This window comes from Oncorhynchus gorbuscha, linkage group LG05 (genome assembly GCF_021184085.1).
Source record: "Oncorhynchus gorbuscha isolate QuinsamMale2020 ecotype Even-year linkage group LG05, OgorEven_v1.0, whole genome shotgun sequence".
In the NCBI taxonomy this organism is placed as follows: domain Eukaryota; kingdom Metazoa; phylum Chordata; class Actinopteri; order Salmoniformes; family Salmonidae; genus Oncorhynchus; species Oncorhynchus gorbuscha.
In genome coordinates, this window is record NC_060177.1 from 57,294,199 (window position 1) to 57,354,036 (window position 59,838).

The 59,838-nt window shown below is 46.5% G+C and overlaps 1 protein-coding gene across 5 annotated transcripts; it reads right to left on the bottom strand.

Annotated features, from left to right (window-relative positions):
• Positions 1 to 838: 838 nt before the first annotated feature.
• Positions 839 to 50,235, bottom strand: LOC124036131 (mucin-4-like). 5 transcript variants are annotated; one of them, XM_046350294.1, is made up of 21 exons: positions 50,164 to 50,235; positions 46,777 to 46,817; positions 45,428 to 45,603; positions 43,875 to 44,159; positions 43,564 to 43,715; positions 43,289 to 43,442; positions 22,764 to 22,953; positions 22,576 to 22,670; positions 22,295 to 22,481; positions 21,936 to 22,033; positions 21,399 to 21,552; positions 21,088 to 21,206; positions 19,518 to 19,679; positions 18,806 to 18,919; positions 18,517 to 18,569; positions 18,213 to 18,312; positions 12,566 to 14,312; positions 11,061 to 11,209; positions 2,951 to 3,035; positions 2,618 to 2,825; positions 839 to 2,371 (listed from the first exon to the last, which is right to left on the bottom strand). In XM_046350294.1, exons 3-21 carry the CDS (start codon positions 45,531 to 45,533, stop codon positions 1,862 to 1,864), a joined length of 4,668 nt encoding a protein of 1,555 aa, XP_046206250.1. In that variant the 5' UTR covers positions 45,534 to 45,603; positions 46,777 to 46,817; positions 50,164 to 50,235; the 3' UTR covers positions 839 to 1,861. The 5 variants fall into 5 exon arrangements, with proteins under 5 accessions (XP_046206250.1, XP_046206249.1, XP_046206247.1 ...); XM_046350293.1 differs by having other exon boundaries at positions 2,951 to 3,020; positions 43,564 to 44,159; XM_046350291.1 differs by having other exon boundaries at positions 43,564 to 44,159.
• Positions 50,236 to 59,838: the final 9,603 nt, after the last annotated feature.

A 59,838-nucleotide genomic window follows, 5' to 3' on the forward strand; every position in this document is an offset into this window, starting at 1 on the left:
ATTTTTTAAAATATTTCTCTCTCTCGCGGTTCCATTTTTTAATTTATTATTTGTTCTAAACTGTTCAACTATTGTCTTTCTCTCTCTTTGAATCAACTACTCACCACATTTTATGCACTGCAGTGCTAGCCAGCTGTAGCTTATGCTTTCAGTACTAGATTAATGTCAGTTCATGCTGCAAGATCTCTGATAGTTTGGAGGACGTCCTCCGGAAGTTCTCATAATTACTGTGTAAGACTATGGAAGGGGGTAAGAACCATGCGTCTTCTAAGTTTTGTATTGAAGTCAACCAAACGAATTGTCCTTCGGCTACACCATGGTGCTACCCTACAGGGTGCTGTTGAGGCTACTGTAAACCTTCATTGCAAAACATTTTAATCAATTATTTGGTGATGTGAATATATTTAGTATAGTTTTATCTAAAAAAAGTGCAACATTTAAAAAAAGTTATCCATTTAAATTTTTATGAAATTCACTGAGGAGGATGGTCCTCCCTTTCCTCCTCTGAGGAGCCTCCACTGGTTCCATGCCTCCGGTGCACAATAGGAAAAGGTGGTCTTGCTTAGCTCAGTAACTGCCCTATGTATGAGAAAGTGGGATCCATCCGGAACCATCCACTCTGTAATAAGGTTTATTTGACATTGATTTAGGTCTACATTACAGTACATCTATAGTGATCTAGCTAAGATAATTGATGTAACTGTATTTTTGCAGAAGCCACCAAACAAAATCAAATACAGAAGTATTATTTCCCTGTTTATTTTTGTCCATTGTTGAGTAAATAAAAATCCATTTGATACAGTACTTAAAATAATTATCACAGTATGTGAATGTTAGATCTGTGTCATAACTTTTAATATTTTTTTTGTTGGCATTTTATCACCCATACAAAGGTAATAAGTTCACTGATTTAATACACTCAAGTATAAATATGTAAGATAAAAAATTTAAAAATGACAACTTTTGTTAGCAACAATTGATACTGGACATGTTATTGAAACAAATAAGGGGAAAAAATAATTTTCAGTTTAACACATTCATTTAAGAATAATGAATTCATGGCAGTAGCAAAGGAAAGGGACATTCATGAAAGTTATAGACATTTCACTGATCATAAAGTGAACTGATCCAGATAAATGACATTTCAGGTCAGCTGGGTTTCAATTGGGATTAAGCCCTGTCGTCACCTTCCTTTGGTTTCAGCACAGAAGTAACAGTCGGTTTATGGTGCAACAGAGAGAGGTTGTCTATTACCTGATTAGGAAGTGTAAAGTAACAAAGATTGCAATATTTTGTACACAGCTGTTTTCTCCTTGGCTTTTTCATTGTAGAATATTCAACTGAGTGTATATATAAATATAATGAGCTATATATTCAGTCAATGCAGAGAAACATTGGCATGTAAAAGAAGATTATGAAAGCAGTTATACATATTCTAGTTTTTGCTTCCTATAAATGCATTATTTTAGGCCTCAAGCATCATTGTGTAACTGACATTTGTAATACACAATGAAGCCATAATATACATGATCAATAATGAAAATCTCATATGACTTTTCTTTATGAAGGACAGAAGCAGAATACATTGACATTATGTAGTTGACGTGTTTATAGCTGACTGTGGTGCAGTATGTGTAGACCATTTAGGATGTTGTCCTATAGTCTTCAGTGTATGGTTCCAACACAAACACATTCTCCACACCAGTGTCAGATCAAGGCAGAGGAAACAGGCTGATAAATACAGAGAGACACGTGAAGACAACCAACAATCCAGCCAAGCTGTCCAAAGTGGAGACTTAAATGTACTAATGGCAACATCTGTGTTGGAACCAATTCTCCATCCGGCATTCCCTCTATCTAGTTACTTACTCTGGCACATGCTGGGAGCCGATTGGTCATGCTCCTGACCTTGTGCCAATCGAGAGCTGAGCTGGGGCCCTGGAGCAGCAGCGGCGGTAGCATTAACCTGTGTGGCGGCTGTCACGGTCGCCATGGCAGCGGTGGCTGACGCAAGAGCTGCTGGGTAGAAGTGAACATCAACGGCGACGGTGGTGAGGCCTAGGGAGACGCAGTGGGAGAGGAGGAGGGGGGCGTTACCGTGGGAGATCCTGACGCTGTGGTGGATGGGCGTGGCACAGGGCTCAGTGGTCTGGAGTGTCAGGGAGGAGCGCAGGCTTTCCTCACGCACAGGAGGAGGGGAGGGAGACAGGGAGCGGAAAGGTGAAGGAGTGAGAGAGGGGGGCTCAGAGAGAAAGTCCTGGCCCTGACATTGTCCGTATACTCCTCCACCCCCCCAGTCCTCCACACACTGCAGCTGGATGCTGGGGTGAGACAGGCTGCAGTCTTTCTCTTCATCCAGGAAGGGGTCAACCTGAGGTGGAAAGGATCCAGACAGCTGCTACTCCCGAATTTGTAAAATCTTGGCATGGCAATGTGTGGGAAATGTTGGACATGATTTTACACACACACACACACACACACACACACACACACACACACACACACACACACACACACACACACACACACACACACACACACACACACACACACACACACACACACACACACACACACACACACACACACACACACACACACACACACATATACTGACCTGTGTGTCTTCGATTGCCTCAGAGTAGGTCTCTGCTATGACTGAGTGTTCTGAAGAGGACGGGGGGCGAGCCTGTGTCTCCTGAGTCTCATCAAAGGCAGGGTCTATCATCACAGTGACTGGGCTGGGGGCAGGGGGCCTGGTACGTGTATCTGACGTGTCGGGGCTTTGTTCAATCACAGCCACCAAATCATCATCCTCAAACGCCCTTCCAGAACCGAGGATACATATACTGTACATTAGCCATTAGGGGAAGTACATTCCTATTGTCATAGAGATATCCTCAACAACAACAAGAACAACAAACATAATAATAGTGCCAACAACAATCACCTGTTCTCATAAGTCCTCCCAGTGGCCAGATGTTCAGCATGTCTGAAGGGGACTCCCAGGTTCCTGGGAACTGTGGAAGACAAGGCTAATGGGATTCAATAAGATAAATTAAAATACAGAACAAAGATATAAACGCAACATGCAACAATTTTCACAACTTTACTGAGTTACAGTTAAATGTAACCAAACCATCAAACAGGCAAAGCGTCAATACAGGACTAAGATCAAATCGTACTACACCGGCTCCCACGCTCGTCGGATGTGGCAGGGCTTGCAAACTATTACAGACTACAAAAGAAAGCACAGCAGAGAGTTGCCTAGAGACACGAACCTACCAGACAAGCTAAATTACTTCCATGCTCTCTTCGAGGCAAGTAACACTGAAACATGCATGAGAGCATCAGCTGTTCCGGACGACTGTGGGATCACGCTCTCTGCAGCCGATGGGAGTGAGACCTTTCGACAGGTCAACATTCACAAGGCCGCAGGGCTGAGATGGATTACCAGGACGTGTACTCCGATCATGCGCTGACCAACTGGCAAGTGTCTTCACTGACATTTTCATCCTCTCCCTGTCTGAGTCTGTAATACCAACATGTTTCAAGCAGACCACCATAGTCCCTGTGCCCAAGAACACTAAGGTAACCTCCTAAATTACTACCGACCCGTAGCAGGCATGTCTGTAGCCATGAAGTGCTTTGAAAGGCTTGTCATGGCTCACATCAATACCATCATCCCAGAAACACTAGGCCCACTCAATTTGCATATCGCCCCAGCGAGATCCACAAATGGTGCAATCTCTAATGCACTCCACACTGCCCTTTCCCACCTGGACAAGAGGAACACCTGTGTAAGAATGATATTCATTGACTACAGCTCAGCATTCAACACCATAGTGCCCTCAAAGCTCATCACTAAGCTAAGGACTCTGAGACTAAACACCTTCCTCTGCAAATGGATCCTGGACTTCCTGACGGGCCGCCCCCAGGTGGTAAGGGTAGGTAACAACACATCGGCCACGCTGATACTCAACACAGGGGCCACCCAAGGGTGAGTGCTCAGTCCCCTCCTGTACTCCCTGTTCACTCATGACTGCAGAGCCAGGCACGACTCCAACACCATCATTAAGTTTGCCGATGACACAACAGTGTTAGGCCTGATCACCAACAACGACGAGACAGCCTATAGGGAGGAAGTCAGAGACCTGGCCAGGACAACAACCTCTCCATCAACGTGATTAAGACAAAGGAGATGATTGTGGACAACAGGAAAAGGAGGACCGAGCACACCCACATTTTCATCGACAGTGCTGCAGTGGAGCAGGTTGAGAGCTTCACGTTCCTTGGTGTCCACATCACCAACAAACTAACATGGTCCAAGCACACCAAGACAGTCGTGAAGAGGGCACGATAAAACTTATTCCCCCTCAGGAGACTGAAAAGATTTGGCATGGGTCCTCAGATCATCTAAAGGTTCTACCGCTGCACTATCGAGAGCATCCTGACTGGTTGCATCACTGCCTGGTATTGCAAATGCTTGGTCTCCGACCGCAAGGCACTACAGAGGGTACATTACTGGGGCCAAGCTTCCTGCCATCCAGGAACTCTATACAGGGTGGTGTCAGTGGAAGGCCCCAAAAATTGTCAAAGACTCCAGCCACCCTAGTCATAGATTGTTCTCTCTGCTACCGCATGGCAAGCTGTACCGGAGTGCCAAGTCTAGGTCCAAGAGGCTTCTATACAGCTTCTACCCACAAGCAATAAGACTACTGAACATCTAATCAAATGGCTACCCAGACTATTTGCATTGCCCCCCTCTTTACACTACTGCTACTCTCTGTAATTATCTATGCATAGTCACTTTAATAACTCTTGTCATGTTTTGTCATTGGTTATCATGTCTTGTCTCTGTGCTTCCCTTCTATTCGTTTCCCTCTGCTGGTCTTATTAGGTTCTTTCCCTCTTTCTATCCCTCTCTCCCCCTCCCTCTCTCCCTCTCTTGCTCTCTCTCTCTATCGTTCCGTTCCTGCTCCCAGCTGTTCCTCATTCTCCTAACTACCTCATTTACTCTTTTCACACCTGTCCCCCATTTTGCCCTCTGATTAGAGCCCCTATTTCTCCCTCTGTTTTCCGCTTCTGTCCTTGTCGGATCCTTGCTTGATGTTCGCTGTTCTGTGTCCTTGTTCCGCCCTGTCGTGTTTTGCCTTCTTCAGATGCTGCGTGTGAGCAGGTGTCAATGTCTGCTACGGCCGGTGCCTTCCCGAAGCGACCTGCAGTCTGTGGTCGCGTCTCCAGTCATTCCTCTCTACTGACGAGTGGATTTCAGTTTTTCTGTTTTTGCATTAGGATTATCGCTTTTGTTTAAGACGTGAATAAAGACTCTGTTTCCGTTAAGTCGCTTTTGGGTCCTCATTCACCTGCATAACAGAAGGATCCGACCAAGAATGGACCCAGCGACTACGGATTCTCGCAACACTGCCGTCGAGATCCAGGGAGCAATGCTCGGCAGACACGAGCAGGAATTGTCTGCTGCTCGTCATGCCGTTGAGACCCTGGCCGCTCAGGTTTCCGACCTCTCAGGACAGTTTCAGAGTCTTCGTCTCGTGCCACCAGCTACTTCCTGGTCTTCAGAGTCTCCGGAACCCAGGGTTAATAACCCACCATGTTACTCTGGGCAGCCCACTGAGTGCCGCTCCTTTCTCACCCAGTGTGATATTGTGTTCTCTCTCCAACCCAACACATACTCAAGAGAGAGAGCTCGGATTGCTTACGTCATTTCACTCCTTACTGGTCGGGCTCGGGAGTGGGGCACAGCTATCTGGGAGGCAAGAGCTGAGTGTTCTAACAATTATCTGAACTTTAAAGAGGAGATGATACGGGTCTTTGATCGTTCAGTTTTTGGTAAGGAGGCTTCTAGGGCCCTTGCTTCCCTATGTCAAGGTGATCGATCCATAACGGATTACTCTATAGAGTTTCGCACTCTTGCTGCCTCCAGTGACTGGAACGAGCCGGCGTTGCTCGCTCGTTTTCTGGAGGGACTCCACGCTGAGGTTAAAGATGAGATTCTCTCCCGGGAGGTTCCTTCCAGCGTGGACTCTTTGATTGCACTCGCCATCCGCATAGAACGACGGGTAGATCTTCGTCACCGAGCTCGTGGAAGAGAGCTCGCGTTAACGGTGTTCCCCCTCTCCGCATCTCAACCATCTCCTCCCTCCGGCTCAGAGACTGAGCCCATGCAGCTGGGAGGTATTCGCATCTCGACTAAGGAGAGGGAACGGAGGATCACCAACCGCCTTTGCCTCTATTGCGGTTCTGCTGGACATTTTGTCATTTCATGTCCAGTAAAAGCCAGAGCTCATCAGTAAGCGGAGGGCTACTGGTGAGCGCTACTACTCAGGTCTCTCCATCAAGATCCTGTACTACCTTGTCGGTCCATCTACGCTGGACCGGTTCGGCTGCTTCCTGCAGTGCCTTGATAGACTCTGGGGCTGAGGGTTGTTTTATGGACGAAGCATGGGCTCGGAAACATGACATTCCTCTCAGACAGTTAGGGAAGCCCACGCCCATGTTCGCCTTAGATGGTAGTCTTCTCCCCAGTATCAGATGTGAGACACTACCTTTAACCCTCACAGTATCTGGTAACCACAGTGAGACCATTTCCTTTTTGATTTTTCGTTCACCTTTTACACCTGTTGTTTTGGGTCATCCCTGGCTAGTATGTCATAATCCTTCTATTAATTGGTCTAGTAATTCTATCCTATCCTGGAACGTTTCTTGTCATGTGAAGTGTTTAATGTCTGCTATCCCTCCTGTTTCTTCTGTCCCCTCTTCTCAGGAGGAACCTGGTGATTTGACAGGAGTGCCGGAGGAATATCATGATCTGCGCACGGTCTTCAGTCGGTCCAGAGCCAACTCCCTTCCTCCTCACCGGTCGTATGATTGTTGTATTGATCTCCTTCCGGGGACCACTCCCCCTCGGGGTAGACTATACTCTCTGTCGGCTCCCGAACGTAAGGCTCTCGAGGATTATTTGTCTGTTTCTCTCGACGCCGGTACCGTGGTGCCTTCTTCCTCTCCCGCCGGAGCGGGGTTTTTTTTTAAGAAGAAGGACGGTACTCTGCGCCCCTGCGTGGATTATCGAGGGCTGAATGACATAACGGTTAAGAATCGTTATCCGCTTCCCCTTATGTCGTCAGCCTTTGAAATTCTGCAGGGAGCCAGGTTCTTTACTAAGTTGGACCTTCGTAACGCTTACCATCTCGTGCGCATCAGAGAGGGGGACGAGTGGAAAACGGCTTTTAACACTCCGTTAGGGCATTTTGAATACCGGGTTCTGCCGTTCGGTCTCGCTAATGCTCCAGCTGTCTTTCAGGCATTAGTTAATGATGTACTGAGAGACATGCTGAACATCTTTGTTTTCGTCTACCTTGACGATATCCTGATTTTTTCACCGTCACTCGAGATTCATGTTCAGCACGTTCGACGTGTACTCCAGCGCCTTTTAGAGAATTGTCTCTACGTGAAGGCTGAGAAGTGCGCCTTTCATGTCTCCTCTGTCACATTTCTCGGTTCTGTTATTTCCGCTGAAGGCATTCAGATGGATTCCGCTAAGGTCCAGGCTGTCAGTGATTGGCCCGTTCCAAAGTCACGTGTCGAGTTGCAGCGCTTTCTAGGTTTCGCTAATTTCTATCGGCGTTTCATTCGTAATTTCGGTCAAGTTGCTGCCCCTCTCACAGCTCTTACTTCTGTCAAGACGTGCTTTAAGTGGTCCGGTTCCGCCCAGGGAGCTTTTGATCTCCTCAAGAAGCGTTTTACATCCGCTCCTATCCTTGTTACTCCTGACGTCACTAAACAATTCATTGTCGAGGTTGACGCCTCAGAGGTGGGCGTGGGAGCCATTCTATCCCAGCGCTTCCATTCTGACGATAAGGTCCATCCTTGCGCTTATTTTTCTCATCGCCTGTCGCCATCGGAACGCAACTATGATGTGGGTAACCGCGAACTGCTCGCCATCCGCTTAGCCCTAGGCGAATGGCGACAGTGGTTGGAGGGGGCGACCGTTCCTTTTGTCGTTTGGACTGACCATAAGAACCTTGAGTACATCCGTTCTGCCAAACGACTTAATGCACGTCAAGCTCGTTGGGCGTTGTTTTTCGCTCGTTTCGAGTTCGTGATTTCTTATCGCCCGGATAATAAGAACACCAAGCCTGATGCCTTATCCCGTCTGTTTAGTTCTTCTGTGGCTTCTACCGACCCCGAGGGGATTCTCCCTGAAGGGCGTGTTGTCGGGTTGACTGTCTGGGGAATTGAGAGACAGGTAAAGCAAGCACTCACTCACACTGCGTCGCCGCGCGCTTGTCCTAGTAACCTTCTTTTCGTTCCTGTCTCTACTCGTCTGGCTGTTCTTCAGTGGGCTCACTCTGCCAAGTTAGCTGGCCACCCCGGCGTTCGGGGCACGCTTGCTTCTATTCGCCAGCGGTTTTGGTGGCCTACTCAGGAGCGTGACACGCGCCGTTTCGTGGCTGCTTGTTCGGACTGCGCGCAGACTAAGTCAGGTAACTCTCCTCCTGCCGGTCGTCTCAGACCGCTTCCCATTCCTTCTCGACCATGGTCTCACATCGCCTTAGACTTTATTACCGGTCTGCCTTCGTCTGCGGGGAAGACTGTGATTCTTACGGTTGTCGATAGGTTCTCTAAGGCGGCACATTTCATTCCCCTCGCTAAGCTTCCTTCTGCTAAGGAGACGGCACAAATCATCATTGAGAATGTGTTCAGAATTCATGGCCTCCCGTTAGACGCCGTTTCAGACAGAGGTCCGCAATTCACGTCACAGTTTTGGAGGGAGTTCTGTCGTTTGATTGGTGCTTCCGTCAGTCTCTCTTCCGGTTTTCATCCCCAGTCTAACGGTCAAGCAGAAAGGGCCAATCAGACGATTGGTCGCATATTACGCAGCCTTTCTTTTAGAAACCCTGCGTCTTGGGCAGAACAGCTCCCCTGGGCAGAATACGCTCACAACTCGCTCCCTTCGTCTGCTACCGGGCTATCTCCGTTTCAGAGTAGTCTTGGGTACCAGCCTCCTCTGTTCTCGTCCCAGCTCGCCGAGTCCAGCGTTCCCTCCGCTCAGGCTTTTGTCCAACGTTGTGAGCACACCTGGAGGAGGGTCAGGTCTGCACTTTGCTGTTACAGGGCGCAGACTGTGAGAGCCGCCAATAAACGTAGGATTAAGAGTCCTAGGTATTGTCGCGGTCAGAGAGTGTGGCTTTCCACTCGTAACCTTCCCCTTACGACAGCTTCTCGCAAGTTGACTCCGCGGTTCATTGGTCCGTTCCGTGTCTCTCAGGTCGTCAATCCTGTCGCTGTTCGACTGCTTCTTCCGCGACATCTTCGTCGCGTCCACCCTGTCTTCCATGTCTCCTGTGTCAAGCCTTTTCTTCGCGCCCCCGTTAGTCTCCCCCCCCCCCCCCCCGTCCTTGTCGAGGGCGCACCTATTTACAAGGTACGGAAGATCATGGACATGCGTTCTCGGGGACGTGTTCACCAGTACTTAGTGGATTGGGAGGGTTACGGTCCTGAGGAGAGGAGTTGGGTTCCATCTCGGGACGTGCTGGACCGTTCGTTGATTGATGATTTCCTCCGTTGCCGCCAGGGTTCCTCCTCGAGTGCGCCAGGAGGCGCTCGGTGAGTGGGGGGGGGTACTGTCATGTTTTGTCATTGGTTATCATGTCTTGTCTCTGTGCTTCCCTTCTATTCGTTTCCCTCTGCTGGTCTTATTAGGTTCTTCCCCTCTTTCTATCCCTCTCTCCCCCTCCCTCTCTCCCTCTCTTGCTCTCTCTCTCTATCGTTCCGTTCCTGCTCCCAGCTGTTCCTCATTCTCCTAACTACCTCATTTACTCTTTTCACACCTGTCCCCTATTTTGCCCTCTGATTAGAGCCCCTATTTCTCCCTCTGTTTTCCGCTTCTGTCCTTGTCGGATCCTTGCTTGATGTTCGCTGTTCTGTGTCCTTGTTCCGCCCTGTCGTGTTTTGCCTTCTTCAGATGCTGCGTGTGAGCAGGTGTCAATGTCTGCTACGGCCGGTGCTTTCCCGAAGCGACCTGCAGTCTGTGGTCGCGTCTCCAGTCATTCCTCTCTACTGACGAGTGGATTTCAGTTTTTCTGTTTTTGCATTAGGATTATCGCTTTTGTTTAAGACGTGAATAAAGACTCTGTTTCCGTTAAGTCGCTTTTGGGTCCTCATTCACCTGCATAACAACTCTACCTACATGTCGTAACTCTACCTACATATTACCTCAATTACCTTGACTAACCATGAGGGCATTGACCCACCCACTTGGGAGCCAGGCTCACCCTAAGGGGAGCCAGGCCCAGCCCCATCAGAATTAGTTTTTCACATTAAAAGGGCTTTATTACAGACATAAATACTCCTCAGTTTCATCAGCTGTCCAGGTGGCTGGTCTCAGACAATCCCACAGGTGAAGAAGTTGGATGTGGAGGTCCTGGTTACATGTGATCTGCGGTTGTGTAGCCGATTGGGCGTACTGCCAAATTCTCTAAAATGACGTTGGAGGCGGCTTATGATAGAGAAATGAACATTAATTCTCTGGCAACAGCTCTAGTAGACATTCCAGCAGTCAGCATGCCAATTGAACCTGTGTAATGATCGTGCTGTTTACTCAGCTTCTTGATATGCCACACCTGTCAGGTGGATGCATTATCTTGGAAAAGGAGAAATGCTCACTAACATGGATGTAAACAAATTTGCACACAACATTTGAGAGAAATAAGCTTTTTGTGAGTATGGAAAATTTCGGAGATCTTTTATTTCAGCTCATGAAACATTGGAACAACAGTTTGCATGTTGCGTTTAAAGTTTTGCTCAGTATACTTCCCCTTTTCTAACCCAATGCCCAGGGTTCAAATAACTGTTAGAATTGTGCAATTCCTGTTTGTGAAGATTTTTTATGGTTGCAGGGGTGCTCATATTTAATAGGCAGTGCCCTGGTTTTTTACAAGTGTCCTGACCATGAGTAATTTGAACCATGAAAACAGTATGATAAAAGATAGGCACTAGGGTTGAGATCTAGCAGAGATTGAATTGGTCAGTCCACTGACCTCTAATAGCGGGGGCAGGCTCTTTCTTCTGGACCAGGGAGTAGAAGGCCATGGTGATGAAGATGAAGGCCAGAGACACACCCACTCCCACCACGATGGGGATGTCATGTTTCTTCAGCACTGGGAGCCATGGAGGAGGAGGCTTTACTCTGGGGGAGAGAGGGAGTGAGACAGAGAGCAAGAGAAATATTGTTCCATTGTTGTCACTCTTTATGGTGATCATAATTATGTCCAAATGCAGCATTTAGTCGAAGTACCTCCAAATACAATAGGTAAAAGACAGACTTTGGATATTAGGACGTTCAGTTGTGATGTACATTTCTCTTTCAACATTATCCAATCAAAAGAATTAGGAGTAAAACCAACTCATGGCCTCGTTGTGTAAAAACGTCAGTCAATTACATCCAACAGAATAATACACCCACATGTATGTCTCAACTGTGCAAATATTTAAGCAAGATCAAAGGTTCTATTCAGTCTGTATTACTGAAGAGTTACAGATACCCGCAACAGGAATGTAAAGGCAATTTCCGATTGAGCCTAGATATGCAGCATGTACCGTGAATGCAGTCTCCGCTAAAGCAGGAAAATTGCCTGTAAATTTCAGTCACGCCGTAAAGCTGAACTCCCGCGATGCAAATTGAATAGATCCCCAAGTGTGATAGGAGCTGTGGTGGTTGCAGAGTTATATCTGGAGTCATGTCAGCAGTTTAAGCCTGTGAGCCCCATATATGAAGTGGTAAATGATCTGGTAGATCCTGATACAACCCCTCAGATTCACAGAAAGCTATTTCTTGATTAAGCCTTACTGTTGCATTCCCCCTATTCACCGTTGTCCACATAGCACATAATCACTCAAAACATTGAGTATTACTGTATATTTTGCTTTGCAAAGAATGCATGCACACTGTAAGCAGATGTCAGTGGTATAAAGTCCTTAAGTAAAAATACTGGAAAGTACTACTTAAGTAGTTTTTTTGGGGTATCTGTAATTTACTATTTATATTTTTGACTACTTTTTATTTTTCTTCACTACATTCCTAAAGACAATTATTTTCCTGACACCCAAAAGTACTCGTTACATTTTTAATGGTTAGCAGGACAGATAAACTGTCTAATTCATCCCTACTGTCTCTGATTTGGCGGACTCACTTAAACACATGCTTTGCCTGTAAATTATGTCTTTTATATAAGGAATTTGAAAAGATTTACGCTTTTACTTTTGATACATAAGTATATTTTAGCAATTACATTACTTTTGATACTTAAGTATATTTAAAACCAAATACTTTTAGACTTTTATTCAAGTATTATTTTACTGGGTGACTTTCCCTTTTCTATTAAGGTATCTTTACTTGTACTCAAGTATGGCAATGGGGTACTTTTTCCATCACTGGCAGATACAGTAAAAACTATCTATGCTGTAAGTAGATAACTGGGATGATTTCAAAATAAAGGTCAACTCCGTCTCCCACCTCTTGCCACTGTACCACATGGTGCCCTACCTGGGGTCCTCACTGGTCCTGATGGGGGACTGAGAAGTGTTCCTCTTCAGCCACTCTGTGGGCTCTGTGTCATTGTGCCTGGTTGGTTTGGCTGGATGAACTGGCTTAGCGGGCTGACTCATGTTCTGCTGCAGGAGGTCTGGTGTGGAGGTCCATGGGGCACTAGGGCCTTTGGGGTCAGGGGTGGGGGGTGTGGTGCTCAGGTCAGGAGCATGTGTGATTGAGACTGAAGGCTGGGTCAGGAGATGTGTAGGCTGGGTTCGTTGAGGTTCAGGCTGAGTTTGTGTAGGTTCAGACTGGGTATGTGTAGGTTGAGGTTGGGTTTGTGTAGGTTCAGGTTGGGTTTGTGTATGTCCAGGTTGGGCTTGTGTAGGTTCAGGTTGGGTTTGTGTAGGTTTAGGCTGGGCTTGTGTAGGTTCAGGTTGGGTTTGTGTAGGTTCAGGTTGGGCTTGTGTAGGTTCAGGCTGGGTTTGTGTAGGTTCAGGCTGAGTTTGTGTAGTTTCAGGCTGAGTTTTTGGTAGAGGATGGGTTTGTGTAGGTTTAGGCTGGGTTTGTGTAGGTTCAGGCTGGGTTTGTGTAGGTTGGGGTTGGGTTTGTGAAATTTCAGGTTGGGCTTGTGTAGGTTCAGGCTGGGTTTGTGTAGGTTCAAGCTGGGTTTGTGTCGGTTCAGGCTGAGTTAGTGTAGTTTCAGGCTGAGTTTGTGTAGTTTCAGGCTGAGTTTGTGTAGTTTCAGGCTGGGTTTGTGTAGTTTCAGGCTGAGTTTGTGTAGTTTCAGGCTGAGTTTGTGTAGGTTCAGGCTGAGTTTGTGTAGGTTCAGGCTGGGTTTGTGTAGTTTCAGGCTGAGTTTGTGTAGTTTCAGGCTGAGTTTGTGTAGGTTCAGGCTGGGTTTGCGTAGGTTCAGGCTGGGTTTGTGTAGGTTCAGGCTGAGTTTGTGTAGGTTCAGGCTGAGTTTGTGTAGGTTCAGGCTGGGTTTGTGTAGGTTCAGACTGATTTTGTGTAGATTCAGGCTGGATTTGTGTGACTGAAAACAGGGTGACAGGGCTAGGATGCTGTAAATGTGAATATGAAGGATACCTTTGTGTTACAGGATGGTGAGTTTGAGTGATTGAGTCAGAAGGATGCAGGGTTTGCATGAGTAGAGACTGAGTCACAGGTTCTCTGGGCTGGGCAAGACATTCAGGACTCTGGGTAGAGGGGTTTGAAAGGTGAGTGGGAGACTCTGGAGAAGGTTGCGGGCGTGGGACCAGAGACTGGGTAATAATGGTGATGGGCATTAGTGGCTTAATTGGTTGGTCAGAGACTTGATGCTGGATATGCATGACTGATGGCTGGTTGTGGATGCTTTGGGATACGGACTGTGTTAATTGAGATTGGCTATGTGGGACTAAAACCTGCCGTTGTGTCTCTGGGGGTGGATTATGTGCTAATGTTGGCTGGGTATGTATTATTGGAAGCTGGGTAAGTGAGGCGACTCTATGAGTTACTGAAGGCTGACTTAGTAGGTCTAAGGGTGGATATAGAGGTGGATGTGGGGGTTGTTGCACTGGAAGCTGGATCTGTGTGATTGTGGGCTGGGTTGGTTTGGCCGAGGCCTGGTCCGGTAGTACCAGCAATCCTGTCTGTCCTCCGCTGAGACCTGCTAGTCCTAAAGCTGTCTTCTTGAGAGACGAGAGCCGTCGTAAAGTGTCAGGGGCAGACACGTGGGTGATGTCGTTGCTCAAGTCTCTTTGAGATGCTTGGAATGAAACTAGAAAAGAATGAAAAGAGTGGTGTCAAACAAAACAACGCATGCTAGTCAAAAAAACAAGAATACCACTGCTTCCTGTGGGTTTCTAGGCACAATAGTCAATCACTTTATCATATTTGTCAGTGGTATATTCTCTAAGTACAAAGCTCTAAACTGATAACACTTGTAATGTCCCAACCCTTAACTGTTAAATGAACCATTTGGAATGAATGCCTAAACGATGTGGGGTGCAGCTGCAGCAGGAGGAGAAAACCCAGGGTGTCCAAAACACCTCGAAACGTTTGGAGCAACTTCGAAATTTGCCGTTCGGAGAAACGTTGACAAACGTCAGAATCTGAAGTCAAATTAGTCAAACCGTGAGATCTTGTGGATCAGTTTAGTTTAGTTTAGTTTATTAATTTGACCATTTAAAAAAAACAAGCACACATTAAACTTAAAAGCCAATACATGCACATGAAAAAAAATCATCGAGGATAACACACAATAAAGTCTGGGACTTATTGCCATTGTGGTCCTCTTCAGACAAGATGGCTAGACAAGATCCAACACAGTATGGGGTATTGTAAAGCAGTTGGCCACTGTAAAAAATATAATACAGTGCTGTATGCAATTTATGCCTCATGCAACATTGTACAAGACCACCTTTTCTTCATGACTTGTCAACTTATACAGTATCGCCGGTCTCTCTGCTTGAGATTCATCAGCTTACAATATATCAATGAAATTCAGATAATGAGGGAAGATATTGTTTTTATAAACCGGGTGGTTCAATCCCTGAATGCTGATTGTCTGAAAGCAATGGTACAATAGGGCATATACTGTACCACAGGTATAACAAAACATGTTTTGTTGGTAACCAGTTTATAATAGCAATAAGGCACCTCCGGGTTTGTGGTATATGGCCAATATACGACGGCTAAGGGTTGTATCCTGGCAATCTGGTTGCTTCGTGCCTAAGAACAGCTCTTAGCCGTGGTATATTGTCTATATTGCTTAAATATAGTCGTAAGCTTACATACACTAAGGATGGAGTCATTAAAACTAGTTTTTCAATCACTCCACAGATTTCTTGTAAACAAACTATAGTTTTGGCAAGTCGGTTAGGACATCTACTTTGTGCATGACACAAGTCATTTTTCCAACAATTGTTTACAGACAGATTATTTCACTTATAATTCACACAAGCCATTTTGATGATCTGTTTTGATTTTTGTGCTTAGTGTTGTGACAATGTACCACATACTTGTGAAAATTGCACCAAAGCCCACGTGAAAAATACTATACTGTATACTATGGTAGGAATACTATTGTATTCATTGTAGTTTTCTGTCTGGTGCAGACATAGAGACAGAAAACAACTACCCACAAATCATAGTGGGAAATCAGGCTGCCTAAGTATTGTTCTTAATCAGAGACAACGATTGTCAACTGCCTCTGATTGGGAACCATACCAGGCCAAAAACAGAAATACAAAACATAGAACAAAAACATAGAATGCCACCCCAACTCACGGCCTGACCAAACTAAAATAGATACATAAAAAAGGAACTAAGGTCAGGACGTGACAGTACCCCCCTCCCCCCCAAAGGTGCGGACTCTGGCCGCAAAACATAAACCCATAGGGGAGGGTCTGGGTGGGCATCTGTCCGTGGTGGCGGCTCTGGCGCGGGACGTGGACCCTACTCCACCATAGTCTTGGCCCACTTAAGTGGCGCCTTTGGAGTGGCGACCCTCGCCGCCGACCTCGGACTGGGGACCCTTGCAACGGGCCCCCGAATAGACGGGAGACTCCGGCACTGCCGGAGTGACGGGCGGCTCCGGCAGCTCCTGACTGACGGGCGGCTCCGGCGGCTCCTGAGTGACGGGCGGCTCCGGCGGCTCCTGAGTGACGGGCGGCTCCGGCGGCTCCTGAGTGAAGGGCGACTCCGGTCGGCTCCTGACAGACGGGCGGCTCCGGCGGCTCCTGACAGACGGGCGGCTCCGGCGGCTCCTGACAGACGGGCGGCTCCGGTGGCTCCGGACAGATGGACGGCCCCGGCGGCTCCGGACATACGTGCGGCTCTGGCAGCTCCGGACAGACGGGCGGCTCTGGTGGCTCCAGACAGATGGACGGCCCCGGCGGCTCTGGACAGACGGGCGGCTCTGGCAGCTCCGGACAGACGGGAGAACCTGGAGGGAGGAGATGGAGAGACAGCCTGGTGCGTGGAGCTGCCACAGGACCCACCAGGCTGGGGAGACTTACAGGAGGCCTGGTGCGTGGAGGAGGCACTGGATGGACTGGGCTGTGGGTGAGCACCGGAGATCTGGTGCATACCATTCGCACCTCTCCCTGAGGCTCAATACCCACATTCGCCCAGCACAGGCGGAGCGCATGCATAGGACGCACTGCACCCTCCCAGCGCCCCGGAGACACAGCATGCAGAGCCGGCGCAGGATACCCTGGGCCGAAACGGCGTACCGGAGACCAAACATGCTGGGCCGGCACAATACGCCCTGGCTGGATGCCCACTCTCACATGGCACTTGCGGGGGGCTGGCCTATAGCTCACAGGGCTATGAGTGCGTACTGGTGACACCGTGCTCTTAACCGCATAACACGGTGCCTGACCAGTACTGCGCTTCTTCCGGTAAGCACGGGGAGTTGGCTCAGGTCTATCACCTGACTCCGCCAATCTCCCTGTGTGCCAACCCCCCCCCCAAAAAATTGGGGCTGCCTCTCGTGCCTGTTGCGCTGCCTTACCTTATATCGCCGCCGCTCAGCTTTCGCTGCCTCCAGCTCTTCCTTGGGGCGGCGATATTCCCCAGCCTGTGCCCAGGGTCCCCTGCCTTCCAGTATCTCCTCCCAAGTCCAGGAGCCCAGAACCCTCTGCTCCTGGTTACCACGCTGCTTGGTCCGGTTGTGGTGGGTAGTTCTGTAACGGTTTTCCTCCTCTTCTGAGGAGGAGTAGGAAGGATCGGACCAATATGCAGCGTGGTACGTGTCCATGTTAATATTTATTTAAACTGAACACAAAAACAAAATAACAAGAGAACGAACGAAAACAAAACAGTTCTGTCTGGTGCAGACATAGAGACAGAAAACAACTACCCACAAATCATAGTGGGAAAACAGGCTGACTAAGTATGGTTCTCAATCAGAGACAACGATTGACAGCTGCCTCTGATTGGGAACCATACTAGGCCAAAAGCAGAAACACAAAACAAAACAGAACAAAAACATAGAATGCCCACCCCAACTCACGCCCTGACCAAACTAAAATAGAGACATAAAAAAGGAACTAAGGTCAGAACGTGACAGATTAACAATATATATATACATTAGGAGGTTGTTTCACAGTACTTTTCTAGGCTCACTGCCTCTTATGAAGAAACTGTCTGAGAAATGTGTGACTGTGAAGACAGAACTCTGCAGGGGAGTGTAAGAGATAAGAGATTAGTCAGACATTCCACTATAAATCAACTTGGACATTTACTTTTAGATAGCTATATAAACAAGAGGTTTTGTGTTTAGTTTTGAGTAGGCATGGTTTTGGTCTCAGGTGTAGAAGATAATGATGTAGGCAGTGACATCACTAGGGCTGGACTTCAGGTTTAATCAAATAACTTGGGACCTTTTCTTCAATGCAGAACTCACTCGGAAACATGCGTTATTTTTCTGTTGTCAACTTCTGTCTGCAATTGCATTAATAAAGGGTTTTGAATTATTTAATTAAAGATATTGTCATAATGCTAATTTCACCAATGAGTCAATGATGAACAAGGAAACGAACCCCAACACATGCATATTACATAAGATAACACATTACAATATTGCCTCAGCCTTGTAAATACTGAAAAAGGTAGTTCGTACAAGGATTCGCATGCATAGCATGCTGTGATTTAAGTTTTGGGCTATACACACCTGTACTTCCTGCCTGTAATTGGGTCATCTCAGAACGCTGAGCTAGACTCAGGACATTACTGGACAGAGGAATTCTCTGCTCTGCTTCAGTGTTTGGAACCTGCCATTTGTGGGAAGATGTTTGTCAGATTAATGAAATATGACATTGTCAGAAAGGCATACCAACTGAACCACTGAAAGCCATTAGAAATAAACACACAACTGGCGATCACAACAAAGCTGTGACTCACGATGTTAAGCAATGGTAAACAAATCAGCAAACAAGCGTTAAGAGATTTTCACATCAACCTCAATTATTACTCACTGCAGACGCAATCTGTCTATGCTGCTTGTCTCTATCAGCCGGGTCATCTTCAGCTTTAGATAGAGGAGATAATGATGAGGATAGATAGGTTGACAGTGTGTGTGTGTGTGTGTGTGTGTGTGTGTGTGTGTGTGTGTGTGTGTGTGTGTGTGTGTGTGTGTGTGTGTGTGTGTGTGTGTGTGTGTGTGTGTGTGTGTGTGTGTGTGTGTGTGTGTGTGTGTGTGTGTGTGTGTGTGTGTGTGTGTGTGTGTGTATTCCACTGTAGATATCATGAAGACATGGATAATACCAGAGATGGTGAGGGTGGATCTTCTTTGCTGTTGTCCCGCTCTGTTCTCAGCTGCACAGTGGTAGTCCCCTGCATCAGACAACTGAACCCTGGAGATATGCAGAGCCCCCTCATCTGCACACACGTGAAAGCACAAAGTCACACATTCACCAAACACTTAATGAACATTGCAACAACAGCCTTTATAGCCAGGTACAAAAATAACCCCTAGCCTATAGCACATTCCCCTAACCAATATTGCAGAAGCTGTTCAGACCACTGAAAAGCTAAAGAGAGCTTCAACATGTTGCTTTCACTAATCTGACCTCTTCTACTTAAGTAGAAATGGCCTTGCCTCTATAGAAGTAGAAAGGGCTTTGCCTCTATAGAAGTAGAAAGGGCTTTGCCTCTATAAAAGTAGAAAGGGCTTTGCCTCTATAAAAGTAGAAAGGGCTTTGCCTCTATAAAAGTAGAAAGGGCTTTGCCTCTATAAAAGTAGAAAGGGCTTTGCCTCTATAAAAGTAGAAAGGTCTTTGCCTCTATAAAAGTAGAAAGGGCTTTGCCTCTATAAAAGTAGAAAGGGCTTTGCCTCTATAAAAGTAGAAAGGGCTTTGCCTCTATAAAAGTAGAAAGGACTTTTACTCTATAAAAGTAGAAAGGGCTTTTACTCTATAGGGGAATGTGCTTATTTTTCTTTCTTAGCAGGTGTATGTTTTAAATGTGACTGGCTCACCATCTACATGCCTCTTCAGGGTTGGGGTGATAGTGGTCTGAGAGTGTCCTCTGGTCCAGGTGTACCTGATGGGGAGGTCCCCCACTGCTCTGCATGGCAGGACCACAGAGGACCCTTCTGAGCTGCTCACTGCCCCAACGAAGGACACTATGATGGGGCTCACTGAGCCAGAGACGGGGAGGAAGGGGGAGGGAGCACCACATCAGACAATCCTTATCATAGTCTTAGTACATTCATTCAGGTAATAAACACCTTAATCACATGCCTGAGCTTCACTTCCAGGTAATGTTGATCAACTTAACTTTGTTGTCCATACCTCGGATATAGGCCAATGATCAAGTTTGTTTTACTTCATCATACTGAATAAAAATATAAACGCAACATGCAACAATTTTATTAATATTACTGAGTTACAGTTCATATGAGGAAATCGGTCAATTTAAATAAATTCATTAGGCCCTAATCTATGGATTTCACATGACTGGGAATACAGATATGCATCTGTTGGTCACAGATACAGTACCTTAAATTAAATGGGCCTCACAATGGGTCATTACGGTATTTTAGTGCATTCAATTTGTCATTGATAAAACGCAACTGTGAACATTGCCCGTAACTTATGCATGCCTATACCATAACCCCACCGCCACCATGGGGCACTCTGTTCACAGCATTGACATCAGCAAATCGCTCGCCCATACACATGGTCTGTGGTTGTGAGGCCGGTGGGACATACTGCTAAATTCTCTAAAACAACATTGGAGGCGGCTTATGGTAGAGAAATTAACATTCAATTCTCTGGGCACAGCTCTGGTGGACATTCTTTCAGTCAACATGCTAATTGCACACTCCCTCAAAACTTGAGACATCTGTGGCATTGTGTTGTGTGACAAAACTGCACATTTAAGAGTGGCCTTTTATTGTCCCCAGCATAAGGTGCACCTGTGTAATGATCATGCTGTTTAATCAGATTCTTGATATGCCACACCTGTCAGGTGGATGGATTATCTTGGCAAAAGAGAAATGGTCACCAACAGAGATGTAAACAAATTTGTGCACAAAATTTGAGAGAAATAAGCTTTTAGTGCGTATGGAACATTTCTGGGATCTTTGATTTCAGCTCATGAAACATGGGATCAACACTTTACATGTTGCGTTTAAATTTTTATTCAGTGTACATATGGAAATAAATTTAGTCACTTCCTGTTAGAGTTGGGATACACACATTTGTCCACCACTATTCTTTGCCCCCCTGATGAAGGCTGTTGTAGCCAAAACACGTTAGTGTTTTTTAAACTAAAACAATAAAGGCTTTTACACTTTTCCACTACATTAGAGTGCATTGATTACTTCTGGAAGTTTGTTTTGCACAAAGGCTTTTCAGGCATCGTTCACTACCCAGCATCAACTTCTTTTTGTTCTATAGTATTTAATACCATGATCAAAGAGCACCTCATGGATTAACTATCATTAGTCTGCTCTATTTTGCATCCAGGAATGCATGAGCCATGCAGTACTATAGTTTAACATCAAACAGAATGTGTGTACTGTACTGGATGAGGGAAGTTACCAGCGACACGTAAAGTAGCTGTGCTCCGGTCATGCCCCACAGTGTTAGAGGCTGCACAGGTGTAAGTCCCCTCGTCATAGCTCCTGACAGACAGGATGTAGAGGGTAGCGTTTCTCACCCTGAGAACAGAGAAGTTGGTCGGTCATTATCACAGAAAGGGAAGTGGTCTCCTGTCCTTGTCAAGCTAAAGGTTCCTGACAAAATATTGGTTGATGACATCAAAAAATGTTTTCTAGTGTACAGTAACACAAGACTGTGTTGGCCCACTGAGCTAAAACCTCACAGAACCACTTCTGTTACACTGAACATACCCCACAGAGATCTTTCCACCAGTCTGCATAGAGCGTCCCTGTTTGGACCAGACGATGGAGGGAAGGGGATGTCCCCAAACCTGGCAGTGGAACACCACCTGGGCCCCCATAGGGACCATCACCACTGGGGGCCACAGCCTCACCGAGGGAGGAGCTGGCAGGACAATAGGGGATCAGGGGGAGGAGGAAGAGTAGGCGGAACTTCTTACTTCTGTATCAATATATCTCAGACAATGGACTGTGTCTCAGATGATGATTGCAATTGTATATGCGTACTGAATGTAAACACGCTTTATCAATATCTCCTATACAGACACAAAATATAACATCTCCTATACAGGCACAGAATATAATATCTCCTATACAGACACAGAATATAATATCTCCAAGAAAGATACCTCCTATACAGACACAGAATATAATATCTCCTATACAGACACAGAATATAATATCTCCTATACAGACACAGAATATAATATCTCCTATACAGACGCAAGGCTAGTTAATAATAAACCTACGTCAAGTGTGATGTCTTACCGAGAACGGTCAGTCTGGCTGTTCTAGAGGTCACAGATCTGTACAGGTGGATGTTGGACGCTCTGCAGAAGTACACTCCCCTGTCTGTGTCATGGGCACTGGAGAAACAAGCAGTTAAAAATGGCTTACACTGTCTGTTACTGGATGGCTACCATCATATGATACATTAACATAGTCATACACACACACACACACACACACACACACACACACACACACACACACACACACACACACACACACACACACACACACACACACACACACACACACACACACACACACACACACACACACACACACACACACACACACACACACACACACACACACACACACACACACACACACACACACACCTGTGGAAGATGAGGTCTCCATTAGGCCCAACAGTGAAGTGTGTCTTGGGAGTGAGGAGGCGGTTGTTCTTGAACCAGGACACCCTGGCTGGAGGCCTGCTGTAGGGGGGTCTGCAGACCAGAGTAACAGAGTCTCCCATCCTCACTGTCTGGTTAGTGGGCTGCAGGACAAAGTTCCATTCCATCTCTGCGGAGAGGGAGAGAGGCACTGTATGTCAATTAAGGTGATAGTATTGATATTTAGGTTGGAATAATAACAACCAGAGCATGGTATACAGTACCTGCTGGGAGGAGATAGGCAGGCTGAGATCTGACAGTCTCCCTCTCATTCCTGGCCTCACAGTGGTAGGAACCCTCATCTTCCTCAGAAACATTCCTGGGAATGTGGAGCACAGATGCTTTTTACATTGGATTTAAAGATAAATTCAAAAACAATGGTAATGTCATAGTGTCCTCAAGATTGCCTCACTTGAACACAAGCAGCTGCCCCTTGTTCTGCAAACTCAAGCAGGAGCTGTTCGCCAGGAGATGGCTGTCTTTGAACCATTGCACTGTGGGAGCTGGGAAGCCTCGGGCAGCACAGCACATGGAGACCTCTGTCTGCATGGCGATGGTGAGGTTGTCAGGGCCCTGAGTGATCTGCAGCCCTGTAGGGACTCCTGCAGAGCAATAGATACAGTACATGTGTGTGTGTGTGTGTGTGGGGGGAGCACTTCCTGTGTAATGTTCAACAGATAAACATGGGGGTGTGTCTCAACACTCTACAGTTGCTTCCTGTCAGTGTTGGGAAAGCTACTCTGAAAATATAGTTTACCAAGCTACCAATTATTCCACACTGAAAGAAGTTAAGCTACACTAAAACGACCCTTAAGAAAAATCTAGCTTACTTAACTAAAGTTACTTTGAAAAAGTAGTTCACTACACCCAACTACTGAGTGAAAAATGATCATATGTAAATGTCATAGACTACAAAATTCATGAACAGATCACTTTGGTGTCATAATGTTAACAGAATGTATAATTTAGCCAATTAAACACAAACATAATGTTTCAAGTGAGAATTAGGCAGTAGTGTGTAGTTCCAGGAGTACTTTTTCTGAGCCTGTGTGAACTGAAGCTGGGATGTACCTCCTACCATTTCATTTGCACTTCTGAATGTCCATCAGCTCGTAGCTCAGCAGGAGAGAGTGGTTTCATCACAGAAGCACATTCAGAAATGGATTTATTAGCCATTAATCTGTTAATATTAAACAAAAACAACGAGTTCCTAACGAGTTCTGCAAGCCAAGCTAGAGCTCTGTGAGACGTTGATCAAGAGAGACCTTTAGAAAATATGCACATTTTCTCAAACACTAAACATTATACAGTTATAAGGAAGGTGAAATCTTATTGTTAGTCATTTAATAATTTTATTATGCTATATTTAGAAAGCATATAAGTCATTTCAAGCCTTATTCATGTATACCACCCTGCATACCACTGCTGGCTTGCTTCTGAAGCTAAGCAGGGTTGGTCCTGGGCAGTTCCTGGATGGGAGACCAGATGCTGCTGGAAGTGGTGTTGGAGGGCAAGTAGGAGGCTCTCTTTCCTCTGTTCTAAAAAATATCCCAATTCCCCAGGGCAGTGATTGGGGACACTGCCCTGTGTAGGGTGCCGTCTTTCGGATGGGACGTTAAATGGGTGTCCTGACTCTCTGAGGTCATTAAAGATCCCATGGCATTTATCCTAAGAGTAGGGGTATTAACCCCGGTGTCCTGGTTAAATTCCCAATCTGGCCCTCAAACCATCATGGTCACCTAATAATCCCCAGTTTACAATTGGCTCATTAATACCCCTCCTCTCCCCTGTAACTATTCACCAGGTTGTTGCTGCAAATGAGAACATGTTCTCAGTCAACTTACCTGGTAAAATAACGGATAAATAAAATGTAAAAAAACAAAAATGGGTGCGTGTCGGTGGCAGGGAAGTCAGGCGCAGGAAAACGAACTTGGTATAAATGTATGAGTTGTTTAATAAGTGCTCATAAAACTCCAAAAACCAAAATATACAAAAAATAATATAAGTGGGTACAAAACCTGTCGCACACCGACACATGACTTGCACATAACATACAATAAAACAATCTCCAACGAGGACATGAGGGGAAACAGAGGGTTAAATACACAACATGTAATTGATGGGATTGGAACCAGGTGTGGAGGAAGACAAGACAAAACCAATGGAAAATTAAAAATGGATCAGTGATGGCTAGAAGGTCGATGACGTCGACCGCCGAACACCGTCCGAACAAGGAGAGGGACCGACTTCGGCGGTCTGACTCTGATGCCAAGGAGCCAGAACCGGCTGATACCCCAATACACACTGGACGGGAGAAAGGTTATTGGAGGAGTGGCGGAGCGAGTTCTGGGCCATCTCTGCCCAGGGCACGAATGCTGCCTACTCCCCCGGCCGGTCCTGGCAATAAGACCTCAGAAACCTACCTACATCCTGGTTAACTCTCTCCACCTGCAGTTACTCTCTGGGAACTCTCTCTCTGGGGACCCCGATCAGACACTAGAAAAATGATCCGCAACGACCAGGATCGTGGTGTTACCCTGTGAAGGAGGAAGATCAGACAGGAAATCCACCGACAGGTGCGACCATGGCCTCTGTGGAACGGGTAAGTGTCTAGGAGCCTTTCGTTGGGCGCACAGGTAACATAAACCCTCACGTCCTTAGCTAAAGTGGGCCACCAGTACTTCCCACTAATACAGCGCACCATCCTTATCCGATATCAAGATGACCAGAGGAGGGTGACGTGTGGGCCCAATAGATTAGCCGGTCGTGGACAGCAGATGGAATGTACAGACACCCAGCCAGACAAGGGGAGCGGGCTCTGTATACAATGCTTGCTCAATTTCTGCGTCCAGCTTCCACACTACCAGTGCCACCAGGCAAGAGTATGGGAGTGGGATCCATGGGCCGGTCCTCTCATACAGCCGGGACAATGTGTCTGCCTTAACGGTCTGAGAGCCTGGTCTGTAGGAAAGGGTAAATACAAAACGGGTGGAAAACATGGCCCACCTTGCCTGGCGAGGGTTCAGTCTCCTCCCCGCCCGGATGTACTCCAGATTGTGGTTGTCAATCCAGATGAGAAAAGGGTATTTAGCCCCCTCAAGCCAATGTCTCCACGCCTTCAAGGCCTTGACTACAGCCAATAGCTCCCGGTCCCCAACATCATAGTTTCGCTCCGCCGGGCTGAGCTTCTTCGAGAAGAAGTCACATGTGCGGAGCTTCAGTGGTGTACCCGAGAGCTGAGAGAGCACCACTCCTATCCCAGCCTCGGATGCATCCACCTCCACTATGAACGCCAAAGAGGGATCCGGATGGGCCAACATGAGAGCCGAGGTAAACAGAGCCCTCAGGTGACTAAATACCCTGTCTGCCACAGCTGACCACTGCAAGCGCACCGGGCACCCCTTCAGCAGTGAGGTAATGGGAGCCGCCACCTGACCAAAATCCCGGATAAACCTCCGGTAGTAGTTGGCAAACCCTAAGAACCGCTGCACCTCCTTTACCGTGGTGGGAGTCGGCCAATTACACACGGCTGCAATGCGGTCACTCTCCATCTCCACCTCTGAAGTGGAATTGCGATACCCAAGGAAGGAGACGGACTGTTAGAAAAACAGGCATTTCTCAGCCTTGGTGTACAGGTCATGCACCAACAGGCATCCAAGCACTCTGCTCACCAGGGACACATGCTCAGCGCGTGTAGCGGAGTATATCAACATGTCATCAATATACACCACTACACCCTGCCAGTGCAGGTCCCTGAAAATCTTGTCTACAAAGGCTTGGAAGACTGATGGCGCATTCATCAACCCGTACGTCATGACGAGGTACTCATATTGCTCAGAGGTGGTACTGAAAGCCGTCTTCCAATCGTCTCTCTTTCGGTTACGCACCAGGTTGTAAGCTCTCCTGAGATCTAGTTTGGTGAAGAAGTGCACCCCGAGCATTGACTCAATCGCTGTGGCTATGAGAGGTAGCGGGTAACTATACCTCACAGTGATCTGATTCAGACCCCGATAGTCAATACAATGGCGCAGACCCCCTCCTTCTTCTTCACAAAAAAGAAACTCGAGGAGGCGGGTGAAGTGGAGGACCGAATGTACCCCTGATGCAGGGATTTGGAGACATATGTTTCCATAGCCTCCGTCTTCGCCTGTGAGAGGGGATACACGTGACTCCTGGGTAGTGCAGCGTCTACCAGGAGGTCAATCACACAATCGCCCCGTCGATGAGGTGGTAATTGAGTCGCATTCTTTTTGGAGAAGGCGAGATCCAAAAAGGCATATATTCATGTCATGTTTTGTCTTATATTGTCTTGTCATTTTGCTTTTCCCTCTGTTCGTTTTCCCCCTGCTGGTCTTTTTAGGTTCGTCCCCCTTTTTCTCTCTCCCTTCCTCTCTCTCTTCTCTCTATCGTTCCGTTCCTGCTCCCAGCTGTTCCTATTCCCCTAATCAATCATTTAGTCTTCCCACACCTGTTCCCTATCTTTTTCCCTGATTAGAGTCCCTATTTCTCCCCTTGTTTTCCGTTTCTGCCCTGTCGGATCCTTGTCTATTGTTCACCGTGCTGTGTCTGTGTATCGCCCTGTCATGTCGTGTTTCCCTCAGATGCTGCGTGGTGAGCAGGTGTCTGAGTCTGCTACGTTCAAGTGCCTTCCCGAGGCAACCTGCAGTTCATGATCGAGTCTCCAGTCTGTTCTCGTCATTACGAGTGGAATTGTGCTTTATGATTGTATATTTACTTTACTGGATTAAAGACTCTGTTTTCGCCAAGTCGCTTTTGGATCCTCATTCACCTGCATAACAGAAGGATCCGACCAAAGAATGGACCCAGCGACTACAGACGCTCGTAACACTGCCGTCGAGATCCAAGGAGCCATGCTCGGCAGACACGAGCAGGAATTGTCTGCTGCTCGCCATGCCGTGGAGAACCTGGCCGCTCAGGTTTCCGACCTCTCTGGACAGTTCCAGAGTCTTCGTCTCGTGCCACCTGTTACTTCCTGGCCTGCCGAGCCTCCGGAACCTAGGGTTAATAACCCACCTTGCTACTCCGGGCAGCCCACGGAGTGCCGCTCCTTTCTCACCCAGTGTGATATTGTGTTCTCTCTCCAACCCAACACATACTCTAGAGAGAGAGCTCGGGTTGCTTACGTCATTTCACTCCTTACTGGCCGGGCTCGAGAGTGGGGCACAGCTATCTGGGAGGCAAGGGCTGATTGCTCTAACAATTACCAGAACTTTAAAGAGGAGATGATTCGGGTTTTTGACCGTTCAGTTTTTGGTAGGGAGGCTTCTAGGGCCCTGGCTTCCCTATGCCAAGGTGATCGATCCATAACGGATTACTCTATTGAGTTTCGCACTCTTGCTGCCTCTAGTGAGTGGAACGAGCCGGCGCTGCTCGCTCGTTTTCTGGAGGGACTCCACGCAGTGGTTAAAGATGAGATTCTCTCCGGGAGGTTCCTTCAAGTGTGGACTCTTTGATTGCTCTCGCCATCCGCATAGAACGACGGGTAGATCTTCGTCACCAGGCTCGTGGTAGAGAGCTCGCGTCAACGGTGTTTCCCTGCTCCGCATCGCAACCATCTCCCTCCTCTGGCTCAGAGACTGAGCCCATGCAGCTGGGAGGTATTCGCATCTCGACTAAGGAGAGGGAACGGAGGATCACCAACCGCCTGTGCCTCTATTGCGGACTTGCTGGACATTTTGTTAATTCATGTCCAGTAAAGCCAGAGCTCATCAGTAAGCGGAGGGCTACTGGTGAGCGCTACTACTCAGGTCTCTCCATCTAGATCCTGTACTACTTTGTCGGTCCATCTACGCTGGACCGGTTCGGGTGCTACATGCAGTGCCTTGATAGACTCTGGGGCTGAGGGTTGTTTCATGGACGAAGCATGGGCTCGGAAACATGACATTCCTTTCAGAGAGTTAGACAAGCCTACGCCCATGTTCGCCTTAGATGGTAGTCATCTTCCCAGTAATAGATTTGAGACACTACCTTTAACCCTCACAGTATCTGGTAACCACAGTGAGACTATTTCTTTTTTGATTTTTCGTTCACCTTTTACACCTGTTGTTTTGGGTCATCCCTGGCTAGTATGTCATAATCCTTCTATTAATTGGTCTAGTAATTCTATCCTATCCTGGAACGTTTCTTGTCATGTGAAGTGTTTAATGTCTGCCATCCCACCCGTTTCTTCTGTCCCCACTTCTCAGGAGGAACCTGGCGATTTGACAGGAGTGCCGGAGGAATATCATGATCTGCGCACGGTCTTCAGTCGGTCCCGAGCCAACTCCCTTCCTCCTCACCGGTCGTATGATTGTAGTATTGATCTCCTTCCGGGGACCACTCCTCCTCGGGGTAGACTATACTCTCTGTCGGCTCCCGAACGTAAGGCTCTCGAGGATTATTTGTCTGTGTCTCTTGACGCCGGTACCATAGTGCCTTCTTCCTCTCCGGCCGGGGCGGGGTTTTTTTTTGTTAAGAAGAAGGACGGTACTCTGCGCCCCTGCGTGGATTATCGAGGGCTGAATGACATAACGGTTAAGAATCGTTATCCGCTTCCCCTTATGTCATCAGCCTTCGAGATTCTGCAGGGAGCCAGGTGCTTTACTAAGTTGGACCTTCGTAACGCTTACCATCTCGTGCGCATCAGAGAGGGGGGACGAGTGGAAAACGGCGTTTAACACTCCGTTAGGGCATTTTGAGTACCGGGTTCTGCAGTTTGGTCTCGCCAATGCGCCAGCTGTTTTTCAGGCATTAGTTAATGATGTTCTGAGAGACATGCTGAACATCTTTGTTTTTGTCTATCTTGACGATATCCTGATTTTTTCACCGTCACTCGAGATTCATGTTCAGCACGTTCAACGTGTTCTACAGCGCCTTTTAGAAAATTGTCTCTACGTAAAGGCTGAGAAGTGCTCTTTTCATGTCTCCTCCGTTACTTTTCTCGGTTCCGTTATTTCCGCTGAAGGCATTCAGATGGATTCCGCTAAGGTCCAAGCTGTCAGTGATTGGCCCGTTCCAAGGTCACGTGTCGAGTTGCAGCGCTTTCTAGGTTTCGCTAATTTCTATCGGCGTTTCATTCGTAATTTCGGTCAAGTTGCTGCCCCTCTCACAGCTCTTACTTCTGTCAAGACGTGTTTTAAGTGGTCCGGTTCCGCCCAGGGAGCTTTTGATCTTCTGAAAAAGAACGTTTTACGTCCGCTCCTATCCTCGTTACTCCTGACGTCACTAGACAATTCATTGTCGAGGTTGACGCTTCAGAGGTAGGCGTGGGAGCCATTCTATCCCAGCGCTTCCAGTCTGACGATAAGGTTCATCCTTGCGCTTATTTTTCTCATCGCCTGTCGCCATCTGAACGCAACTATGATGTGGGTAACCGCGAACTGCTCGCCATCCGCTTAGCCCTAGGCGGATGGCGACAGTGGTTGGAGGGGGCGACCGTTCCTTTTGTCGTTTGGACAGACCATAAGAACCTTGAGTACATCTGTTCTGCCAAACGACTTAATGCTCGTCAGGCTCGTTGGGCGTTGTTTTTCGCTCGTTTCGAGTTTGTGATTTCTTACCGTCCGGGTAGCAAGAACACCAAGCCTGATGTCTTATCCCGTCTTTTTAGTTCTTCTGTGGCTTCTACTGATCCCGAGGGGATTCTTCCTTATGGGCGTGTTGTCGGGTTGACAGTCTGGGGAATTGAAAGAAAGGTTAAGCAAGCACTCACGCACACTGCGTCGCCGCGCGCTTGTCCTAGTAACCTTCTTTTCGTTCCTGTTTCCACTCGTTTGGCTGTTCTTCAGTGGGCTCACTCTGCCAAGTTAGCTGGTCATCCCGGTGTTCGAGGCACTCTTGCGTCTATTCGCCAGCGCTTTTGGTGGCCGACTCAGGAGCGTGACACGCGCCGTTTCGTGGCTGCTTGTTCGGACTGCGCGCAGACTAAGTCAGGTAACTCTCCTCCTGCCGGTCGTCTCAGACCGCTCCCCATTCCTTCTCGACCATGGTCTCACATCGCCCTAGACTTCATTACCGGTCTGCCTTTGTCTGCGGGGAAGACTGTGATTCTTACGGTTGTCGATAGGTTCTCTAAGGCGGCACATTTCATTCCCCTCGCTAAACTTCCTTCCGCTAAGGAGACGGCACAAATCATCATCGAGAATGTGTTCAGAATTCATGGCCTCCCGTTAGACGCCGTTTCAGACAGAGGCCCGCAATTCACGTCACAGGTTTGGAGGGAGTTCTGTCGTTTGATTGGTGCGTCCATCAGTCTCTCTTCCGGGTTTCATCCCCAGTCTAACGGTCAAGCAGAGAGGGCCAATCAGACGATTGGTCGCATACTACGCAGCCTTTCTTTCAGAAACCCTGCGTCTTGGGCAGAACAGCTCCCCTGGGCAGAATACGCTCACAACTCGCTTCCTTCGTCTGCTACCGGGTTATCTCCGTTTCAGAGTAGTCTGGGTTACCAGCCTCCTCTGTTCTCATCCCAGCTTGCCGAGTCCAGCGTTCCCTCCGCTCAAGCGTTTGTCCAACGTTGTGAGCGCACCTGGAGGAGGGTGAGGTCTGCACTTTGCCGTTACAGGGCACAGACTGTGAGAGCCGCCAATAAACGTAGGATTAAGAGTCCAAGGTATTGTTGCGGCCAGAGAGTGTGGCTTTTCACTCGCAACCTTCCCCTTACGACAGCTTCTCGTAAGTTGACTCCGCGGTTCATTGGTCCGTTCAGTGTCTCCCAGGTCGTCAATCCTGTCGCTGTGCGACTGCTTCTTCCGCGACATCTTCGTCGCGTCCATCCTGTCTTCCATGTCTCCTGTGTCAAGCCCTTTCTTCGCACCCCGTTCGTCTTCCCTCCCCCTCCCGTCCTTGTCGAGCGCACCTATTTACAAGGTACGTAGGATCATGGACATGCGTTCTCGGGGACGGGGTCACCAATACTTAGTGGATTGGGAGGGTTACGGTCCTGAGGAGAGGAGTTGGGTTCCGTCTCGGGACGTGCTGGACCGTTCACTTATTGATGATTACCTCCGTTGCCGCCAGGATTCCTCCTCGAGTGCGCCAGGAGGCGCTCGGTGAGTGGGGGGTACTGTCATGTTTTGTCTTATATTGTCTTGTCATTTTGCTTTTCCCTCTGTTCGTTTTCCCCCTGCTGGTCTTTTAGGTTCGTTCCCCTTTTTCTCTCTCCCTTCCTCTCTCTCTTCTCTCTATCGTTCCGTTCCTGCTCCCAGCTGTTCCTATTCCCTAATCAATCATTTAGTCTTCCCACACCTGTTCCCTATCTTTTCCCTGATTAGAGTCCCTATTTCTCCCCTTGTTTTCCGTTTCTGCCCTGTCGGATCCTTGTCTATTGTTCACCGTGCTGTGTCTGTGTATCGCCCTGTCGTGTCGTGTTTCCCTCAGATGCTGCGTGGTGAGCAGGTGTCTGAGTCTGCTACGTTCAAGTTCCTTCCCGAGGCAACCTGCAGTTCATGATCGAGTCTCCAGTCTGTTCTCGTCATTACGAGTGGAATTGTGCTTTATGATTGTATATTTACTTTACTGGATTAAAGACTCTGTTTTCGCCAAGTCGCTTTTGGGTCCTCATTCACCTGCATAACAATTCAAGGGGGATGCGCACGGTGGAAACCTGGTCTGGACTCTCCACCATTGTAGCACCAACGGAAACCCCTAAACACCTACCTGAGTACTCTCGCGACCAACCGTGAGAGCCCTCTGTGGCCAAGATACCATGGGGTTATGACAAGCTAACCAGGGTAGACCCAGCACCACAGGAAACGCAGGAGAGTCAATGAGGAAGAGACTAATTCTCTCCGTATGACCCCCCTGCGTCACCATGCCCAAAGGTGCGGTGACCTCCCTAATCAACCCTGACCCTAATGGTCGACTATCTAAGGCGTGAACGGGGAGGGGCACATCCACGGGAAATATGGGGATCCCTAAACTATAGGCTAAAGCTCTATCAATAAAATTCCCAGCTGTCGACGAGCGCCTTATCGACGAGCGCCTTATGCGACGAGCGCCTTATGCTGGGAATGAGGGGAAAACTCAGGGAACGTGACAGACACAAACATATGAACAACAGTGGGCTCTGGGTGAGAGTGGTGCCGGCTTACCTGGGGTGACGCCAAAGCGCCCTGCCTGCTGCCTTGCTTCCCAGAGGAACCAACCCGGCACATACCGACAGTGTGACCTCTGCTGCCACAGATGGTACACGAGCGTGAACCCCCTCCGGTCTCCCTGCACACCACCCGTCCCAGCTCCATGGTTATCTGAGAGCAAGTGGGGGAGGATGGAACCACCAGACCCCGATCTGAATGTCCACGAGTAGCCAGAAGGTTGTCCAGTTGGATGGACAGGTGAAATAAAGGTCCACCAGCTGGTCAAACTTGAGGGTGGTGTCTCTGCAGGCCAGCTCCCGACGGATGTCCTCGCGCAGACTGCAGCTGTAATGGTTGATCAGGGCCCTGTTGTTCCATCCTGCGGCTGCAGCCAGGGTCCTAAACTCCAGGGCGAACTCCTGGGTGTTCCTCGTCTCCTGCCTCAGATGGTAGAGGAGCTCATCCGCCACTCTACCCTCTGGTGGGTGGTCGAAGACTGCCCAGAAACGGCGGGTGAACTCCTCAAACTGGTCCAACGCCGCATCTCCCTCTCTCCACACGGCGTTGGCCCACTCCAGGGCTCTCCCGGTGAGGCACGAGACGAGGGCAGACACCCTCTCATGGTCCGATGGAGCCGGGTGGACGGTGGCAAAATAGAGGTCTAGCTGCAACAAGAACCCGTGGCAGTTCGTAGCCCTCCCGTCGTACTCCTGTGGCAAGGAGAGACGGATCCCACTGGGTTCATTCGGGAAAGGGGCACTCAGGGGAGACCCCAGTTGTGCTGGTGGATGCGCTGGAAGAACTCCCTGTCTCTCCCAGCGGTCCATTGTCTGGACAACGTGATCCATGGCGGCGCCAAGATGGTAGAGCATAACTGCATGCTCCTGGACGTGCTCCTCCACCTCAATACCCTCTCCTGCTGACTCCATAGTTATGGTCGGAGATTCTGTAATGGGTGCGTGTCGGTGGCAGGGAAGTCAGGCACAGGAAAACGAACTTGGTATAAACGGAGCCATTTAATAAGTAGTCATAAAACTCCAAAAACCAACCGTGAATGGCTTCACGGTTGTGAACAGAGCAGTTTCGGTAACAGGCCGGTGATGAAGCCGGTCAGGAAGCTCTCGATGATGCTGCGGTATAATTTGCAGAGCTGTCGGAGAAAGTAGAGGTGCTGTTGCGCATTCTTGACCAGGGCTGTGGTGTTGTCAGTCCATGTGATCTTCTCGGTGATAGGACGCCGAGGAACCTGAAGCTGCTGACTCTTTGCACTACAGCCTCGTCGTTGTTGATCGAGGCATGTCCTCCTCCCTGCTTCCTGAAGTCGACAATCAACTCCTTCGTTTCGCTGACATTGAGGCAGAAGTTGTTGTTTTGGCCTCACACTGTCAGGTCTCTGACCTCCTCCCTGTAGGCGGACTCCTTGTCAGTGATGAGGACTACAACTGTGGTGTCAACTTGAAGATGGAGTTGGTGTTGTGCTTCGCCACGCAGTACAGCAGTACAGCAGAGTACAGCAGTACAGCAGAGGACAGCAGTACAGCAGTACAGCAGAGGACAGCAGATATGCAGTGCCTTTGGAAATGTTTAACCCCCTTGACTTGTTCCACACGTTGTTGTGTTACAGCCTACACACAATAGCCTATAATGTCAATGTGGAATTCTGTATTTAGATATTTTCACAAATTATTTGAAAATGAAAATCTGTTATGTCTTGAGCCAATAAGTATTCAACCCCTTTGTTATGTCAAGCCTAAATAACTTCTGGAGTAAAAATGCGCTTAGCAAGCCACATAATAATTGGAATGGACTATGTGTGCAATAATACTCTTTAACGTGATTTATGAATTACTACTTCATCTCTGTAACCAACTCAAGCAGTGAATATCACAGATTCAACCACAAAGACTAGGGAGTTTTTTGAATGCCATATGAAGAAGGGCACCTATTGGTAGATGGGTAAAAAATGTAATATGGCTTTGAGCATGGTAAAATTATCAATTACACTTTGGACGGTGCATCAATACACCCAGTCACTACAAAGATACAGGCGTCCTTCCTAACTCAGTTGCCGGAGAGGAAGGAAAACGCTCAGGTATTTCCCCATGAGGCCAATGGTGAAAAAAAAGACTAGAGTCGATGTCCACGCCCCCATGGAAATCAAATTAGCATAATAAAACAATCCCCATGTCAGTTTAAGCTAGAGATATGTTTGTATTGGATGTGTCTCAACCCTCCGCATCTGCCAATATTGCACTCCCTATCTGCGGGGAAAGGTGACAGAGCAAGAGCGGTGTTTGCCAGCATGTTAACCCTCGCAAGGCTGCCGCCCCTGAAGGTTTCCATAGCCACGTCCTCAGAGCATGCGCAGACCAGCGGGCTGGAGTGTTTACGGGCATATTCAATCTCTCCCTATCCCAGTCTGCTGTCCCCATTTGCTTCAAGATTTTTATTTCACCTTTATTTAACCAGGTAGGCTAGTTAAGAACAAGTTCTCATTTGCAACTGCGACCTGGCCAAGATAAAGCAAAGCAGTGTGACACACACAACAACACAGAGTTACACATGGAGTAAACAATAAACAAGCCAATAACACAAACAAGTCAATGACACAGTAGAGAAAAGAAAGTCTATATACAGTGTGTGCAAAAGCATGAGGAGGTAGGCAATAAATAGGCCATAGGAGCGAATAATTACAATTTAGCAGACTAACACTGGAGTGATAAATGAGCAGATGATGATGTGCAAGTAGAGATACTGGTGTGCAAAAGAGCAGAAAAGTAAATAAAATAAAATCAGTATGGGGATGAGGTAGGTAGATTGGGTGGGCTATTTACCGATGGACTATGTACAGCTGCAGTGATCGGTTAGCTGCTCAGATAGTTGATGTTTAAAGTTGGTGAGGGAAATAAAAGTCTCCAACTTCAGAGATTTTTGCAATTTGTTCCAGTCACTGAAATCATAGAACTGGAAGGAAAGGCAGCCAAATGAGGTGTTTGGGGATGATCAGTGAGATACACCTGCTGGAGCTCCAGCTAAGGGTGGGTGTTGTTATCGTGACCAGTGAACTGAGATAAGGCGGAGCTTCACCTACCATAGACTTATAGAGGACATGGAGCCAGTGGGTCTGGCGACGAATATGTAGCGAGGACCAGCCGACTAGAGCATACAGGTAGCAGTGGTGGGTGGTATACGATGATTTGGTAACAAATCGGACGGATTGGTAGGATAGTCAGTTTTACTAGGGTAAGTTTGGCGGCGTGAGTGAAGGAGGCTTTGTTGCGAAATAGAAAGCCGATTCTAGATTTGATTTTGGATTGTACATGTTTAATATGAGTCTGGAAGGAGAGTTTACAGTCTAGCCGGACACCTAGGTATTTATAGTTGATGTCCACCATTGTTCCTGTACCCAAGAAAGCAAAGGTAACTGAACTAAATGTCATCATGAAGTGCTTTGAGAGGCTAGTTAAGGATCATATCACCTACACCTTACCTGATACACTAGACCCACCTCAATTTGCTTACGCCCCAATATATCCACAGACAATGCAGTCACTATTGCACTGCACACTGCCCTATCCCACCTGGCCAAGGGGAATACCTATATAAGAATGCTGTTCTTTGACTTTAGCTCAGTCTTCAACACCATAGTATCCCTCCAAGCTCATCATCAAGCTCAGGGCCCTGGGTCTGAACCCCGCCCTGTACAACTGGGTCCTGGACATTCTGACGGGCCGCCCCCAGGTGGTAAAGGTAGGAAACAACACCTCCACTTCACTGATCCACAACACAGGGCCCCACAAGGGTGCGTACTCAGCCCCCTCCTATACTCTTTGTTCACCCATGACTGCGTGGACACACACGCCTCCAACTCAATCATCAAGTTTGCAGACGACACAACCATAGTAGGCCTGATTACCAACAATGACGAGACAGCGTACAGGGAGGAGGTGAGGGACCTGGGAGTGTGGTGCCAGGGAAATAACCTCTCCCTCAACATCAAGAAAACGAAGGAGCTGATCGTGGACTTCAGGAATAAGCAGAGGGAGCACGCACCGATCCACATTGATGGGAACGCAGCGGAGAAGGTGGAAAGCTTCAAGTTCCTCGGCGTACACATCACTGACGATCTGAAATGGCCCACCCACACTGACAGTGTGGTGAAGAAGGCACAACAGCACCTCTTCAACCTCAGAAGGCTGAAGAAATTTGGCTTGGCCCCTAAGACTCTCACAAACGTTTACAGATGCACAATTGAGAGTATCCTGTATGGCTGCATCACCGCCTGGTACGGCAACTGCACCACCCGCAAACCACAGGGCTCTCCAGTGGGTGTTGCGGTCTGCCTAATGCATTACTGGGGGCACACTGCCTGCCCTCCAGGACACCTACAGCACCCGATGTCACAGGCAGGCCAAAAGGATCATCAAGGACATCAACTAACCGAGCCACGGCCTGGTGCATCAAAGCTGGTCATTTTAATAATGTTTACATACTTTATTACAAGCATTTCACTACACACGCAATAACATCTGCTAAATATGTGCATGTGACCAATACACTTTGATTTGACCATGAGACATCCCGAAAATCGTTCTTCTCACAGAATTTCCCTGTAGCCTCCAAACGGTTTAGCCTACAAAGTATTCTGGTCTACAAATTACCACTCTATGAAAATACGAGACTATCCCGAACACGATGGGGTTCTCTGTTTTGTTCTCCGACCCGCACAAGGGTCTCGGGACTTGTCTGAAGTCGGTACCGCTGATCTGCCAACTTCTGTCTGTAGCGTCTGAACAATTTGAGCTGCACACTATGACCCCCTCTGAGACTCACAAACACGTACATGTCGGTTGTATTGCTACAAGCCTCACAAGACTCATCTGAAGGTCCCCCGGTACCAGTTGAAAAAAATGTATGGAAGTATATGTACATGGAGACTGTTCAGTGCTAGAAATACGGGGTTAATTACACAAGAAAAAAACTAAAACAAACGTTTCCTGATCATTCTTATATCTCTAAGATATAGGACAGCCTCTTCAGAACAAACTTCCTTTTGATTTGTTTTTGGGACTATCTGTTGTTCCTTGCTTTTGTTGTCATGTTTTGTCTTATATTGTCTTGTCATTTTGCTTTTCCTTCTGTTCGTTTTCCCCCTGCTGGTCTTTTTAGGTTCGTTCCCCTTTTTTCTCTCTCCCTCCCTCTCTCTCTTCTCTCTGTCGTTCCGTTCCTGCTCCCAGCTGTTCCTATTCCCCTAATCAATCATTTAGTCTTCCCACACCTGTTCCCTATCTTTTCCCCTGATTAGAGTCCCTATTTCTCCCCTTGTTTTCCGTTTCTGCCCTGTCGGATCCTTGTCTATTGTTCACCGTGCTGTGTCTTTGTATCGCCCTGTCGTGTCGTGTTTCCCTCAGATGCTGCGTGGTGAGCAGGTGTCTGAGTCTGCTACGGTCAAGTGCCTTCCCGAGGCAACCTGCAGTTTATTATCGAGTCTCCAGTCAGTTCTCGTGATTACGAGTGAAATTGTTTTTATGCTTTATTTACCGCTCCGATTTGTCTAGGAGTATTGCTATTTCCTTAAACTGGATTGAAGACTCTGTTTTCGCCAAGTCGCTTTTGGGTCCTCATTCACCTGCATAACAGAAGGATCCGACCAAAGAATGGACCCAGCGACTACAGACGCTCGTAACACTGCCGTCGAGATCCAAGGAGCCATGCTCGGCAGACACGAGCAGGAATTGTCTGCTGCTCGCCATGCCGTGGAGAACCTGGCCGCTCAGGTTTCCGACCTCTCTGGACAGTTCCAGAGTCTTCGTCTCGTGCCACCTGTTACTTCCTGGCCTGCCGAGCCTCCGGAACCTAGGGTTAATAACCCACCTTGCTACTCCGGGCAGCCCACGGAGTGCCGCTCCTTTCTCACCCAGTGTGATATTGTGTTCTCTCTCCAACCCAACACATACTCTAGAGAGAGAGCTCGGGTTGCTTACGTCATTTCACTCCTTACTGGCCGGGCTCGAGAGTGGGGCACAGCTATCTGGGAGGCAAGGGCTGATTGCTCTAACAATTACCAGAACTTTAAAGAGGAGATGATTCGGGTTTTTGACCGTTCAGTTTTTGGTAGGGAGGCTTCTAGGGCCCTGGCTTCCCTATGCCAAGGTGATCGATCCATAACGGATTACTCTATTGAGTTTCGCACTCTTGCTGCCTCTAGTGACTGGAACGAGCTGGCGCTGCTCGCTCGTTTTCTGGAGGGACTCCGCGCAGTGGTTAAAGATGAGATTCTCTCCCGGGAGGTTCCTTCAAGTGTGGACTCTTTGATTGCTCTCGCCATCCGCATAGAACGACGGGTAGATCTTCGTCACCAGGCTCGTGGAAGAGAGCTCGCGTCAACGGTGTTTCCCTGCTCCGCATCGCAACCATCTCCCTCCTCTGGCTCAGAGACTGAGCCCATGCAGCTGGGAGGTATTCGCATCTCGACTAAGGAGAGGGAACGGAGGATCACCAACCGCCTGTGCCTCTATTGCGGACTTGCTGGACATTTTGTTAATTCATGTCCAGTAAAGCCAGAGCTCATCAGTAAGCGGAGGGCTACTGGTGAGCGCTACTACTCAGGTCTCTCCATCTAGATCCTGTACTACTTTGTCGGTCCATCTACGCTGGACCGGTTCGGGTGCTACATGCAGTGCCTTGATAGACTCTGGGGCTGAGGGTTGTTTCATGGACGAAGCATGGGCTCGGAAACATGACATTCCTTTCAGAGAGTTAGACAAGCCTACGCCCATGTTCGCCTTAGATGGTAGTCATCTTCCCAGTATCAGATTTGAGACACTACCTTTAACCCTCACAGTATCTGGTAACCACAGTGAGACTATTTCTTTTTTGATTTTTCGTTCACCTTTTACACCTGTTGTTTTGGGTCATCCCTGGCTAGTATGTCATAATCCTTCTATTAATTGGTCTAGTAATTCTATCCTATCCTGGAACGTTTCTTGTCATGTGAAGTGTTTAATGTCTGCCATCCCACCCGTTTCTTCTGTCCCCACTTCTCAGGAGGAACCTGGCGATTTGACAGGAGTGCCGGAGGAATATCATGATCTGCGCACGGTCTTCAGTCGGTCCCGAGCCAACTCCCTTCCTCCTCACCGGTCGTATGATTGTAGTATTGATCTCCTTCCGGGGACCACTCCTCCTCGGGGTAGACTATACTCTCTGTCGGCTCCCGAACGTAAGGCTCTCGAGGATTATTTGTCTGTGTCTCTTGACGCCGGTACCATAGTGCCTTCTTCCTCTCCGGCCGGGGCGGGGTTTTTTTTGTTAAGAAAAAGGACGGTACTCTGCGCCCCTGCGTGGATTATCGAGGGCTGAATGACATAACGGTTAAGAATCGTTATCCGCTTCCCCTTATGTCATCACCTTCGAGATTCTGCAGAGAGCCAGGTGCTTTACTAAGTTGGACCTTCGTAACGCTTACCATCTCGTGCGCATCAGAGAGGGGGACGAGTGGAAAACGGCGTTTAACACTCCGTTAGGGCATTTTGAGTACCGGGTTCTGCCGTTTGGTCTCGCCAATGCGCCAGCTGTTTTTCAGGCATTAGTTAATGATGTTCTGAGAGACATGCTGAACATCTTTGTTTTTGTCTATCTTGACGATATCCTGATTTTTTCACCGTCACTCGAGATTCATGTTCAGCACGTTCGACGTGTTCTACAGCGCCTTTTAGAAAATTGTCTCTACGTAAAGGCTGAGAAGTGCTCTTTTCATGTCTCCTCCGTTACTTTTCTCGGTTCCGTTATTTCCGCTGAAGGCATTCAGATGGATTCCGCTAAGGTCCAAGCTGTCAGTGATTGGCCCGTTCCAAGGTCACGTGTCGAGTTGCAGCGTTTTCTAGGTTTCGCTAATTTCTATCGGCGTTTCATTCGTAATTTCGGTCAAGTTGCTGCCCCTCTCACAGCTCTTACTTCTGTCAAGACGTGTTTTAAGTGGTCCGGTTCCGCCCAGGGAGCTTTTGATCTTCTAAAAGAACGTTTTACGTCCGCTCCTATCCTCGTTACTCCTGACGTCACTAGACAATTCATTGTCGAGGTTGACGCTTCAGAGGTAGGCGTGGGAGCCATTCTATCCCAGCGCTTCCAGTCTGACGATAAGGTTCATCCTTGCGCTTATTTTTCTCATCGCCTGTCGCCATCTGAACGCAACTATGATGTGGGTAACCGCGAACTGCTCGCCATCCGCTTAGCCCTAGGCGGATGGCGACAGTGGTTGGAGGGGGCGACCGTTCCTTTTGTCGTTTGGACAGACCATAAGAACCTTGAGTACATCTGTTCTGCCAAACGACTTAATGCTCGTCAGGCTCGTTGGGCGTTGTTTTTCGCTCGTTTCGAGTTTGTGATTTCTTACCGTCCGGGTAGCAAGAACACCAAGCCTGATGTCTTATCCCGTCTTTTTAGTTCTTCTGTGGCTTCTACTGATCCCCGAGGGATTCTTCCTTATGGGCGTGTTGTCGGGTTGACAGTCTGGGGAATTGAAAGAAAGGTTAAGCAAGCACTCACGCACACTGCGTCGCCGCGCTTGTCCTAGTAACCTTCTTTTCGTTCCTGTTTCCACTCGTTTGGCTCTTCTTCAGTGGGCTCACTCTGCCAAGTTAGCTGGTCATCCCGGTGTTCGAGGCACTCTTGCGTCTATTCGCCAGCGCTTTTGGTGGCCGACTCAGGAGCGTGACACGCGCCGTTTCGTGGCTGCTTGTTCGGACTGCGCGCAGACTAAGTCAGGTAACTCTCCTCCTGCCGGTCGTCTCAGACCGCTCCCCATTCCTTCTCGACCATGGTCTCACATCGCCCTAGACTTCATTACCGGTCTGCCTTTGTCTGCGGGGAAGACTGTGATTCTTACGGTTGTCGATAGGTTCTCTAAGGCGGCACATTTCATTCCCCTCGCTAAACTTCCTTCCGCTAAGGAGACGGCACAAATCATCATCGAGAATGTGTTCAGAATTCATGGCCTCCCGTTAGACGCCGTTTCAGACAGAGGCCCGCAATTCACGTCACAGGTTTGGAGGGAGTTCTGTCGTTTGATTGGTGCGTCCGTCAGTCTCTCTTCCGGGTTTCATCCCCAGTCTAACGGTCAAGCAGAGAGGGCCAATCAGACGATTGGTCGCATACTACGCAGCCTTTCTTTCAGAAACCCTGCGTCTTGGGCAGAACAGCTCCCCTGGGCAGAATACGCTCACAACTCGCTTCCTTCGTCTGCTACCGGGTTATCTCCGTTTCAGAGTAGTCTGGGTTACCAGCCTCCTCTGTTCTCATCCCAGCTTGCCGAGTCCAGCGTTCCCTCCGCTCAAGCGTTTGTCCAACGTTGTGAGCGCACCTGGAGGAGGGTGAGGTCTGCACTTTGCCGTTACAGGGCACAGACTGTGAGAGCCGCCAATAAACGTAGGATTAAGAGTCCTAGGTATTGTTGCGGCCAGAGAGTGTGGCTTTCCACTCGCAACCTTCCTCTTACGACAGCCTCTCGTAAGTTGACTCCACGGTTCATTGGTCCGTTCCGTGTCTCCCAGGTCGTCAATCCTGTCGCTGTGCGACTGCTTCTTCCGCGACATCTTCGTCGCGTCCATCCTGTCTTCCATGTCTCCTGTGTCAAGCCCTTTCTTCGCACCCCCGTTCGTCTTCCCTCCCCCCTCCCGTCCTTGTCGAGAGCGCACCTATTTACAAGGTACGTAGGATCATGGACATGCGTTCTCGGGGACGGGGTCACCAATACTTAGTGGATTGGGAGGGTTACGGTCCTGAGGAGAGGAGTTGGGTTCCGTCTCGGGACGTGCTGGACCGTTCACTTATTGATGATTTCCTCCGTTGCCGCCAGGATTCCTCCTCGAGTGCGCCAGGAGGCGCTCGGTGAGTGGGGGGGTACTGTCATGTTTTGTCTTATATTGTCTTGTCATTTTGCTTTTCCTTGTGTTCGTTTTCCCCCTGCTGGTCTTTTTAGGTTCGTTCCCCTTTTTTCTCTCTCCCTTCCTCTCTCTCTTCTCTCTGTCGTTCCGTTCCTGCTCCCAGCTGTTCCTATTCCCCTAATCAATCATTTAGTCTTCCCACACCTGTTCCCTATCTTTTCCCCTGATTAGAGTCCCTATTTCTCCCCTTGTTTTCCGTTTCTGCCCTGTCGGATCCTTGTCTATTGTTCACCGTGCTGTGTCTTTGTATCGCCCTGTCGTGTCGTGTTTCCCTCAGATGCTGCGTGGTGAGCAGGTGTCTGAGTCTGCTACGGTCAAGTGCCTTCCCGAGGCAACCTGCAGTTTATTATCGAGTCTCCAGTCAGTTCTCGTGATTACGAGTGAAATTGTTTTTATGCTTTATTTACCGCTCCGATTTGTCTAGGAGTATTGCTATTTCCTTAAACTGGATTAAAGACTGTTTTCGCCAAGTCGCTTTTGGGTCCTCATTCACCTGCATAACATTTGTATGGGCTAATAGCAGTAAGGCCAAAAACAATTGTGTATATCTTTTTTTTTAAACTTCAGAATTCAGAATCAAATAGTTAAATGGTCCTAGGTATGACCTTCTTAAAACAATTCCATATAGTTTAGTAGACTAGATATTAAAACGTGTTTTCACTTTGTCGTTATGGTGTATTGAGTGTAGATGGGTGAGAACAAAATCTATTTTTAATTCAGGCTGTAACACAATAAAATGTGGAATGAGTCAAGGGGTATGAATACTTTCTGAAGGCAGTGTAGATTGATACAGGAGCTGGCTAAAACAGAAAAAAGACTGGCAACAACTCTAGTTCCGTCATTCATGCTGTTCTAAGAAGACAGGGCAGAGAGAGGGGGTAAGCAGGGAGTAGGGAAGAGGCTGTGCATTGTCTCACCTTGTACAGTGAGTGTAGCTGCTTTGCTCTCCAGGCTGCTGTTCACTAAGGCGTTGTGTGTGACACAGACGTATTCCCCTTCGTCCTCTATTAAGACATTAGAGAGGTGCAGAGTGCCTGAGGTCTTCCTCTGGTTACCCCCTCCATATTGGCCCTGGAGTAACATAGTGTGCATTTAGACATACACACAGCCACACACAATCAAATATCCACATATACAAAGACACAAAAAAGACATGCAATCAAATCCATGCACAGACTAATGCATTCGATACCTGCATCTGAGTGCCTTTGGTGAAGAGGGTGTTGTCTTTGAGCCAGGTGATGTGTGCAGGGGGTGAGCTGTTCCCTGAGACACACTGGAGGAACACTGTCTGACCCTCACTGACCGTCTGAGACTGAGGACTAAAGAACACTGCCTCCAGCTCTACACACACAGTGTCAAACGAAGGATCAAATGTATCTATGCTTTTCTCATTTCTGAAACAGACATCACATACAAATATGTTCTGTGTACTAAAGCTAATGTAAATGCATTGTATTGCTTCAGCAGAGGCATGCACAAGAGGTGAGAAGGCCAACAAACCAGCTTCCATCACTTGGACAACAGTCCTGATGTGTTTGTCTCCAATGCCTGCACTACATACATATCTCCCCAGGTCCCCTTCTCTCAGCTGGAGGAAGAACAGAGATCCATTGGCCACTTGGTGGATCCCTTTGTCAGGACCAGGACTCAGTGCTGCTGCCTCTCCGCTGGCCCTTTCCCATCGAACAGGCAGTGCCCCCTGGCGGCTGGAGTCAGACACTGCACAGTGTAGTGTGAGGGGAGCACCCAGCACACCAGCACTATCCTCTGGACGGGTGGAGAACACTGACCATAGACAGAAGTGTGAGACACAAACCAGAGAGAGAGAGAGAGAGAGAGAGAGAGAGAGAGAGAGAGCGAACAGACAGCAAATTGAAATACTAATTCTGAGGCTTCACTAATCAGAGTCGAATCCTGAATGCTGATTGGTAAAACTGTGTTCCAGGCAGTGTCTATTCCTCAAGATACCAACCGGCTAAAAGCTAAGATCCTATACTGTAGGTTAAGTAACACATGAGACCCAGTCAGTCTCTGCTTGTCAGTAACTTGTCATGTGAAAGGACACAGAGCTGATTAATGCACCAGTTAGGCACCCAAATGGCTAGATACTGTATGTAATATGAATACTTTACTTCAAAACATTAGCTGCAATCATTGACAGTGAAGTAGCCAGTGAAAGTGAGTATCGTTTTGAGTTATTACTCTACAGAATAAAACAACAGAAGATGATTCACATTCATATATGAATTTACAAAAGATCTAATGATTGAAGGTTCCCAAACTGTCAATTTATCTGAGAACCTTGATAATCAGATAACAGTGTTTGTGAAGCTGTGTGTTGCTAGGAGACAGATGAAGCTGGAGCAGGGTTTTTTTTTCAGGCCTTTTGTCACATGTATGCATGAGGTCTGGAAATTAGCATGGGGACTATTTAGAAAACTAGTCTCGATCATAGCAGAAATCATGACAGTATCAGCATTTCATTGATACACAAATAACTCATAGTATTAGTGTTGCAGGTCATAAAGTGTGGTCCTATATCGCTCATGAAAATGTATAGTCTGTTCTGTAAATGTGATTAATGATATGACCCAAAAAATAAATAATCACCAGTATTATGCAATCATTGTGCAGCAACCAGGCGTGTGCATTTGTATGTAGGCGTATGCATTTGTATGTAGGTGTGTGTGTGTGTGTGTGTGTGTGTGTGTGTGTGTGTGTGTGTGTGTGTGTGTGTGTGTGTGTGTGTGTGTGTGTGTGTGTGTGTGTGTGTGTGTGTGTGTGTGTGTGTGTGTGTGTGTGTGTGTGTGTGTGTGTGTGTGTGTGTGTGTGTGTGTGCACGGCTGTGACAAGTATTGGTTGCACGGCTGTGACAAGTATTGGTATTACTCTCAAGTATTACTCTCACAATAAGTGTGAAATAATTTGGCAACAGCATTTGCATGACCAAATTTGGCTCCACTCTTTGACATCAAACTGCAATAACAGCAACAAAGGCGAAAGCATACATACCGTGCACTGTATTCACTGTATTCAGTTTGCCTCTCACTCACCAAGGTCAGACAGGGCTGGTTGACTGTGAAGAGAGCAGGAGAAAATGAGCAGCCAAAGGTGAGAGGCCACAGCAGGGGGACCACAGACAGACATAGACCCCAGCATCCTACTGCAGGGCTCCACCTGACGCTGAAGTCCAGAGAGGCTTGTCCATGGGAACAGGAGTGCTTGTGTCCTGAAAAACAGTGCGAAAATCACATATCATATTCATTTTATGCGGTGAATCAGAGATTATATGAGTAGATTTGAAAAAGGTGGCTTGATTGTTTGACCAGTTTAATCATGGGCCTAGCGGGGATTATTTTACAATTTCACTATGTTGTTTGTAATTATTTGTCTGATCGTGGATTTATTATAGTGTGTAACTAATAACATTCATAGTATTATTTTGCATCCAAACGGGGTTGCCAATCTTGTTGCACTGTTGCAGTTCTCTTGTGCATGTGCATGTGTGCATGCATTTTCTAAATGCTCCATGCAATATATGAAAGAGCTCACTTAGCACCACTCCCCCATCTCTCTCCTCCATCTCTCTCTCTCTCTCTCTCTCTCTCTCTCTCTCTCTCTCTCTCTCTCTCTCTCTCTCTCTCTCTCTCTCTCTCTCTCTCTCTCTCTCTCTCTCTCTCTCTATCTCTCTCTTTCTCTAGCTCGCTCTCTCACTAGATCTCTCTCTCTAGCACTCTCTCACTAGATCTCTCTCTCTCTCTTGTGCTCTCTCTCTCGCTCTCTAATTCCTATTTTGGTTGTGTATTTCAGTGGCACCGCAATGGCAGTGGAGCATTGTCTGCTACTGGCCTCTTTACTCTCTTCAATGGGCCAGCCACTTTATCCTCCAGCTCAGCAGCAGCAGCCCCTCCACTCAATGTAGGTGACATGAAAAGGCCTGCAGAGCTTTGTACTGTGAAGATCAGTTATCATCAGCCCCCCTGGAATAAAGCTGCCTGTCTGATCATATGGGCTTTCATGCTCATGCTAAGCTCAACTTGGCCATGTAAGGATAGAATGACTATGTAATGCGACACAGCTTGTGCTCATAGAGGTGTGTGTTTCACACTTGTAAACATTACAGGATTGAAGAGGGGGAGTGTAGTGTATTTTATCTCAAGAAGCTTTCAAATCCTCATGCTGGACATGCATATAAAAGTAGATTAGTTACATGTGATAATGATAAATTGACAACAACAAAAAAGACACTGCATTTACTCTGCTGTGATGCAGGGTTAGGATATAGGTTCATATTGCATGGGGTAAGGAGATGTCTGAAGTATGTTTTTCTCAGTGGCGTGAGCAGCTATATTGAAACTATGTGGAAATAGTTCAAATCACAATAACTGAATGACAAATTCACCTCAGATTGTATCAATGGTCATCTACTCCTTCACGGAATATCTGTATAACACGAAACAACAAAATGGACATAAAAAAAGTCACCTCAGACAACTGAAAGCATGCACTTCAATTTCCATTAAACGTAAATATTTGAAGTAAACACCTGAAAATTTGACACAAATGTCAGTGTAAAACTGATGGCAGAAAGAACACAGATTACTTAAGAACTGTGATAGTGAAAGTGGTCCCATGGCCATGGCCTCCAACTGGCAGTGGAAGTACCTGGTCATGTGAATGGGCACTTTAGGGCCTGGACTCATCTGGCGTGGGTAGCAAGCCAGCAGGTGGGCACACTAACAGCTATCTGCTGAGAGCCTGGGGGTGTGTGTTTTCTTTAACCTAACAACAGGCCATTTACCTAGCAAGCAGTTTAGCAAGTCATTAAGATTTTACTTCATCTCTTACTCAAGCACTTACAGATGTAGGATCTTAAATTGAGCCAGTTTGCTACAGCAGCAACAGAAAATGTGGTTCATGGATATGTTGTATTCCAAAGTGGAAATTACAAACTTCAGAAGACTTTTTAAACCTCAACTACACCACTAGTTTTAAACGTTCTCCTGCAACAGGGCGATCAAAATAATATCCTACATCTGTGTATTCTCTGTCTGTTTCTTTGTTATTTTTGTTTTCAGATATTTTGCCTTTACAGACATGTGTTATTTGTCAGCAGCTTTTGTACAAAAAATAAATAATAATACTCAAATGAGACAGGCTCCTAAAGTATCAAAATGCTATCAATTTGTTCCTGAAATTACATTATTTATTTTTGTAACATGAAATCAAAGTTTGTTATTGTAAAAGGCAACTGCAACATTTACAAATTGATATGAAACGTAATTACCAGAAACGCACACCCACTGTAATATTACAATATATTTAAAGGTTACTGCAACTAACACTATTGGAGCACTATTGTAAGTGACACTAACACTATTGGAGCACTATTGTAACTGCAACTACCACTATTGGAGCACTATTGTAAGTGAAACTAACACTATTGGAACACTATTGTAACTGCAACTAGCACTATTGGAGCACTATTGTAAGTGAAACTAACACTATTGGAACACTATTGTAACTGCAACTACCACTATTGGAACACTATTGTAAGTGAAACTAACACTATTGGAACACTATTGTAACTGCAACTAGCACTATTGGAGCACTATTGTAAGTGAAACTAACACTATTGGAACACTATTGTAACTGCAACTACCACTATTGGAGCACTATTGTAAGTGAAACTAACACTATTGGAACACTATTGTAACTGCAACTACCACTATTGGAACACTATTGTAACTGCAACTAGCACTATTGGAGCACTATTGTAAGTGAAACTAACACTATTGGAGCACTATTGTAAGTGACACTAACACTATTGGAGCACTATTGTAACTGCAACTAGCACTATTGGAGCACTATTGTAAGTGACACTAACACTATTGGAGCACTATTGTAAGTGACACTAACACGATTGGAGCACTATTGTAACTGCAACGAGCACTATTGGAGCACTATTGTAAGTGAAACTAACACTATTGGAACACTATTGTAAGTGACACTAACACAATTAGAGCACTATTATAACTGCAACTAGCACTATTGGAGCACTATTGTAAGTGAAACTAACACTATTGGAGCACTATTGTAAGTGCCACTAACACTATTGGAGCACTATTGTAAGTGAAACTAACATAATTGGAACACTATTGTAAGTGAAACTAACAATATTGGAGCACTATTGGAGCACTATTGTAACTGCAACTAGCACTATTGGAGCACTATTGTAAGTGAAACTAACACTATTGGAACACTATTGTAAGTGAAACTAACACTATTGGAGCACTATTGTAAGTGAAACTAACACTATTGGAACACTATTGTAAGTGCCACTAACACTATTGGATCTAGCACTATAGGAGCACTATTGGAGCACTATTGGAGCACTATTGTAACTGGAACTAGCACTATTGGAGCACTATTCTTGAACTATTGTAACTGGAACTACCACTATTGGAGCACTATTGTAACTGGAGCTAGCACTATTGTAGCACTATTGGAACTGGAACTAGCGCTATTGTAGCACTATTGGAACTGGAACTAACACGATTGGAGCACTATTGGAACTGGAACTAACACTATTGGAGCACTATTGTAACTGGAACTAGCACTATTGGGGCACAATGGGAACTGGAACTAGCACTATTGGACCACTATTGGAACACTATTGTAACTGGAACTAGCACTATTGGAGCACTATTGGAACTGGAACTAGCACTATTGGACCACTATTGGAACACTATTGTAACTGGAACTAGCACCATTGGAGCACTATTGGAACTGGAACTAGCACTATGGGAGCACTATTGGAACCGGAAAAGCACTATTGGGGCACAATTGGAACTGGAACTAGCACTATTGGACCACTATTGGAACACTATTGTAACTGGAACTAGCACTATTTGAGCACTAATGTAACTGGAACTAGCACCATTGGAGCACTATTGGAACTGGAACTAGCACTATGGGAACACTATTGGAACTGGAACAAGCACTATTGGAGCACTATTGTAACTGGAACTAGTACTATTGGAGCACTATTGTAACTGGAACTAGCACTATTGGAGCACTATGGGAGCACTATTGGAGCACTATTGTAACTGGAACTAGCACTATTGGGGCACTATTGGAACTGGAACAAGCACTATTGGGGCACTACTGGAACTGGAACTAGCACTATTGGAGCACTATTGCAGCACTATTGGAGCACTATTGTAACTGGAACTAGCACTATTGGAGCACTATTGTAACTGGAACTAACACTATTGAAGCACTATTGGAACTGGAACTAGCACTATTGGAGCACTATTGGAACTGGAACAAGCACTATTGGGGCACTATTGGAACTGGAACTAGCACTATTGGAGCACTATTGGAACTGGAACTAGCACTATGTGAGCACTATTGGAACTGAAACTAGCACTATGGGAGCACTATTGGAACTGGAACTAGCACCATTGGAGCACTATTGGAACTGGAACTAGCACTATTGTTACTGAAACTAACACTATTGGAACACTATTGTCAGTGAAACTAACACTATTGGAGCACTATTGTTACTCAAACTAGGACTATTGGGGCACTATTGGAACTGGAACTAACACTATTGCTAAAAACTACTATTCAAACAAATGACAGCATGAAATGCAGAATGCATGTAAATGTTTCCTATTGTAGCAAAATTGCTAAAATTACAAGACAACCTTTGCTTAGGCTCTTTATTTGCAAGTTACAGAATGATGAAACACAGTATCATGATGTATAAAGTAAGACACTGTACCTTCAGCAAGTAGATCTCTCCAGCTCTCTCTGGTCCATGCAGACCCTCCGTTCGTCCGCTGCATATGCTTAGGTTTCAGGTGGAAAGGACAAGCCACGCTCACATGCAGGCATCAGACACGTGCACACACACACACACACACACCCACACGCACACACGCAAATACACACACACACACAGTGGAGCAGAGCAGAGCATAATCCATTCATAGCCACTTCCAACAGTACTATAACAAGCTTGTTATCCTAATACAATACAAAGTATTATGTTTCTATTGTTTTTCCAGATGAAGGAGCACTGCGTTGTGAAAAAAGGCATGTACAGATAATGAAAATTCATATTAAATATCACTAATGGTTAGGGTTGCAAAGTGAGGGTATATTACTGACAATTGCTGACATTTTCCAGTAAACGATCAGAATTGAGGAATATCTCAAGGATTTTATGTAACCTATCACAAGACATCTAGTGGACCTTTTGGGTACTTCAGATGACCACAGGTGTCTGTAATTATCTCTGGCCCTCCATGTGGCCTTATCACATGTACGATATATGAAATCATTAAATAAGATGATTAAAAAAATAAAATAATGAATGACAAAGCTGTAAAACATGATCTTAAATACAAACCATCAACTTAGTGAATACCATTGGTGTTTAATAAGAGGGTTTCAGAATGAAATATCCTTTATTGTTATTGTTTCGGCGCCAAACTGGTGGCAGTTGTGAAAAAAAGTCAATAGTTGGAAGAGTTGTAGAGTTAATTAAAAAGTAATGCCATTGTTGATTAGATGCTTTTTCATTTTACTAGAAACTCATGGACAATTTTGTAAAGTTATTCAAAGATAAATGACAAAAGATACGATAGATTGCCCTAGATTTTCTGTTAATTACCTAAATGACTGAAGATTCGGGTAACTTTGGTAAACTACTGGTAGCTTTTCAACACTACGAATGATGAACGTGTTTGATTTAGTTAATATACCAAAATGCACAATTTGAAAGTACTAGCAATGAACAATATGGGACACACAGTATGAAGACAAAATTGTAAATGTACTGTAATAACTCAAAAGAGTTGCCTGTGCCTGAGTGACTAAAACCAGCAGTTCTATGATAGCTTTCAATCTATAGAAGTGGATCTGTTAATGGACTGTGCATCATGGAAATTGCTGTCTGGACTTTTCTGCCTTAAATGAGGCTAATGAGAATGTCTGCAAGGCAACACTAAACCAGTATTGTGCCAGTTTTTGTCATTGGAAATAATGTGCTGTCGTAGATAAGGAGAAACAGAAATGAACACTTTATAAAACAATTGATAACAACACCATTGTGTCGTGTAAGATGTTGATGAGACACATATCCTATGTTCACAGAAAATAAGGTGATTGTGATTGCCTTGACTGAACCAATTAAAACTGGTTGTCAATTAAGGTTGAGGACGCATCAATGTAAGAATAAACGGAGAAGCAGTTTTCTTCTTCTTATGTTAGGGAGAAAAGCAGATAGGCTAAACACTATGGTCTCATCTTCATGGAATTGAGGCCATAGTAGCACTGTTTAGCACATCCAAAGGCATTGCTATTATCCGCACATAGCCTCACTTCAGTCGACCTGTAGTAAGTCTTTGCAAATGTAAATGGACTTATTTCCCCCAATCAATTCAGCGCAATAAAATGGAAATGAAAGTACAAATAGGCCCGATTTATAATCTATGCAAGGAGGGTGATTTTAATTAACCGGACAAAGACTCATTTAGTTGGCACGTGATATTGTCAGGTCTGGACATCAAACACACAAATTCACCAAAGGAGGTGTGCAACCCGATACCTGCTTTGACGCTAAGCATTTACATTTGTTGCTGATGTGATAAAGTTGAGTAAAAAGTACTATATAAAATGTAAATGGGTGGGGGGTGTGGTCATTGGTTAATTGTAAAATATAACTCTACTCAGAAGCCTCAATAATGCAATAATAATGTAATTGAAATGCAATGTACTAAGATGAGTCATTGATTTACTGAGATGAAATTGTCTCCAGAGCTAGGAATATGTATTCTGTGAATGAACTTCTGCAGCTCTTGCACGGTAATGTAAATGCATTTACCAACAACCACAGTAAAACAAATATTATAAGAACTTTGTTTGTCTTGTTTTTTTAATGCATTGATGTACCTTCCCAGTGAGAGGGCTTGTTGTGAGATAATGATAATGTGAGCGATGAACGGACTTTCCTCGACATTGACAGGGTGTGGGTGTGTCGAGTGGTGTCAGTCAAACCCTCAGCTCTCGGCTCTCTAATCAAGCCATGTGGACCAGCAGGCAGACACTACTGAGCAATAACTTACCCTACAAAAACGTGCAGTACTATTACTACATAAATATATTGATTGGTACACAAACCATCAGCTTTAAATGACTTTTTATTCAAATATGTCTAACAATAAATTAATTAAAAGTATACCTACTCACTGCCGTGTCTCTCGGGGCCAGATCTGCAAACTAGCTAAACGTTTTGATTTTACAGGTTTTTATAATGTTTTTTTTTAAGTACCAAGGGATGAAGCTCTTCAGTTGTTGCTATTATTATTGTAATGTTAAGTTTTACAGACACAGTTAAATGCAGTGTTTGTACTGAAAATCACAATAAACTGTAATATGGAACAGATCCTTGTTAAAAGCATGACATTCAAAAGAAACAGGCTACAGGTCAGGTGCAAGAATTGTGATGCACAGGACGTGCAATTATGCCTAGCTATCATTTTAGAAGACACAATGTTAACCTGGTCCCAGATCTGTTTGTGCTGTCTTGCATACTCCTTTGGTCATTGTCATGCGTGTGAAAAGGACCATAGGAGTTGGCCGAGTTGGTGAGACAGCACAAACAGATCTGGGACCAGGCTTAAACAATAGTGATTTCTGTATTCTCGAGTTCAGAAGTCAGAAAAGCAGAGGGCTCAGCCAGACAATGATTGGAGTAAAAAGGAAGAGCGCAGGTACTTTGAAGATAGGACTGGCAGCTCCGTGGAGATCAGGCCAGCAGAAAGCCTGCTCCAACGTGTGTCGTGTCTCAGGACTGATACCTAGAAAACCAGGAAGATTGAGGAGATTGGTACAGATGTAGTAGTGAATACATAGAATTAATTTTGTATCATGTAAATATGATCTTACCATGTTGTGTCCATTCATTCCAGGTATGCAGTGAATCACTTTTATGCTGTCCTCCAGTGTCTGTGTGGAATGGAATTGAATTGGAACATAATATTAAATGTAGGAACAACACACCTACTGTACAATCATGTAGTTTGTTAAGTTAAAGTGCTCACCTCTTGAGTGATCCAAGAGAAGATGCTTCAGTTCGCGGAGAGCGCGGGTGAGATTCTCCAGACGGTGGTGAAGGTGGACATTCTCCTCTTTCAGTGCGTGGATGGTATCCTGGAGCTCATAGCCAGAGCCAATGCTTGGAAATGTACAGACCACCCAGAACATCACAGCCACCTGCACAGTGAGCAGTGTTGTCTCCCTCAAGGCCATAATAGCGAAAGATAGGCTAATAGCAATTCTGTCTGGCAAAATCAGCTCAATGTTTCATTGCTTTGTCAAGAATGTCTGAATACCCTTACTGCAGCAACTGTTCTGATAAACGGCTCAGCTGCTCCAACATGTGATAAAAGCATGTGTAAATGGCAGAATTGCCTATTTCTAGGTCAAACCATTATTTGAAGTCCAGCAGTGGTGGGCAGCCATTGGCAACTCTCAGAGATCAATTGTACCGTTCTGCATCACTAATCTAGGCTAGGGAGATGCTTTTCTGTTCCCTAATGACATTGACTTCATAAAGTCCACCACAAAGGTGAACCAATCGGCTGTGAACAGTGAACCTATCACATTCCAGGAAACCAGAGAAACCCAGATGGATTCAGCCCAAGTCTGCATTGCCTGGGACAGTAGTTTCCCACATATAAAAAATACTAGTTTACTATAAAATATTCCAGTACTTACTATATAATTCTGGAGTAAACAGTTGTATACTTGTCACGCCTTGGTCTTAGTATTTTGTGTTTTCTTTAATTATTTGTTCAGGCCAGGGTGTGACATGGGGTTATTGTATTTTTCATACTGGGGTTTGTAGTATTTGGGGATTGCGGCTGAGTAGGGGTGTTGTATAGGCTTGGCTGCCTGAGGTGGTTCTCAATCAGAGTCAGGTGATTCTCGTTGTCTCTGATTGGGAACCGTATTTAGGTAGCCGGGGTTTCACTGTGTATTTCGTGGGTGATTGTTCCTGTCTCTGTGTAGTTTCACCAGATAGGCTGTAATTAGATTTCACGTTCCGTTTGTTGTTTTGTATTTGTATAGTTATTTCATGTGTCGCTTTTTTCATTAAAGTCATGAGTAACCACCACGCTGCATTTCGGTCCGACTCTATTTCGACAAACAAAGAACGCCGTTACAGAATCACCCACCCCACACGGACCGAGTGGCGTGGTAACAGGCAGCTGGAACAGCGAAGGGAGGACGTTATGGACAGCAGAGGCATGGAGTATACGACGTGGGAAGAAATAGACAGGTGGGCGGCCGACCCAGAGAGATTGCCGGAGCCCGCCTGGGATTCGCTGGAGCAGTGCGAAGAGGGCTATAGGCGAATGGAGTCGAAAAGAAAGACACGGCGGCGCAGAGCGAAACCCGAAAGTCACCCCCAAATATTTATTGGGGGAGGGCTGAGGGAGAGAGTAGAAGAGTCAGGAGTCAGACCTGAGCCTACTCTCCCTGTTAATTGTGAGGAGCAGCGATATAAGGACTTTTCTGGTCTTGGGAGGAGATATTAGACGGAAAAGGACCCTGGGCTCAGCCTGGAGAATATCGCCGTCCCAAGGAAGAACAAGAGGCAGCTAAAGCGGAGAGGCGCTGGTATGAGGAGGCAGCACGGCGATGCGGATGGAAGCCCGAAAAGCAGCCCCAAAAAAATATTGGGGGGGGCTTAAAGGGAGTATGGCTATGCCAGGTAGGAGACCTGCGCAAACTCCCTGTGCTTACCGGTGGGCTAGAGAGACCGGGCAGACACCGTGTTATGCTATGGAGCGCACAGTGTTTCCAGTGCGGGTGCATAGCCCGGTGCGGTTCATACCAGCCCTTTGTATTGGCCGGGCTAGAGTGGGCATCGAGCCAGGTGAGGTTGGGCAGGCTCGGTGCTCAAGAGCTCCAGTGCGCCTGCACGGTCCGGTCTATCCAGAGCCACCTCTACACACCAGTCCTCCGGTAGCAGCTCCCCGCACCAGGCTTCCTGTGTGTGTCCTCGATCCTATAGCACCAGTTCCAGCACCACGCACCAGGCCTTCTGTGCGCCTCGCCTGTTCAGCACAGCCAGAGCCTTCCTTCCCTCCTGCGCTGTCGGAGTCTCCCGCCTGTTCAGCGCTATCAGAGCCTTCCTCCTCTACAGCGCTGCCGGAGTCTCCTGCCTGTTCGGAGCAGCCTGAGCTGCCAGTCTGCAGGGAGCTGTCAGTCTGCAAGGGGCTGTCAGTCTGCATGAAGCAGCCAGAGCTGTCAGTCTGCAAAGCGCTGCCAGTCTGCAAGGAGCTGTCAGTCTGCAAGGAGCTGTCAGTCTGCAAGGAGCTGCCAGTCTGCAGGGTGCTGTCAGCCTGCATGGAGCAGTCAGAGCTGTCAGTCTGTATGAAGCAGCCAGAGCTGTCAGTCTGTATGAAGCAGTCAGAGCTGTCAGCCAGCATGGAGAAGCCGGAGCTGTCAGTCTGCAAGGAGCTGTCAGCCTGCATAGAGCAGCTAGATCCACCAGTCAGCCATGATCTTCTAGATCTGCCAGTCAACCAGATTCTTCCAGATCTGCCATTCAACCAGTCTCTTCCAGATCTGCCAGTCAACCAGTCTCTTCCAGATCTGCCAGTCAACCAGTCTCTTCCAGATCTGCCAGTCAACCAGTCTCTTCCAGATCTGCCAGTCAACCAGTCTCTTCCAGATCTGCTAGTCAACCAGAATCTTCCAGATCCGCAAGCCAGCCAGGATCTACCGGAGCCTACTACCTGCCTTGAGCTTCATCTCAGTACTGGGCTTCCTCTCAGTACTGGGATTCCTCTCAGCACTGGGCTGCCCCTCAGTCCCGAGCTGCCCCTCAGTCCCGAGCTGTCCCTCAGTCCCGAGCTGTCCCTCTGTCCCGAGCTGCCCCTGAGTCACGAGCTGCTCCTCAGTTCAGTGGGGTTCTGGGTGAGGACTATTAGGCCATGGTCGGCGGCGAGGGTGGATTATCCCAGGACGCGAAGGGGAGGAACTATGACTTTAATGGAGTGGGGTCCACGTCCCGAACCGGAACCGCCACCATGGACAGACGCCCACCCGGACCCTCAATATGGTTTTGAGGTGCGTCCGGGAGTCCGCACCTTAGGGGGGGGGGGGGGTTCTGTCACGCCTTGGTCTTCGTATTTTGTGTTTTCTTTAATTATTTGTTCAGGCCAGGGTGTGACATGGGGTTATTGTATTTTTCGTATTGGGGTTTGTAGTATTTGGGGATTGCGGCTGAGTAGGGGTGTAGTATAGGCTTGGCTGCCTGAGGCGGTTCTCAATCAGAGTCAGGTGATTCTCGTTGTCTCTGATTGGGAACCGTATTTAGGTAGCCGGGGTTTCACTGTGTATTTCGTGGGTGATTGTTCCTGTCTCTGTGTAGTTTCACCAGATAGGCTGAAATTAGATTTCACGTTCCGTTTGTTGTTTTGTATTTGTATAGTTATTTCATGTGTCGCTTTTTTCATTAAAGTCATGAGTAACCACCACGCTGCATTTCGGTCCGACTCTCTTTCGACAAACGAAGAACGCCGTTACAATACTATACTATGCTACACACTGTAGTATCCCTTGATAGTGTGTAGTACTTTGTAAAGAATTTTTTAGTATACTGTAGAATACTATAGTAAATACTACATTATTAATATAGTCCACAATAGTAAATACTACAGTATTTAATTTGCATATACCCTGCCCATTCCCCTCCACTACATCCCAATTTGCGCCACCCATAAGTGAGAACTACATGCCAAGTATAGACCATATATTTTGTTTCCTACAACAATAGTCCTAAAAAAAAATTCAACTATAGTAAATACTACAGTATTTAATTTGCATATACCCTGCCCATTCCCCTCCACTATATCCCAATTTGCGCCACCCATAAGTGAGAACTACATGCCAGGTATTCACCATATATTTTGTTTCCTACAGGTTAGAAGAAAAGAGCCCAGTCCTACCTACCTACAATACCTACCTACCTACCTACAGGATAAGGAAAATGTGCTCATTTAGTATTTCTCCAGTAGATTTCCTCAAGGAGAAAGCCCCCCACTTCTATGTCAAAGATAATAAAACAAAAACCCTTTAGTAAATAAATACTACAGTAATGTCCCCCAAAACACTACAGTAAATTCTACAGTGTACTAGAGTCTGCAAAAACCCTACAGTAAAAACTACAGTATACCGTACTACAGTCCACAAAAACACTACAGTAATTACTGTATATAGTACTATTTTTTTACTGTAAATTCTACAGTATACTACAGTGAATACTACAGTATAGTCCGATGAAAAAACATTCCTACCATTGTATACACTATACTATTTTTTCATGTTGGTAGATCTAACCATATTTTTGTGATGAGGAGCAATTCCACTAAACTAAACTTGGCGAGACTTACCACAAAACCTGGAGGGGAATGAAGTATCTAGAGGGGCATTCTTCCTACCAAACCACATGACCTTTGTTTTGGAGGTGTTCAGAACAAGGATAAGGGTAGAGAAAGCTTGTTGGACACTAAGAAAGCTTTGTTGTAGCGCATTTATAAGACTGTATAATCTTGCCCTATAAAAAACACTCACACTACAAAATATGAGTTTGCTATTCACAAGAAGCATTGCCTGATGTGAACCATGCCTTGAACAAAAGAGATCTCAGAAGACCTAAGATTAAGAATTGTTGACTTGCATAAAGCTGGAAGGGGTTACAAAAGTATCTCTAAAAGCTTTGATGTTCATCAGTCCACGGTAAGACAAACTGTCTATAAATGGAGAAAGTTCAGCACTGTTGCTCCTCTCCCTAGGAGTGGCCGTCCTGTAAAGATGACTGCAAGAGCATAGCGCAGAATGCTCAATGAGGTTAATAAGAATCCTAGCGTGACAGCTAAAGACTTACAGAAATCTCGGAAACATGCTGACATCTCTGTTGACGAGTCTACAATACGTAAAACAGTAAAACAAGAATGGTGTTCATGGGAGGACACCACGGAAGAAGTCACTGATGTCTAAAAAAACTTTGCTGCACGTCTGAAGTTTGCAAAAGTTCACCTGGATGTTCCACAGCGCGACTGGAAAAATATTCTGTGGACAGATTAAACTACAGCTGAGTTGTTTGGAAGGAACACACAACTGTCAGGATTTGGCCAGGGTTGTTCCGGTTTTTGGTCACTAGATGCCCCCATTGTGCCTTTTGACCTTTTGTTTTCCCTTGATCCCCATTATTATTTGCACCTGTGCCTCGTTTCCCCTGATTGTATTTAAACCCTTTGTTTTACTCAGTTCTTTGCTCTGTGTTTGTATGTTAGCACCCAGCCCTAGTACTCTGTGAGCTCTTGTTGATCCCGGTGGACTCTCTTGTGGAGTTCTGTTTTTTGTTCTTGTTTGTTTGTTTGTTTTTGAGTATCTTTTGAGGCTTTTTGTGCTGTGCCTTCCACCTTGTGGATTTGCCTTTTTGTCTTGGAGGATTGCCTTTGTTCTTTTGGAATTCCTTTTGAGGTTGTGGAGTTACATGTTTTCCTGAAGAACTTCACTTTTTACTTCATTAAATACACCGTCTCAAGTACTGCTGTCTCAAGTACTGCTGTGTCTGCCTCATCTTCTGGGTTCTGCTGACTATTCGTGGCTCAGTTGGTTTAGTGACTGTTTCTCACTCCGGAGACCCGGGTTTGTAACCGGGTCCTGACACACAACACTATGTGTGGGAAAAAAAGGCACAGCAGACACACATCAAAACATCATCCCAACTGTAAAGTATGGTGGAGCATCATGATTTGGGCCTGCTTTGCTGCCTCAGGGTCTGGACAGCTTGCTATCATTGACGGAAAAATGAATTCCCCAGTCTATCAAGACATTTTGCAAGAGAATGTTAGGCTCTCTGTCTGCCAATTGAAGGTCAACAGAAGTTGGGTGATGCAACAGGACAACGACACAAAACACAGAAGTAAATCAACAACAGAATGGCTTCAACAGAAGAAAATATGCCTTCTAGAGTGGCCCAGTCAGAGTCCTGACCTCAACCCATTTGAGATGGCATGGCATGACCTCAAGAGAACAGTTCACACCAGACATCCCAAGAATATTGCTGAACTGAAACAGTTTTGTAAAGAGGAATGGTTCAAAATTCCTCCTGACTGTTGTGCAGGTCTAATCTGCAACTACAGAACACATTTGTTTGAAGTTATTGCTGTCAAAGGAGGGTCAACCAGTTATTAATTCCAAGGGTTCACCATACTGGTACAGATCTACTAAAAATCCTAGTGATATATGTTTCAGTAAGTTTGAATTTGTAGCATTTATAACAATGGTTATCAACTGTACTGCAGGGATAATTGAGGTTGTGGTGGCACCTGCAGAGAGGTATTTGGGGAGAGGTATTTGAGTGTGTGAG

Coding starts and splice junctions, on each gene's coding strand:
- LOC124036131 (XM_046350291.1), bottom strand. CDS start 45,533: ATGCTGGGGTCTATGTCTGTCTGTGGTCCCCCTGCTGTGGCCTCTCAC. Junction 3,036..11,060: donor GCCTGCCCCCGCTATTAGAG/GTCAGTGGACTG, acceptor GAATCCCATTAG/CCTTGTCTTCCACAGTTCCC. Junction 2,826..2,950: donor GGGAGGACTTATGAGAACAG/GTGATTGTTGTT, acceptor CGGTTCTGGAAG/GGCGTTTGAGGATGATGATT.